Genomic DNA, 72089 nt, shown 5'->3' with positions numbered 1-72089 from the left:
TGGAGCAATGGAAATATTTCCCCATTCTTCCAGTTCATCTGTGAATCATATTACTACTGTTTAGAGATGGTTTTTCTTCCAAATAGCAAAGCTTGCTAGGCATAGGCCGTAATGGCTCCCTTCCACCCCCCCATCAATGCCAAGCCAATTAATGGCAGAGATATTGGCTGAACAATCAGCTGTTCTGCAGTATTGCTAACATTACCCTTATGTCATAATGTTCTCTACCTCAAGCTAAAATGGAGGGGTCAACCACCTTTAGTAGAAGCAAAGGTACATTCAGATTGTGGGAGTGCAGTAACAACAGTGGATGAGCAGTCAGGAGAATGTAGACATTTGCTTGTTCTGCAGACAGGAGAATGAATACTTCAGTGCAGTGCTTTACAAACTTTTTGAATGCAAGGATCATGCGTCCTTCCTCTCACCTACCCATATTCCCAATTAAACAAACCTAACTTTAATCAAAATGCATTCAACATGCCCCCTCTTTAGTGATGCTGGTTCTGCTACCAGGTCTCAGGCTCTGATTGGGCTGTTTTTAAGTCTAGACTAACAGATCTAAGTTAGACCTCACTTACACCCCTTTATAGCCCACCAGAATTTGGCCCACAGACCATTATACTAGTGATACCTTCCAACAATTACAGAAAATAGAGTAATTCAGAATGGAGGGGATAAAGCCCTCAGAGATATCAGGGAGGAGGAGGTAGCACATCCCTGAAAACACGAGCTTTCAGTGTGACACTGTAACCAGAAGGGCTAATGCTATCCTTAGATGCATAAACAGTAGGAGTAGAGAGGTTATATTACCTATATATTTGGTACTGGTGTGACGACTACTACTGGAATACTGTATCCAGTTCTGGTGCCCACAATTCAAGAAGGATGTTGAAAAATTGGAGAAGGTTCAGAGAAGAGCCATGAGAAGGACTGGAGAACATTCCTTATAGTGAGTGACTCAAGAAGCACAATCTATTTAGCTTTGTGGCAGGACTCCACTCACCATGCTAGAAACTTCTGCTGGTCATCTTGGGGATCAGCTCCACAGGACAGTATGCTCACTCCCAATGGCATCTCAACTGCCATCACTCCAAGGACTGTGGCATCCTCTTCATGACACAGCCCTCCAGCTGTGCCACACTCTGTACTCCCCCTTTCTGGGGGCCAGTACCACAGTCCAACTGTCCAGCCACTACCTCAGTGGCAAGGGGGGTGAGGGAGGGACTCAGGCCCACTCACTACTCCAGGTCCCAGCCCAGGGATCCTGCAGATGGCACATGCTGCATACTCTCCAACCTCTCAATACATTTCCCTTGACCACTTTCCCACAGTCCCAGCACCTTCTTCGCCCTTACCTCAGGGCCTGAGCATGCCAGTCTTAGCAATGAGATAGGTGCTCTCTCTAGTTTCCCTGGTCCCTGCTAGTAGCACTGTAGCACTGCTCTGCCCCAAGTGCTAACACTTCTGCTGCCTGTCCTTTCCCTTTGACAGAATTTGAAACCTCCTCTGCTCTGCAGCTCTTCTTATATGGGCCTGCCAAGCCCTGATTGGTGCTTCTCGCAGCCCTTCTCCTATTGGCTACTTTTGGTACAGCCTCCCTAGGGCTCTATTAACCCCTTACAGACTAGTGTGGGGCAGATGCCCCATCCCAAGCTTATTGAACAGAAGTTTAAGGGGTAATTTGATCACAGTCTGTAATTGTTTACACATGGAACAGAAATTTGATAATAGAGGGATCTTCAGCTGAACAAAGGTATAACAAGAGCCAGTGGAAGGTTAGACTGGACAGGTTTAGACTAGAAATAAGGCAAATATTTTTTTTTAACAGTGAGGGTAATTAACCACTGGAACAATTTGCCAAGGGTCATAGTGGATTTTTCTTCACTGGAATTTTTAAAATCCAGATGTTTTTCTAACAGATGAGCTCTAGTTCAAGCAAGAATTAATTCAAGGAAGTTCTCTGGCCTGTGTTACACAGGTCAGACTAGACCACCACAATAGTCCCTTCTGGATTTTGAATCTATGTGGTTGTTGTTCTTAAATACCTGCAATTTGTTGTAAACTGGTAATTATAAAAGCACATAATTTTATTCATACATTTTATTGTAGCCTTTTGGCATTCAGATTTCTATTGAATATATTTTTTAAAATTACTCACTATGTCTCTGTTCCTTCTTGTGCACTTCATTCTCTCCCTTTGCTCCTTCATTTACTGCACTTCTTTCTCCTTCTTCTGTATATCCTACTCTTTCCTTTGTCTCCAAGCCCCTTGTTACTGTTCTCTTACCTTCCCTGTGTGCCTTAAACCTTCTCCTTCCTTTTCTTCTATCTTCTAATCCCCAGCAGTCCAACTCATCTCCTTTCTTTCACCTCCTTTCCAATTCCCTCCTTAATTCCATTACTTCACTTTCCTAATCATTTCATTCAGTCGCCTTCTCTGATCATGAAAATCCACTCACGCATTAGCCCGCCCTCTCCTGTTCTGCTTCTGTATCATAGGTCCCACAGTTCTATTTCTTCTCTCTCTAGGACCTCCACTGGCCCCAGTTACATCCCTTCCCACTCCACCAGTTTCTGTCTCCCACAGGTGCCCACCTAATTATACTAGCTTCCCCTCCCAGACTGCAAAGTTATGCTTCCCTGCCCCCAGAGCCCAAAATAAATCAGTTCAGCCCCAAAGCCTGTAAACATAGGTGCTGGCACCTTCCTATGCTCAGGGGAATTATGTCAGCCCCAGCTCCTCCTTACTGAAAGAAGGGGAGGCTCAGAACTGAAGCCAGTCCATAGCAGCTGTGCCCCAGCCCAGCTTTTGTGACTCCAGCTCATATGATTATGTTACTGTCAGGTTTGAATGCTAAATCTTTTTCTTGCCACCCACAGGAGCTTGAGGAACACCAAAGACCATGGCACATTCCTTTTGGTTTAGTCCCCACATTCCGATGCAATGTTTATTTAACATACCTACACAGTAGAGTATTTCTTGCTTTGATAGACACTCCTCTCAGGACTCATTTAGTGATGCCTGATTTACTCGTGTGTGTGTTTATACAATACTGCCAGTATTAGTCAGGATATCTATTATCACTCCACTTTTACAGAGAGTGAAACAGCCAGAGAAAGGCCAAGCAAATTGCCCAGGGCCATACAGCAAGTCTGTTGCAGAACTGGGAATAAAACTTCATCTGTTAACATCCAGCCCTGCGTTCTAACCCTGAGACTATGCTCCCTCCCAGTGCTATCCCTAGCTGTCATTGCCTCTGTGGCTGTGGAGCCTGTGGAGGTAGCCCTTTATTCCCATTAGCTGCTTCCTCTTTGGATGCATCCATATAAAGCAGGTGTTGGCCTTATTTGGCTGCCTAAGCAGCCCTTTCCCAATGACTCCACCCAGCCCAACTGCCATACATGAGAATATCAGGGACTGCACTGATCATCTTTAGAACAAGCCTCTGCTGCCCTTGAGCAAGAGTTGGATCTCCTCCTTAGCTGTCCGACAGCCCAACAGCTAAGGGAGATGATTTAAACAGCCCAAATACCCTGTCTTATGACTGAAATACAATTCAGTAAGAGAAAAGAGGGGTGAGAGCATCTCCTGTGGGTGTAGATACTCCATCTCCCCAAGAGGCGATAGCTATGTTGATGGGAGAAGCCCTCTGTGATACACGGGAAGTTAGGTTAGTATAACTGTCTCGCTTGGTGTGTGGATTTTCCACCCCCCAGTGATGTAGTTATACTGACATAAGCTGGTAGTTTAGACCAAGCCTTAGTCTGCACATTCTAGGAGGCCTGGGAGTGACAGGGTCTGTATGAATCCATCAGCCTCAGAAAAGAAATCCTTTATGGTTACTATACTTGACTCCTGTTCAAGGTGAGAGCCAGGTCGTCATGGTCTTATCCATTGCAAGGGCCTCTCCACCCCCTCAATGGCATTTATCAGGGGGGCATGGGAGGGAGAGAACCACAATAGGGGACAGCAGTCTTTTGTAGGTGGAGGGCTCATGTACTTGTACTACCTGCCCTCAGGGGAGCTCTGCTACTCCTTGCTGCAAAGTGGGCTTTTTCCTCCCTTGGTGCAAGAGGCTGACCTCCTCGAGTAATCTGACTGAGTGCACCCCCAGTCACTGCATCCTCCTCAGGGTTAAACATGCCAGAAGGGCATGTATCTTTTCCATTTTTAGAGCCTGAAGTGAAATATTGACGTGCTTAAAGAGCAAAATCAAGTGGTTATTAACTGCAGCACAAAAAAGCTCAGCTAATAGGATACATACTTTTCATGCATTTTGAAGCCAAGTCCTTGATTTTAGGAACACTTCACACAGGCAGAATCTAAAAAAAGAGGAGGTTTTCTGAGTTTATTTAGCCTCAGGGAATTGTATGCAGCACAAACTTATAGACAATGACTGAATTTTATTAACATATAATTTTTATAAGTACTATTTCTTGACTCTGCTGAGTTACAGTAACAACACGGTCATAAAATGTCTGAATGCAAAATGCTCAATCTTTACCATATTTTTTAAAACCTTCTACCAAATGGCTGGAGAATAAATAAAGCCATGAGCTTACTTTAGACTGAAAAAACTCCCATATAGTTGATCATTAATGCATCAGTGAGGGAGTGTGCACCATTCAACTACATCAGCACCAGAGGCAAAGGAACTATTTGCATATCAAATTCACAAATTAAAAATGTGAACAGATGACTGCTGAACATCTTGAGTCACAGTGTGGTTTCCTGCTTGTCAGTTTTTGGCAGTTATGAATTGTAACTTGAGCAAGTGCTAACAATAAAACAGATTCAGAACCTGGCTCTAGGTTCTGGTTCCTGCTTTTATTACACTGATGCTCCATTTAGTTTTAGATTCAGGAAAGTATCATTTTATTTTAAACAGCAGAAGAAATAAATATTACACATGAAAAAAAATGTCCCTTAACCTAGAGTTAGTGCATATGTGCAGGTATATATAAACTGAATTGTTACATTTAAGTTACATACAAGTTACTTGCGTATGTACACACACTCTCTGCCTTTCCAGCATACAGCCATAGAGGTATTTTCTCTCTCTCTCTCTCTCTCTGTCATACACAGGCATTTTCATACTTGTTTCAGAAGAGCAAATTAGAAGTTACAGTGGATGCTGTCTAAAAGCAACCAAGATATTAATGACTTCCGGTTAATAGCAACGTTCTGCCAGGGACCAATCCCGTCCCATTGCCTTTAATACTCAGGGGATCCAGATATTGGCAACAGCATGCTGCTCATTGAGCATTTATTTATTTATTTTTTGGAAGAAAGGCCCTGGATGCAGGCAGTTTGCAGGGCAGCAGCCAGGGAAGGAAGCACTAGGACTTGCCTTCTCTGGCTGCAGCCCCACACATCTGCCTGTGCCCAGAGAGCGCACTGAGATAAGGGACTGGGAGTGGCTGCATCCCTGCTCAACAGGGGTGTCCCAGCACTGTGGGCAGGGCAACATCACAGAACAGACCTGCAGTCCAGATGCCAGGGCTTTCCACGCGGAGCAGGGGCAATGAAGGACCACAGAGCTATATGGTACCTCTCCCCGCTGCCCATGCAGCTCTGTGGGACCTCAGCACTCCCATACCCCCTGCCCACAGCCTCCACGCCCAGTCCGCACCATGCAGCACCCCATGGAAAGCCCTGGTATGCAGCTGCAGCCCTCCTCTATGCTGCTGTCTTGCCTGCAGGCAGGTTTGCAAGGCTGAAGCCAGGCACATCCCAGCATTTCCTTTCCTGGCTGCAGCCCCATAAACCTGCCTTCTGCTCCTTAGCAACTGCCAGCTCATGGCAACTTTTCATTAGCAACCAATGGGTTCCTCATAAGTGGATTCTACAAACTTTGGAAGGTGATGGCACACTACTACCTTCACAAAGTTATCATCTTCAGTCTTTGCTCTACATTACAATGAACACCGTACACAAGGTGTAAGTCATCAAGGTTAACCCTAAAAAGACGTTTTAGACTGAGACTAATGGACCTAGACCTACTTTTCACAGCTTGTTAGTATGGCCAAATTGATATGCAATCACTGAATTTACTTACAGCCTTGGAACAAAAGGCAATATAGCTAGAACACAATTCTGAGCATAAGTGCAGGCCTGTAAATCCTTTCCAAATGTATGTGCTTTGATAATGTTGTTTCACCTTTTTTATGTTTGGATCCAGCTTTAGTAAATGTTATTTCTGTGTTGTAGTGACAACCCCTTTAGCCTCTATTGTAAATAGCCTGACTGCATTTTCAGGGATAAACATAATCTAAGGGAGTATATGTAAAATTGGGCATATAAATCCTTGAATCAGATGGGGAATATTTTAATTATAATAGTTCATTTCAAATACCGTAAGCTTTGTTTTGGAAGGTCCTCAAAGGGTATTTTGATTGGCTTAGACTTTTTTTTATTGCCCTCTACCAAGGGGTAGATTAGTTTTCCAATACAGACTTCTGTATGATTTTAGGCTCCGATTCTATAGCGCACTTAAGTAGATGTTTAACTTTAAGCATGCACTTAAGTCCAATTGACTTCAGTTGCACCTGCAAACCCTATTCCAGTCTGCAGGTGGATGGACCCAAACCAACGGATACTGAAATTAATGGAAGGACTTCAATGGGTGTTGGATCTGCCCCAATAGCTGAATTTTAGCACTACTGGTTCTGACCACAATCTATCATTTAAAAAGTATTATCCAAACATTTCAGAAACTCAGAATGTTTCAGTTGATGATATTTGGTTAAACACAAACACAAAGTGAAGGGTCAGAGTTGTGGGAAAACAAATTCATTCTATCCAGAACAGTTTGCTCATCCCTAGTGATGACTCTGGTATATTCTTTCCTCCTGATGTCCTGTTCTTCCCAGTTAAGGTGTCTGAAGTTTTTTGTCAGGTAAGCGAGAAATATCTGTGTCATGCAGGTTACTTAATGGCAGGCTAATGTTTCACATTTCTCAGGACATTCGCCAACAGGCTGTCAGGGAACTGGAGAGAGAGCCATGAGTACATCTGGAACATTTACAATGTTCTTGATTTTTGAACAAACAATGAAGGAAGCATCCTGTCCTAGGAGTGGGAAAACAGTATCAGATGGAAAGGTCTAGAGCAAAACTGGCCTGTTGTGAATCAGAGTTGTTTTCCTCATGTCTTTTATAAAGAAGACATAAGGCAGTACACACATGGCAAGGTTTCAGGGTCTGAGAATTACATGGGATGTGACACCTTGCCATCTAACAAGTGGAAATTTGCTTCCTCGCTCATCTGATTAATAATAAGTAGAGCTGGCCAAAATTTCCCCGGAAAAATTGTCATCAAAATGATGAACAATGACATGTGCTTGGCTGTACCAGGCAATAATGTAGACAAAACCAACTTATTTATCTCTAGTTTCCATGAGAGTCTGTTTTGAATGCACAGGATGGGGAAATGCTCTTTGTTGTGTTTGGTGTGAAAGAAAGCATTCTGAGGCAAATTTGGTTTTTTTTTTTTTTCCTTTTTTTTTTCCTAACCACAATAATGTCCATTACAAGAGATTAGTTTAGGAATGACATGAGGAGTTGATTTCAATTCAAACTGGTTTCACAGAAGTCACACCCATACCACCTTTCAATCAGGATATTACAGGACAAGACAGTCAACCAATTAAATACGAGTATAAATAGTTATATAACATGAAAAACTATCATTTGCTGACCAATAATCTTGAGGAATTACATTTACCTCGCAAATTCTGGACTCTGATGAAGCTGTTCCTGGGTAGTCTTCCCCAGCCCACAGAAAGGAATCTGTGGGTGAAAAACATCTTGCCACGTGAAAGAGTTGAGGAATAAGGGGGCAAAATGCCAAATTTTTCACTTTTCTTAGAGACTCAGCATAAACATAGTTTTCCCCATGCTGTTTTGCCCAGTGATACTAATGTTCTTCTTCTTAGCGTATGCTCACTTCATACTATATAATGTTGCCTTTGTCAGTCACATTGCATGGCATGGAATATCTCAATGTTCTGCTAGTAGAGGGAAGATGGATCCAAAGCAAGGAGAGAGGTACCTCTGGTCAAGAGAGGCATTTTCATCTGCTGATTTAGTGTCAGGCTCCAGTTGAACTACATCAAACCACAGAACTCCAAAGAAGCTCTCTGGCTATCAGACACAGAAATGGCATTTCCATTGAATTAGGCTCCATTAGTTGTTAATAGGAGTTGAAAATCTTGATGTGCTGCCATCTCCTATAACAAACAGAATGCAAACACATTGAAAAAAAAAAATCAAATCGGACAAAACACACTGTAGAATGGAGAAATTCAGTCACTGAAGCCAACATCACTGTTAAGGAATGCAAATGAATAAAAAGAAAAGTTGTTTTCCAAAAATGACATAAATAATGATTTAAGCCCTGCCCTAGGGAATTTTGAACTAATCTCATTGTTAAACAGAATAAACACCCAGCAGATTAACAGTGTTTCCTAAACAAGTATTATAATGTTATTTTGAAGGCTGGTTATCATTTTGAATAGGGAAAAGGGTTATCTTAATCAGCTTTATTGGTTGTACACTGTCAGCCTCTAATGTAATTAGCATGCCATTAGTAATTCTATGAATAAAGATCTTGTCAAAATATACTTGTAATCCTTTAAAGAACCATAAGAATATCTAGTATAATATTTTGGGCACTAGCGAGTTGAAATGAGAAAACAATATCTTGCATGGAGAGAAATATTCTCTTTTCTTAAAACTATCTCAACCAAGGACAACATGTGCAACTTTATATGCTGCAATGTAGATATAATTGTTGGTCTCAGGATCAGGGCCGGCTCCAGGCACCTGCCTACCAAGCATGTGCTTGGGGCGGCACCTGGAGGGGGGCGGTGCTCACCGGGGAAAGCGGAGCTGCAGCGGGCTCGCCGCCCTCCTCCCGGCGCTCCGGGAGAGCGGGGCCGCCCTCCTCCCGGCGCGCCGGCTGGTTGGGGAGAGCGGGGTCGCGGCCAGGCTCGCCGCCCTCCTCCCGGCGCTCCAGCCGGTCGGGGAGAGCGGGGCCCCGGCCGGGTTCGCCGCCCTCCTCCCGGCACGCCGGCCGGCCGGGGAGAGTGAGGCCGCCCTCCTCCCGGCGCTCCGGCCAGCCGGGAAGAGCGGGGCCGCCCTCCTCCCGGTGCTCCGGCCGGTCGGGGAGAGCGGGGCTGCGGCCGGGCTCGCTGCCCTCCTCCCGGCGCTCCGGCCGGTCGGGGAGAGCGGGGCCCCAGCCGGGCTCGCTGTCCTCCTCCCGGCGCTCTGGCCGTTCGGGGAGAGCGGGGCCCCGGCGGGGCTCGCCGCCTTCCCCTGCTGCGCTCCCCGCTGGGGGACGGCGGGGGGCTTTTTTGCCTGAGGCAGCAAAAAAGCCAGAGCCGGCCCTGCTCAGGATTTATTAGATTGTACTGTAAATCACACAGTGATAAACATAAATGGAAAATAGTTTTTAATTTTGCAGCCATCAGGGACTTCCCATGTCCTATTCTATTACCCAGAGGCACAATAACATGTACAGTAATTGCTATTAGGGAAGGGAATTCAGAAACTGCATAAGATTAATACAAATTAAACTCCATCAAGTGCACAGATTGTAGGGGAATAAGATGTTCTTTCTGCATATGGTGAATTGTCCATACATACAATAATAATTACACTGATTTATTTCTGTAAAATATGTAGTGTGCTTTATGGAAATAATATTAAGTATACAATTTTCTTTAACAAAGGCATAATTTGTGCTGGTTTGAGTCCTAGGCGGTTATTTGCGTCAGGGTTTGATACAGAATTGCTTCCTAATGCCATTATTAATAAACACATCTCCATAGGTTTCAAAGTTTCTGCTGCACTACTAACCGGCATGATGGAAGAGGTAAACCATCACCAATTCTGTAGTTTGGTTTTCCTTCTTCCATAGTCAGGAACTTCTGTTTTGGAGATGGAGGTTTATGCCTTTTAACTGCAAACATATCTTTCAACTAACTTTGAAAGATGCCATGATTTATGCATAGGTAAGAAGCATTATTAATACCCTTGAGTTGTAGCAATAAAACTACATACAGGCCCTTTCAAAAGCATGTCTTTTTCCATGGCACACTTGTGTACTTTTTTTTTTTTTTTAAAAAGCATCAGCATATTAAGAAGATCAAGAATAAGTGTTGGAGGGATATCAGAGTACCAGCAATCATCAGTTAATGCAGGGAACCAGGTTTGTTTGATAAAGGGTATGACAAACTCTTCCTTCTTTGGCACACTTTCTTCCTCATTGTTTTATGAGGATGTATTTATAAGCTCCAGGATAAGAACTGAAGGGATACCAAGTGCAGCAATATTTTTCTATAGAAAAAGTAATATGTGATCATATAATTAATGGCAGTATCATAATGTATACACACACACACACACACACGGGAAAAATTAAGATTGGACAGGCAACCTTAATTCTGGCATTTCCTAACTTTTGAGTTCTTCCCTCTGCAACCGCAACATTTTTTTAAACAGATTTTTATATGTAATTAACAATATAGGGCCAGACTGTGGAGTCCTTACTTACCCCACTGAGCGCTTAGCTGTATAGTCCCTGATCCTGTAAAGACTTACTCATGTGTTTAGCTTTCACAAAGAGTAGTCCCACTGAAATCCTGTTTACTTCAGTGGAACTACTTGCCTGAGTAAGTGTCCTGCCAGGATGAGTGAAAGCTCCACAACTGGGCCCAATAATAATTTGTATTTACACAGTAGAGTGCTTTTCATCCAAGGAGCTGAGCATATTTTTGTTAAACTAAGGTGAATAAACATTAAAATCCCCATCATTTTTCAGATGGGGAAACTAGATGCAGAGAATTTAAACTCATGATTTGCCAAAGGTCACATAACAAGCCCATGGCAGACTCAGAGGTATTATCCACATCAACTGATATCCAGGATCAGTTTTTCAAATATTTTGAGGTACCTAGAGCTGCAGATAGGCATCTACTGAAAATCCCACTAAGCACCTATCTGTTTCATTAGGGCAGCTTAATACCTTTAAAAATCTGGTCCCTGGTCCTTAGTGTTAGCCACAAGACCATCATTGGCTCTAATTCAGTAATCAAAACTAAATAAAAGAATGAAGTACATTTTGCAATGCAGTATTAAAGTTTCAAATTCTAACTATCATGCGTCTGATGAAGTGGGTATTCACCCACGAAAGCTTATGCTCCAATATGTCTGTTAGTCTAGAAGGTGCCACAGGACTCTGTTGCTTTTAACTATTAGATAGTGTTCCTTCCCAGTTTTGTCCCCTATGCTTGCTTTCTTATTACTACTTCCCTCTACTTTGGTATTATAACTCCCTTATTACTCCCTCCCCAACCCCTTAGAGAATAATCTGTTTGTCTCTGTACTCTAATGACAATTACAGTAGAAGGATTGTAATCTATCGTCCAAGCTTCAAACATATTTTGTCAAGTTTTTTTTTAATTTTTCCTTTTGCCAATTTCACCATCATTTCAGAAAATGCTACTAGCAATTAAGTTGGCCCTTCTGGCAGTGTTATTATACCATTAAGCCAATACAGTAGAGATGGTAGAAACTGATTAAAATGTATAGCATATATATATATATATATAAAAGTTATTTATTTAAGTTAGCTTCATTATGCTAAAGACTTGGATAATTTCAATGCAATGGAGCATGAGGCAAACAACAAAACTCATATGCCTTGACAAAAGTAGCATAACAAGCACAAATATATTTGGCAGTCGTAGCTTTTATTTGCAAACTGGAAATGACTGATTTTCTCCCTGCCCAGATTTTAAAGGTTTGGCAGTTCTCTGAGGCAGATAGGTATTAGAGCCAGATCTACTTTGCTCTTACGTAAAGGCTTTGTTTAAATATTTAGTACCAGGTGTAGGAGAACAGGGAAAATGCCCCCTTCATTTTACGCAGCGAATGCACCTGCTGACATATGAGGAAAATAAATCTTGTGCTTGTTTGCCAAATGTGGATTCTCTGTGTGGAGTCATTCCAAACTGACTATTGTGATGCTGTAGCAGGAAGGTCTGATGACCAGCTGCCCTAGTGGTCAGACTTACAGTTTTGGCCAGTCTGAGTCTGTAGCTGAGGCCCCCTCTGGGATCACTAATCACTTCCTCATGCTCCAATTATTCCCGCAGAGCTTGGTCACTACAAAGGTAATAAAATTAATAATATATGGCGATATCCTATCTCCTAGAACTGGAAGGGACCTCGAAGGTCATCAAGTCCAGCCCCCTGCCTTCACTAGCAGGACCAAGTACTGATTTTGCCCCAGATCCCTAAGTGGCCCCTTCAAGGATTGAACTCACAAGCCTGGGTTTAGCAGGCCAATGCTCAAACCACTGAGCTATCCCTCCCCCCGCAGGTAGGGGGAGGAGCAAGGGGCGTGGCAAATTAGGAGGACCCAGGCCCACTCACTACACCGGGTCCAACCCGGAGCCCTAGGGGTTTACTAAATCATTCAGCCCAGTCATTGAGCTACCCCTAACTATTTTCCCCCAGGTCACTTCCCTCCAGTCTGGAGCTACTCAGTTCGGGGCATGGTTGCTGGCTTAGCAGACTCTCCTCAGTCTCTCAATTGTCCCATTCAGTCAGTCACTCTCTCTCTCTTAGGGCTTTCAGCTCCCAAAGAAGGGCAGGAGGTAGAATCCAAGTCCCTTCTGCTAGAGCAGCCTTCATAAAACTTTGATACTCTGGTCACAGCTCTCCACATCAGCCTTGCTTCCTGATGCTACATGCAGCTCATTCCACCCTTTTCCTGGGCTATCAGTGTCCTTTTCAGGTGTTCCTCCACTGCAAACATGCCTTGCACCTGTTGAGGGGCAGGGTCTCCCTAGCCCAGTATTGCTCTTCTCTCTGTCCTGGTTCAGTGTGGGGTTTGTTAAACTGGGGCCACAGATGCCAATCATGCTTTCAGCAGCAATGGTTCATTCCAGCTATGGATGACAGTGATCTATAACACTGGCTGAGGAGGCAGTGCTGCAACATTAATTCCTGTCCAAAGACTCCAGAATTTGGAAGCAGTAGTTTTGGGGGAGATATCAGCACCAGAGAGGCTTAGCAGGTATGAAGGAATAAATCGCAAAACTAGCAGCTATGATGAAAAGACACTTAAAAGATACTTAATGGAGGCAGCAATGCCAACTGATTGGAATAGGAGACAGTCGTGAGATATGGGTTCTGTTTCTCACTCTTCTACTGATTTATGTGAGTATGGCCAAGTCACTGAGGAGTACAGCTGAGTGGAAAATGGTTTTCCTGTCTCCACCCTTATTTAGAGCCTGCTCCACAGTCCATTGAAGAGAATTCCACTGACTTTAGGGCCATTGGATCAGGCCTTGAGCCTCTCTGTGCTTCAGTTTCGCCAGCTGCAAAATGGAGATAATCATCCTTACCTAAACCACTTGAAGATTCTCACAGAAAAGGCACTATGGAAACTGCAAGTCGTCATGTGTTCACTCAATATTCAATGCAGGTTCACCAAAAAGCCCACATATCTTGGCAAACATTTAATTAACCTGCCCCAAGTTACAGGTTGAAAACAAAATTGAGAAAGTTTCAGGGGGTTTCAGGTTTCAGCACGAAAATTTCACATGCCTGTACTTAAGAAGCCTGGTACAAAATAATCACTCTCTCAAGTGCAAAAGAGATTTTTAAGTTTAAAGTAGGACAGACTCTAAACTTTAGAGTCTAAAGTATTTGGCTAATTAGTTTGTTTACCTGATCCTCCTTATCAGGGCCAGCTCTAGGCACCAGCCGGCCAAGCAAGTGCTTGGGGCGGCTCCTTGTAAAGGCCAATCTTGGGGTGGCGAGGGGCGCTTGGAGTTTCATTTATTTATTTATTTATTTTGGTTCGGCAGGGCGGCACTCAAGGTTTTTTTTGTTGTTTTTGTTTCAGCCGGGCGGCGCTGGGGGGAGGGCAGGGGAGGGGAGGGGAGGGTTTGTTTCGGTGGCACGCCGCTCGGGGGGGGGGGGGGGGTTAGGGGGGGGGGGGGCCCCTTTTTTTTTTTTTTTTTTTGCTTGGGGCGGCAAAAATGTTAGAGCTGGCCCTGCTCCTCATACTGCACTATAAAAACCTAGAAGGCTTCTGAGTATGTTTAGAATCCTGATATGTCTAATGCAAAGTCTTTGTACAAGTCAATGGGTGAATCCAAAAAGTTTGGAGTTGAAGGTGGAGTTTTCATGGAGAAAGAAGATGGTGGAGCACAGCATCTGTTGCCACATACTTGGGATTGGAACAATCCGCTGTACAAAAACAGTGTTAACACTGTGCCTGTTATCAACATGCAAGTCATTGCCTCACATTCCAGCCTTTGTCAACCACATTGAGGAATGCATTTCCTCAATAGCTGATTTGCAGCTGAGCAAGCTAATTTCACACGATTACTGATTCCCGGACAATTACGATGTCAGTGGAGCTTGGCAATGGCTCTAACTACTGTACTAATGACATAAGAAGAACATTATCTTTGTAACATGCCACACGCTAGTTTTACATGAGAGCATAAAAAACTGGAATGTGCATCAAGCATTTTCATCTTCTCTTTCTCAAGAGAAAATACACTTTCCATATCCTTCCCCCATGGCTGGAAGGCTCTGAATCCCCCCTTTCCCCACTTTGGCAGGGACTTTGTGTGCCCCCTACCCTCCCATATTTCCCATCCCTTCCATGCCCAGGCCTCTGTGTGCTCCCCTATTTCCTTCCCCCCATGCCAAGGGTTCTGTGTGCTGCTCCATTTCTCCTATGGCAGGGCCTCTATGTTCCCCCAATCTCCCACTCCCCATCTCCATTCCCCCACTCGGGGGCCCTGCCACCCCCACCCCCCCACCATTCCCCATGCCTATCTCCACTTCCCCCACTTCCTGCTTCAATGCGCATCCACACAGTTACCTCATTGCAGGTCCCTGTTCCCCTCCTCCCCACCCCCCACATCCCTACCCTCTGAGTGCCTACTTCCTCCTGTCTCCACTCGTCTACCTCCCCCCCCCGTTGTGTTACAAAGAAATGTCATCAAGTTGAATGTTAGACCTTGCTTCACTCAGCCAAGTCAAAAATACATGTATTTAACAAATAGATTTGTATCAAGTATCAAACCTACTGAGCATGTGTGAATTATATTATGCCCACACAGGAGCATATCTTGCTATTAATGAACTCTAGTAATGACAAAGAATTGGGATTTTCAAGGAAGCTCAAGGCTTCCTTGGCTTCTTTAGAAAAGCCCAGCCCTAAAAGCATAGCTTGAAATCGCTGTTTTATTGCCACCACTGAAAAAATGTTAGTATTAACAAACTCACTTATATTCAGCACATACTCGAGTCTAGCACCTTAAACTCAACTCAGAATCAACAAGTCATTTAGTGGTCACCTTTCGAAATACAGCACTAAATACAATTCCAAGAGGATGGTTTAAAATGTGATATCAACTGGTGTCAACTTTTAACACTTCTTATTCTCTGGGAAAGAAAAATGTATCTGTAGAAAATCTTTTAAGCTTCTGTGGGCTAATTAGTTCTGTTTCAAGTAGCTCAGTTTAATACACACAGGTAGACTGAAAAGAAAGAAACAATCATTCCATTCCTATAGTGGGGCGGAGTGGGGCCTCACACTTTGGATATGTCATTAATTATCAATATCTTCAGCCCAAAGGGTTTTGGGAAAATGTCAAAATATTCTTTACACTGTCAAAAAGACTATCCAAAGGGTACCTAAAGCTAGCACGTCAGGATGCAAACGTGGCACTCATTCGGGAATAGTATTTTCCACACCAAACAGTATGGAAAATAAATATATTCTATGGTAGATGAGGTTGATAATGGAAGAGAATAAAATGGGTAAGGAAATCTGTTTTTCTTTTGAGTGATTATAACATTTTTAATTAAGCAAATTAAAAGGAATATCTCTCCTTTTTTTAATTGAACCAGAATCAGTGGTGACTGTTTGACAGAGCTGACATCTCTATAACAGTCAGCAGCAGTAATAAGATATGTAATTCAGGCTTTTACATGGGGATTCGTCTCCCTTCTTCCCCACCCCCATGGGAATAAGTGATTTGTAGTTATTCTATCTGAGGCAATTTGAGAAATTACTACAATTTATGACAGCTTTGTGGCAAATGCTGAGCAAGTCCAGACAGTGATCATGGCTGGAGATGAGTCTTTCAGCCTCCATGCACCCTCTCTCATTCTTTTTTTAAAAGCACTCTAAGAAAAATAAATGTTATGCCTCTAGACAAAGCTGGATTAAAAGGCCCAAGCAAACAAGTGTAACACATAGGCCCAATGTATGTTGCTTCCCCTTTTAGAAGCTGGTTCACATAAGAGGATAAGAACCTACTACTTCTACAAGCTAGGGGAGGCACTCCCTGTAGTTCAAGGGAGAAGTGTTTCCGTTCTGGTGCACAAAGTCCTTAGTCCAAATTCTACCACCAAACAACCAATATTTTGTTCTAGCTGTGGTATGGAGTTATGGCTCTGTGTAGTTGCTTTCACAGGGCATTGGTAAAATGCACAGCACCTGCGAGGTCTGTCTGTATTTGCTCAGTTCCTAAGGTCTTGTTGTGACATTGCACCCCATAATGCTTTATGGAAATATGTTTAAGAAAGTAAATATGACATAACTGGAATATGTTTTATGCTAGATATGCCATGTAACATATCTCTGCAAAGGTTATGATCTACTGGATATATTCATCCTATTTGTATGCATATATCGTTTTTGTATTTGAAGCTTTATACAGGGTAAAACAGATTTATTTGGGGTTTGGACCCTATTGGGAGCTGGGTACCTGAGTGTTGGAGATAGGAGTACTTCTTAAGCTGTTTTCAGTTAAGCCTGAAGTTTGCGGGATGTGGTTCAGACCTGGGTCTGTGTTTGTAGCAGGCTAGCGTGTCTGGATCAAACAAGGCAAGGTTCTGAAGTCCCAAGCTGCCAGGGAAAACGGGTTCAGAGGTAGTCTCAGCACATCAGTTGGCAGTCCCAAGGGGTTTTCTGTGATCCAACCCGTCACACTTGTCTACACTAGAAAATTGTACTGCTTTAACTACATCAATATAGCTGAAGCAGTACAACCTTATTAGTGTGGTTGAAAGTATATCACTATATAGGTATATCTTTTACTATACAGAAAAGGGAATAATTATACAAGGCATCTTTTTACCAATATAATTGTATCTACACTAGGGCTATTTCGGTAAGAATTTAACAGCCCCTAACTGAAATATCATTGGTTCTCAGCCTGTGAGCCCAATTAGCACACAGCTGCAGCCCATGTGACATCAGCTAGTATATATTTGTTTTCTTTTTAGTGTCTAAAACACCCTCAAACTGCACAGATGCCTGGAGTACTTTCAACTTTTTTTTTTTTTTTTTTTTTTAAGCGAACCTATGGTTTCTGCTCCAGAGAGGTTTTAAGGTCCTGTCAAAGGACAATCTAATGCCAAGCGACTAAGCTTTTGTTAACGTCTCCATATTTTATATATTACTGCTAGTTTATTATCTTCTTTTCACACACTGGTCAACAAGAAGGCAATATGCTTTACCCTCTGTATGAGTGGTGCTATATAAAAATCAAAATCTATTTTACTTTAACCATATGTATAAATCCTGGTCTCACCTCAGTCTCACATTTAGGCTTACAAATACATAACTAGAGGAGTTATGTTATTGATTAAATGATTAAAACTCAGGAAAGGAACAAAGACCAAAGTGAAATGATTTATTCTTGTGTGTTCCATGGCAGCTTTTGAGGGAAATGAGTTAGTGACCCAGAAAATTATTGTGATAACAGTTACTGCTCCTAATTAAGGAACTGCACTGGATGAGGGGACTGGGGGATGTCACAGAAGAGGGGCTACATGGCATACACATGGCCATTTTCCAGTCTTAGATTCCTAGAGCTCAGAGTTGGTCTCAAAGATCATTGGGTTTCTGGGGCTAAGCTCCTAATTCCTCTCTGCAAGGGGGAAAGACTACATCCCTTTCCATAAGAATTCATATTCTTCATCCCTATTAACTTCCCCTTCACTCTCTCACATGGGCAAGGATGATCCAAGTCATTTTTATGATTTCCCAACATCATCATCATGCACTCCTCTCTTCTAGGATTATGATCTTTTGCTGCTTTCAGAACAGAAAGGAATTTTAATTACCTGATTGACTAATAAGGGAGATAAATTGCTTTCTTCCTTATCCTGTTGGTCAAGTGAAGTTTGTGCCTTGATATTTAGTAAAAGTAGATAATATGGAGAGAACATGGAAATATCACTAGATCTTCATTTTCAGCTCCATAGTAAAACTTTTGGGGGCAACTATATTTAGTTCTTGTAATAGTTCTCCTACTACATCAATCTCTGCAGGCCTTTAACTATTGTTTGCTGCTCTTTGAATTCTCCAAATTTCTTCTAATTTTTCAGATGCTTCAGGGCCATGTGCTGTACTCTGTGTCCCGGGGACCATCTTATGTGATATGTGTCTTGCCACGTGCAGCACAAATTTGCATAGGTTTTCTTTTTCATTGTGACAGCCATCCCCTGCTTCCTGCCCCCATTGCATCTCGGCTGCGGGAGGAGGGGTCACTGTATGGGGAGCTGCTCCCCCATCCACCCAACTCCGTGCATCTGGACCTCCCATACCCAGATACCTCCACCAAGCCTCACCCTATACACCCAGAACCCCCCTAGTCCTCCATACTCTAATCCCACCCAACTGAAACTCAACTCCTGCATCTAGAGCCCCTCTATGCCCAGCCCCGCGCCTCTAGACCCCACCCTTGCACCCAGGCCACCCCCACCGAGCTTCTTGCACTCAAACCCCAACACTGATGAGCCCTACTCCCTGCACCACCCTGAGCCCCCACATCCAGGCCCCCATGCCACTGACCACCAACTAGCTGCACCCAGACCCCCACCCAGATCCCTCTGCTGAGCCCCAGCCACCTTCACCTGGAAGCCCCTGCAGAGTCCCATTGCCCCTGCACCTGGAGCCCCCCCCCCCCCCTCAGTGGCCCCGGCGCATCCAGACCCCCCCCCCACATGTAGATCCCCCACTGAGCTGCCTGCACCCAGATTATTCCACACTAGGAGACCCTGGTTTGAGTCCACCGCAGAGTTCCTGTGTGAACCTAGGCAAGTCACTTAGCTTCTCTGTTCCTTAGTTCCCGCTCTGAACATGGGAACTTGGAGAGGGAATGGAAGGGAATGGGCACCACTGGAATAAAAGCATTTAAATGATGCCCTTACAGTGGAATCAGCAATAGGATATATGGATGGGTTTTAAGTATCATCTGTGATTTTAACTTACCTCTTCCCCCCCCCCCCTTTCAGAAAAAACACCAATTTCCTGAATCAGCTCCCACAGACTTTACACATGGCTGCCCAGGACCCTTCATTTTTACAATTCTTCTACCAGTTTTCTATCCAAGCCAATATGAATTGATTTTAACTGTATTTTACATTTTGTCTAAATCTGTATTTATTTCCTTTAAAAAGGCAGTGAAGTTTGTTTGGCCTGACTTGCTCCTTATAGCTCCTGTTGCAGTTTATTATGGGGCTTCAGAGTTTGTCTAATATTCAGTCTATTAATTTACTCAGAATTTAAAATTAGATTTTCCAGATAATTGCTGGGAACACTTTGATTTTAGATTTTGAAAATTGGTACTACATTATGTTTGGTCTTCTTTTCTCCCAAATCCTCTGAGACTTCTCCAGTTCTAGATAGCTTTTCAAAAAATAATCCCAGTGGTGGAGAAAATGTCTTGGACCAAGTTTCAGTAAGCGAATACCCCATCACATAGAAATAAATGATTTCTATTACAGTTAACTGTGGTATTGTAATTTGCCTTTTATTCAATTTTCACTTTACCTCTTTACTTCTGTGAAGACTTCCTTGTTTCTGCTTGCGGTGGAATGTCTTCATGCCAGCAGAGCTAAAATAGTATCCAGATCATATTCCTAGATGAGTGCATGATGATGATGATGGGAAATCATAAAAATGTTCACTAGCTGGAGCCGCTGGAATGCGATTTACAAGAGAAAAAAAAAGGACAGGATAGTGATAATCTACCAGAAAATAGATGAATTAATAATTAACATTTACAGACCACTGATGAGGAACTAGCTAAACAAATTCATATTTCCTGGTGTTCTAATTCTGAAGTCTCTTCAGAGGCAAAGCTTTCATTGATTTCCATGGGAGTTTTGCCTCAGTAAATACACAGGCTTTGGCAAACAGGTGCTTTAATTTATTTGCCCCTAGTTAGCTGTGATGTTTTTCTGTGTGCGCCAGATTGTGATCAACACTATTGCTTCCTTCCAATGATGCTAGATGCAGGGAGAAGGTTGTGGGACTGGGTGGGCTGAGAGGGGTCATCCCACTGTTGATTGGGAGAGAATATAACTCAGAAATTCCCCAGAGCGATTACCTGGGAAAGAATATTGTTTCCTGTGACAACATACCTCTTTCATCACCTCAGGGCTCAGCTTTTCTTCCTCTGGCCTTGAGGGGGCCTGGTGTAAATACTTCATGGTGGTTTACTTACAATATTTCACGGGGTAGATCTTAGGGCTGCCTGGAAGGCTTCTTTAAACAAAAAACTTGCACTGCCTAACTCCCCCTGGAGTACTGCCTCTTCTTATACTGGCTATCAGTTGCCAGCCACCCTCTCTAACCCATTTTGGGCCCAGCTATGCTGGGAACTAAAACCTGCTCCCCAGACAGAAATAAACTCAAGATTTCCTCTTACAGGAAAAACAGCTCTTTAGCTAGGAGAAGTCTTTTCCCCCTCACTGCACACAACCCTTCTGTAGCATGCTTCTCATTCCTTCTCTTTTCTAGCTCCCTGGAAGAGGTTTTTAAAGGTCACAGACTGCCCTTAATTAGATTCAGGTGTCCATAATTAACCTGAGGTAACCTTTTTCAGTTCATAGGAAAAAGACTGATATACCTGTCTTCAACTATCCTTCCAGAACTATCAGATCTGACTTTGTCACACCCTCTATTTTTCTTCATAATAGAAAGTAGTAAAAAGGCCATAGTATATTTTGTAGAACGTGAAGTCTTAGGGCTTGGCTACATAATGAAGTTAGTGCACAGAAAGCTAGGGCATGAATTTAGAGCACGTTAGCTATGCTGCACTAACTCCCCCTGTGGACACTTTTACAGCACATTGGCACTAAAGACCTGTGTCTACACTACACCTGTGGCAGTGAGTCTCAGAGCCTAGGGCCTTGGCTACACTTGAGAGTTACAGCACAATAAAGCCACCCAGAGCACTGTAACTCACTCCCCGTCCACACTGGCAAGGCACGTACAGCACTGTATCTCCGCGGCTACAGTGCTGCTTGTACTCCACCTCCCCGAGAGGAATAAAGAGTATTGCGCTGCCGCTGCTGCGCTGCGGCGCCAGTGTGGCCACCCAATGCGCTCTGATTGGCCTTCAGAAGTATTCGGCAGTATCCCACAATGCCTGTTCTAGCCACTCTGCTCATCACTCTGCTCATCAGTTCGAACTCTACTGCCCTGGCCTAAGGTGACCAACCGTCAGACCCGCCCTTTATATTTCCCGAGAATTTTAAAAATCCCCTTCCTGTTTGCTCAGCCAGGTGTGGAGTGCTATCAGTGAATCTTTCCAGGTCACCATGCCTCCACGCGCCAAACGAGCCCCAGCATGGAGCAAATCGCAAGTTGCTGGACCTCATCTGTGTTTGGGGGGAGGAAGCTGTCCAGTCCCAGCTGCGCTCCAGCCGTAGGAATTACGATACCTTTGGGCAGATTTCAAGGGCCATGACCGGGACGCACTGCAGTGCAGGATTAAAGTGAAGGAGCTGCGGAATGCCTACCACAAAGCCCGCGAGGCAAACCGCCGCTCCGGTGCTGCCCCCACGACCTGCCGTTTCTACAAAGAGCTGGATGTGATACTTGGGGGGTGACCCCATTTCCACTCCGAGCACCACCATGGACACTTCAGAGTGGGGGGAGGAGGAGGAGGAGGAAAGCGGGAGTGAGGGTGCTGGGGTGGGGGGAGACACCCCGGAATCCCTGGAGCTATGCAGCCAGGAGCTCTTCTCAAGCCAGGAGGAAGGTAGCCAGTCGCAGCGGCCGGTGCTTGATGGAGGACAAACAGAAAAGCAGGTTCCCGGTAAGCAGCTTTTTTTTTTCGGGAAGTTTTTTTTTGGGAAGGAATTTTTTCGGTGTGGGCTCTTTGGGAGAGGAGGATTAGGGCTGCATGCATGCCTAGATGCGGAATAGCGCATTGATGTGGTCGATCACATTGCGGTAATCGGCCTCGGTAATCTCTTCATCCAGAACGTGGGCAATGCGTTTGCGCAAGTTTATTGGGAGAGCCACTGTGGTCCTTGTCCCACTCAGGCTAACGTGTCCGCACCACTGTGCCGCGAGGGGTGGGGGGGACCATTGCTGCACACAGGCAAGCTGCCATGGCGGAAGCCGGATTGCAGTAGAAGACCATCCCTTGCTTCCCAGGTCACCCTCAGCAGTGAGATATCTTCCAGGATAAACTCCTGTGGAAAATGTTGGGACAGTGTTCAGTGTAGGTGCCCCCTGCAGCTGCTGGCTCTCCCCAAGGCACAGAAACCCAGAGGACAGTACAGCCCTGAAACAATCAGTCCCCTTACTCACCATTTTGGGGCTCCTGTGGGTTATGTGCACTCTCTTTGGGACGGGAAAATTATGCTATTGTGTAGACTGCCCTCCTTAAGTGCGGGGGAATCATTACTTTGTCTGGAATAAACAATGCTGCCTCGGTTAAGTGTTGCATTTTGCCTTTACAGACGCAACCTTGAGATCTCAGCCGTCCGTGTTATCACCGGCTGAGAGACTGCAAAAACTCCAGAAAAGATCGCGAAAAAGCAAAGAAGACATGCTGCACGAAGTGATGCATCAATCTCTTACAGAGAATCAAAAAGCGCAGCAGTGGAGGGAGAGCGAAAGCAGGATCCGCAAGAAAAATGCAGCGCATCGGAAGCAAAGCATGGATCGGCTGATAAGCATCATGGAGTGCCAAGCGGACTCTATCCAGGCGCTCATAGCCATGCAGGCGGAGCACTACCACGCCCACACACCCCTGCAACCTTCGTCCAAAACTCTTTCCCTTGTGCCTCCATGTCACCTCCAACTCACTTTCCCCAACATCCGGGTTCTTACCGCCACCAGCTGCCTCCAACACCTGTATCTTCACCAACCAGCCCTGAGAACTATGACTATTACTAGCCTTACCCGCTAGTTCGACGGCTGGAAATCGAACTTCTGGGTTCGACTTATCGCGTCTAGTCTGGACGCGATAAGTCGAACCCGGAAGTGCTCGCCGTCGACTGCGGTACTCCAGCTCGCCGAGAGGAGTACCGCGGAGTCGACGGGGGAGCCTGCCTGCCGCGTGTGGACCAAGGTAAGTTCGAACTAATTCGAACTAAGGTACTTCGAACTTCAGCTACGTTATTCACGTAGCTGAAGTTGCGTACCTTAGTTCGAATTAGGGGGGTAGTGTAGACCTGGCCTATGACTCTTAGGGTACATCTACACTACAGCGGGGAGTCGATTTAAGATACGCAAATTCAGCTACGTGAATAGCGTAGCTGAATTCGACGTATTACAGCCGACTTACCCCGTTGTGAGGACGGCGGCAAAATCGACTTCTGCCGCTTTTTGTCGGCGGCGCTTACTACCACCTCCGCTGGTGGAGTTAGAGCGCCGATTCGGGGATCGATTGTCGCGTCCCGACGGGACGCGATAAATCGATCCCCGAGAGGTCGATTTCTACCCGCCGATTCAGGCGGGTAGTATAGACCAGGCCTTACCCTCTGCACTCAACCCCCATCACCATGCAGTATAGCCATCCTGAAGTGCAGCACTCATTGCACAGCACTCCAGACAGGACATACGCAAATCTATGATTGTACTGTTCCCCACCCCACCCCCTTGCCCTTTCTGATTCCCAAACAGTTGTGTTTCTTTCAGTAAATGAATTTTCTTTTGAATAAATGGATTTTTTGGCTTTGAAAACATTCTTTATTATTGCATAAAGTAAAAGATACCTTAAAAGATACCTTAGCCCAGGAAAGAAACAGGCACTGCAAATCAGCTTAGCAAACACAGATTCCTACTGACATTGTAACCACTGCACTTCACTCCCGTGCAGGGCACCAGATATTACTGCTGGTTTTCAGCCTCAAATTGCTCCCTCAAGGCATCCCTAATCCTTGCAGCCCATGCTGTGCCCCTATAATATCCCTGCTCTCTGGCTGTGCAAATTCAGCCTCCAGGTGTTGAACACTGGAGGTCCATGCTTGACTGAATCTTTCACCCTTCCCTTCACAAATATTATGGAGGGCACAGCACGCGGATATAACCGGGGGATGCTGTTTTCAGCCAAGTCCAGCTTCCCATACAGAGATCGCCAGCGGCCCTTTAAATGGCCAAAAGCACACTCCACAGTCATTCGGCACCGGCTCAGCCTGTAGTTGAACCATTCCTTGCTGCTGTCAAGGCTCCCTGTGTAGGGTTTCATGAGCCACGGCATTAATGGGTAAGCGGGGTCTCCAAGGATCACAATGGGCATTTTGACTTCCCCTACTGTGATCTTCCGCTCTGGGAAAAAGGTCCCGGCCTGCAGCTTCCTGAATAGGTCAGTGTTCCAAAAGATGCGTGCATCATGCACCTTTCCAGGCCAGCCTACGTTGATGTCAATGAAATGCCCACGGTGATCCACAAGTGCCTGGAGAACAATAGAGAAATACCCCTTCCGATTAACGTAGTCGGATGCTAGGTGGGGTGGTGCCAGAATAGGAATACGCGTCCCATCTATCGCCCCTCCACAAAAACCCATTTGTGCAAAGCCATCCACAATGTCTTGCACGTTACCCGGAGTCACGGTTCTTCAAAGCAGGATGCGATTAATGGCCCTGCAAACTTGCATCAACACGATTCCAATGGTCGACTTTCCCACTCCAAACTGGTTTGCGACAGACCGGTAGCTGTCTGGAGTTGCCAGCTTCCAGATTGCAATAGCCACCCGCTTCTCCACCGGCAGGGCAGCTCTCAATCTCGTGTCCTTGCGCCACAGGGTGGGGCAAGCTCCTAACACAGTTCCATGAAAGTGGCTTTTCTCATCTGAAAGTTCTGCAGCCACTGCTTGTCATCCCAGACTTGCATGACGATGTGATCCCACCACTCAGTGCTTGTTTCCCAAGCCCAAAAGCAGCATTCCACAGTGCTGAGCATGTCCCTGAATGCCACAAGCAATCTCGTGTCGTACGCGTTACGCGACTCGCTATCATCGTCTGACTCCTCACTGTCACTTTGGATCTTAAAGAATAGCTCAACTGCCAAACGTGATGTGCTGGCGAGACTCGTCAGCATACTCCTCAGCAGTTCGGGCTTCATTTCCCGCAGACCAAAACGGAACACAGATCGCGCTGCACAGAAACCGTTGAAAGATGGTGCCAAATGTGGACGAAACACAGGGATTGCTGGGATGCGAAGTGATGCATCACGGGGTGTTGGGACAGGAGCCAGAATGCCCCACACCCCCAGCACCCTTCCCACAACCCATGGCACCAGAATGGGAAGAGGTGCTCTGAGGTATAACTGTGGGATAGCTGCCCATAATGCACCACTCCCAATGCCGCTGCAAGTGCCGCAAATGTGGCCACGACAGTGCGCTGTCAGCTGTCAGTGTGGACAGACTGCAGCACTTTCCCTACTCAGCTGTACGAAGACAGATTTAACTCAGCACTGTATAGCTGCAAGTGTAGCCATACCCTTGGTCTACACAGACTTGGGCTCACGCTATGGTGTTAAGAACAGCCTGAGCCTCTATGTAGCTGTTCTTAACACCATAGCGTGAGCCCATGTCTGTAGACCCAGGGTCTGAGACTTGCTGCCAAAGGCTTTAAAATGCAGCATAGACATACTCTACAAGAGGCTTCTGGTGGTTTAGCTTAGTACACTTTCAAGTGGACTAAGGGCTAGTCTACATGTTGTGTTAGTCTGCCCTAGAGTGGTGGAGGAGACATACCCATCTAGCTCTGATTGAGCTAGCACACTAAAAGTAGAGCGTAGCCACAGCACCATGTGGGGTGGCAGGTGCTAATTGTCTGAGAACGATCCTGACCAAGACACTAAGCGTGTACTTGGGGCAGCTAGCTCCTGCCACTGCTGGCGCTGTCATAGCTACAGACTATTTTTAACACACTAGCTCAAGAGCACCTAGACAGAGATGTCTGCTCCAGCTGGAATTTACACTACCAGCTCCAAGTGTGGACATACCCTTAGAAGTAAGGAACCTCTCTAAAGCAGTGCCTCTATTATTAAATCTTTCCTGAGAAGTGCAAGGAGACAGACCTTTCCTGGGTGCAAATTACTAAGTAGGTGCTTTGACAAAGTGAGGATTAGCGAGAGTCTCCCAGAAATATTATATCAGGTTTTTTCTTAAACTGGTGGTAGTTCAACTTTTTATACCACTTCATACTGGAGAAAACTCCACTTCACTCCCAGACTCCCACACATTTTCCTGGGATTCTCGCTTTTAGTGATCCTGGGGCTTGCACAGCAGCAGAAGAGAGTTTGCAAAACTGGTAGTTTGTGTGGACTATTGTTTGAAAGAGTACTTGACAGGGCTATTTCCAGGTTTAATTGCCAATAGTTAAAGTGAGACAGTAAACATTTCTGTAATAGAAAACTGTAAAAGAAACATTGTAATATTTAGTTTTATATGAAATTGTGGATTTATTTTTGAGAAATATTTTAGTTTTGCTAATTTTCATGCACCTGAAGTTTCCCATTTGCAGGTAATTTCAAGGAAACAGGAATCTGCCTGCAAGCTATCTAGTAACCATTTCTTTTAAATATGGGCTCATTTTTAAATGAAAATTATTTTGATGTAGTGCAATTTTATTTTTAAAAAGGCCCAGTTTGGAATTTCAAGTATGTTAACATTTCAAGCATTTCAAATATCTCTACAGATATTTTGTACACCTTTAATTTTAATTCATCATTAAATAAAAGGCACTTTACAGGTATTAAGTGTAAGCTCATTATTTCTAATGTGATAGATGAATTTGAAAAAGGAATTTAATTAAACATCCAGTTCTGACCTCAGATAACCTCAATAACGTTCCTTTGCCTAGCAACCACGTTGTAGTAAATCTAATGCAGCTTTACAATAACTGTTACACTAGTATATATGAATTTTAGCTTATGGGCAGCAATTCTCTTGTTAATCTAATATTTTGCTTACATTAGTTTTACTGCAGACAGAAAAAGGAGGGACCAGTCATTAATAGTATGCAACAAGTGCAAGAGAATAATCACAGTGTTTGTAAGGGTGGCAGAAGTCATTGAACAAACATGGACAAAACAAAACGCAAGAATAAATCACTCAGCATACAGTGGAGCCAAGAAATGTCAAAATACAGAGAGGCTCACTGGTGAAAGAAAAGGAAGCAGTATACATATGTTTGTCTGAAAAACACTTAAAGGCCTCTTCAGACAGAGAGATTACTATCTATACAGTATGTGAACAGCATGTTAAAAAGTTAGAAGGCTGTCAGAAAAATGCTAACTGTAAAAAAATTAAATATTGCCTGACATCATTCCAATGGGGTCAAAGCTTGGCGGTCTCAGCCCTCTACTTGTTTGGAAATGGGGAAGGAGAGGGAGCTGGAAGCCTCTCCCAATTCAGCACTCCAGTGCAAGACACAGCCACAATGAAGCCACTCATGCTCCTGGGCTAAAGTTAATAATCCCAGTGCAGAGGGCATGAGCAAGAGCTTAAAAGCTTTTCACAGGCCCTCTCATCTAGAGAATGCAAGGATAGGGTCCTATCTGTGTTGCTGGCAGCACTATGCAGCTACATGACTACAGCCTGGCCCTGTCGCGCACCAGATAATAATTTGAGAGCCCGAGGGACAGAGTACGCATACTGCATTTTTAGTACAGGCTCAGCACTCCCCATGGAGGCATTAGACCTTATGCAAAGGGATTGATCCTGCTCTATAATGTTAACTTTTGATCCAATGACTTGACTGGAAACAGGATCAAGCCCACAGTGCCTCCTTTGTCCACCACCTGCATGCTACTGATACTGCCCACACATGCACCACTGCTACCCACTATGCGCCACTGTCTGGGTATGTCTACACTCAGAACTAGGGGGTTGATTCCCAGTTTGTGTATTCACACTCATGCAAGCTAGCACACTAAAAATCGTAGTGTAGCTGTGGTAATACAGGAGCAGCGAGCAGTAGCACAGGCTAGCTGCCCTGAGCACAAACTCACTAGGACCCCGTGGGTATACACTCGGGCAGGCAGGCGCTCACTACTGTCTGTGCTGCCATGGCTACCCTACTACTATGAGCATGCTAGCTCAATGAGAGTTAGCACAAGTATGTCTATGTGAGCTGGGAATCACACCCCTAGCTCCAAGTGTAGTCGTAGCCTCAGGGCCATAATTTGGCCCATAGTGTTATACAATTCACTGTAGACGTCTGCTGCTTGTATTACCGTTTTGTTCATGTCATAACTGAATGGTCTTTGTAACACAGGAACAGAAGGAAAGCCACGTTGTAGCACCAGCTATAAAATAAGGATAATGAGTAACTATTCATTTCACAAGACTTAATTAAAAAAAAAACATTCAGAAAGCTATTTCTTTAAAAGAAGATAAGCAGGAAAACTAGGATCTTCATTAAAGCCCCCCATTTTCCCTTTTTATTATCGAAGTATTCTGGGGACCTAAAAATCATTGTCAATTCCAAAATATAAAGATTTATGTATATTTGATTTATGAAGATAAACTAAACACCCAGGCTTTCTGCAAAAGGTTACGTTATGGATTCTTTCCTTCTTTTAATTGGAGGCTCTTCTTTATAGTCTCACTAGAAGAATTACTCCATGTATCACCAATCTGTGGTACTTTATCAACCTTACTGCAAATAGCTCCCTGCAGAGGACCATGTTTTTAGCCATTTTTCAAACAACTTGGTATGATGAGTGATCTGTGTGGCATGTACAAAGCATCTCCCTTTATTTTATAAACATGTGTTTTTCAAATGTAACTTGCTTACAAGAGAAACTTACTTCCATCAAAAAACAGATGCCTTGACCTGCTAGACGGATGCAAAAAACTCCAGTGGTTGTTCTCGTGCCCTCGTAACTTGAGCTAGCATTTCGAAAATTTCACTGCACTTTCTGCTTTTCCAAAACAAGATGTCCTACTTAACCTATAAAGGGACACGTCATCTGTTGTCTAAATCAAGTAAATGAAAAGTATAACAGTGTTCCATTATTCACACTAAACTCTGTACTTCACAGAAATGACAGTTCATTTAGAAACCTTTTAGAAACATTAGTCTCCATGCAACAATTGTGAACACAAAAAAATTTAACAGGTTTCATAAAACCCCACACATCTAAAGATGCTGCAAAGTGTGCTGTTATAAGTAGTATGTACCAGACATTTTAAAAATAATGGGACCAATCCTGTCACTGCTTTGCATGGAAAACGTTCGACTAAATGAGACTCTCCAGAATTGGGAAAATTGTTTTTAAAAATTGTAACACACATTCTAGAATACATTGTAGCATCTCACTTGTGCCCGGGAACTGCAAATACACATGTGCTTCATTTTTTGTATGAGAACAATCTCAATTAAGTCAATGGGATCTACTTATGTATCTAATTTGTTGACAACTCTCAAGATTTTAACACAATTCTCACAATATTTAGTGTTTTTCTTAAAGCCCCAGCTACCAGTGTCAGGGTATGTCTACACTTGAAATGATATGGCAGCACAGCTGCACCAATGTAGTTCTTCAGTGTAGATACTCATTACAGTGATGGGCAGATGGGCATCACCACCAAGTCCTGCGTTTTGGGTGATTTTGTTAGTTGTTTAAAAAAAGCCTTATCCACCTCTTCTTCCTACTTAGGTGGTCTATAATAGACATTTACCATGACATCACCCTTGCTTTTAAACCCTTTTATCCTTAAACAGAGACTTTCAACAGGTCTGCCTCCCACTTCTTTCTAACCTCAGTACAAGTGTTTACATCTCAGATATACAGTGAAACACCTGCTCCCTTTTCCCCCCGGCTGTCCTTCCTGAACAAGCTGTACCTTCTATACCAATATTCCAGTCACGTGAATTATCTCACCAAGTTTCTGTGATGCCAATTATGTCATAATTGTGATTATTCACTAGTATTTCTAGTTCTTTTTGTTTATTCCCCATACTTCTTGCATTAGTATACAGACCTCTTAGGTGTCTATTAGATTTCCCTTCTGTAATCCTTCATCTCTCCTTTGTCCCTGAGGTGCTTGCCCATGTTTCCCCCAGATTCTGACCCTTGCCCCAGGTGTCCAAGATTTGGACTTATCTGTGGGCTTGTATCTCCTGCCCCCATCAAACCTAGTTTAAAGTCTGCCTAGGTTAGCCAACCTGTATCCGAAGATACTGTTCCCTTAATAGGTGGATCCCATCTCTGCACAGCAGTCCTTCTCAAAACATGATCCCATGGTCAAGGAAGCCAAAGCCCTCCTGGTGACACCATTAGTGCACACATGGATGAGCAGCATGAGATAGTTGTCAGAAAGCCAGATGATCTTTGACAACCCCTCCGTAATGTCTTGGATACAGGCCCCGGCAGGCAGCACACCTCCCAGGATGCCAGGTCAGGCCTGCGGATGGTTGCCTCCATCCTCCTTAGAAGGCAGTCGCTGACCACCACAACCCTTTGTTTCCTTTTAGGAGTGGTGGCTGCAATCCGTCCAGGCTTGGGGGTACATGGCTTCTTCTCCTCCCCCTTTGGGGAAAGATTCCTCATCCCTCATTGCCAGGGCAGCACACCTGTTTTATATCTTTATGGATGGTGCATTCTGGGAGCAGGGGTGGAACAGCTTCCCTGTGAAGAAGCAGAAGGGGCGGCTCTGTTTTTTGCTGCCCCAAGCACGGCAGTCAGGCGGCCTTCGGCAGCATGCCTGCGGGCAGTCCATGATTATGCGGATTCTGCGTCATTTCTGCGGGTGATCTGCCAGCGGACCTCCGCAGGCACGCTGCTGAAGGCTGCCTGACTGCCACCCTCACAGCGACCGGCAGGCCACCCCCTGCGGCTTGCCACCCCAGGCACATGCTTGTTGCGCTGGTGCCTGGAGCCGCCCCGAGGAGCAGCTTCCTCCTCCATTGGTGGTGCTATTGCAGTCCTCTCCAGCTGGATTTCTTCCTCAAATTTGGAGGTCTCCAGATGCATGTTTTCAATTAACTCCTCCTATGCATGGATGCTCCTCAGCCTAGACCACCTCCTGTAGCGCTCTCACTTGCTTCCTGAGAGATTCTAAAAGTAGACACCTCTCTCACTGGATGGTCTCCCCAGCCTGGCTTTCTATGAGGGGAAAATGCAGGCCAGTCTCTGCAAATCCACAGCAGGACCCAGGTGGAAGCATCCATGGTCATGTTCTCTGTCTGGATGCAGGTGGAGGAGCCAGGAGCAATGTTGGCATTGGCAATGTGGCCTTTCTGGATCATGCTGATTTTGTTTTTTCTCCCTCCTACACACTTCTTCTCAGACTCCCCTGTTTGCTGCCTTCCATTTACTAGCTGTTTGCATGAGTGTTTTGTAAGACTGGCACTTAGGGGTTCAATTAAATCAATGTAAATACCTGCATAGAGCCAAATTCTGATACCCTTACATACACTGTACCTTACTTTGTGTATCGTGCCATTGAAGTCAATAGGACCACTTGTGAAGTAAAGTGCTAATCTATATAAATAAAAATATCAATCGTGCTAATAAGGCAGGCTAAGGTAACATGGCCTTCAGAGAATATGAAATAGCCCAAAGTGGTGTAAGCCTGGCCCCACTTAAATCAATGGCAAAACTCCCACTGACATCAGGATTTCACCCATAGTTTTGTGACATCTTGGGAACCATTGTTTTAGTTATTTGAAAAATGTTCTGTGAACTACTGCAGGATACCAGTGCTGTATCCTGAGAATTTTCATTGACAATAACAAAAAAAAAATCTCATATTTTTATTGCCCAGGTCCATCCTAAAAATATATGAGGTACGGGATGTGAATTTGCAAATCTAATGAGGAAAATAATCCACAGTGTGGCTACAACAGTGCACACTAATTTTAACTGTCATTTAATTAGCGTGCTTCCCAGTGAAAGCCACGACACTGTATATTTGATATATCTTCTATTGTGCATATTGCATAATCTTTATATAACTAGATTTTCTAAGTGACTGTGCATGAGAAGACTCTGAAAAGCAATGTTTGCTGTGCAGGAGAGGAGGAGGGATGCTGCAGTCATTTGATCTCAGAGCTGTTTTTGCAGCAGTTTAATGTTGCTGTAAAACTAAAAGTTTAAAGAATAAATCTGTGACCTGGTACGGACCACACTGAGAATACCCACTCAGGGCAGATGGCAAGAAATTGTGTGGATAATCCCCAAAGCTAGTGGTTTATTCTAGAATTAGATTCACCAAACCAGTAACAAAAGAGCTTCTATAGAACCACACTGGTTAACCAGAAGCCAAACACAGTCCCCTTTAAGCATTCCGGCCATTGGCTCCCATCCAGACAATCAAGTCTGATACAGTGGGAGGTTATTGAAAACCCATTTCACCATATGTGAGGTTCTTACTAATCTCAAAGGATCAGACACTTATCCCCATGTCAATATGAATCTCAGATCTTACCCAAATATCATGCTGTCAGCCAATCCTTAGTAAACTAACTAAAGATTTACTAATAAAAGAACAGAGTTATAAATGGTTAATAGATCGTATACATACAAATGATTGCAAAGTCCTTATATAGGGTTTGTAGCAGTAATGGAACAGACTGCTGGCTTGCAAAAGTCTCTCTGGTAACTTCCAAAAGATTGCAAGATCCCTCAGTCCATAGTTCAAGATGCTCCTTTTAATTGTAAATCCACAGTCCAGAGAAGTTGGAGTAGGAAAGAGGCCAAATGGAGATGTCTCAGGTGTCTTTTTATAGCCTTTGCCACGTGCATGGAAATTTACTGTCCCAAAGACCACAGCCCCGGTGTATGGAAAATTACTGGCCCAAGATGGAGTCCAGGGTCACATGAGCATATCACATGCCCCTACATGTTTTGCTGAATCACAGGGGGTAGTTATTGGCTCCTCGCTATCTGAGGCATCCACAGGAAAGGCCTATGGGGTGGGATTAGATTCTTCAATGGCTCATTGTGAGAGTGCAGTGTCCTTAATGGGTCTTCAACACATAGATTTATATTAGGGCTAGAGCTATCTGGGGGGTGTCACCCAGGAAATCAACACATGTTTAAGATATAAATACATAGCCAGAGAGGGGTTTCAAATACAAATACAGGGAGGGGTTGCAAGTGCTTTGGAGGATAGGATTAAAATTCAAAATGATCGGGACAAACTGGAGAAATGGTCTGAAGTAAATAGGATGAAATTCAATAAGGACAAATGCAAAGTACTCCATTTGGGAAGGAACAATCAGTTGCACACATACAAAATGGGAAATGGCCACCTAGGAAGGAGTACTGCGGAAAGGGATCTAGGGGACCTAGTGGATCACAAGCTAAATATGAGTTAACAGGGTAACGCTGTTGCAAAAAAAGCAAACATCATTCTGGGATGTATTAGCAGGAGTGTTGTAAGCAAGACACGAGAAGTGAGTCTTCCACTGTACTCTGCTCTGATTAGGCCTCAACTTGAGTATTGTGTCCAGTTCTGGGTGCCACATTTCAGGAAGGATGTGGACAAATTGGAGAGAGTCCAGAGAAGAGCAACAAAAATGATTAAAGGTCTAGAAAATATGACCTATGAGGGAGGATTGAAAAAATTGGGTTTGCTTAGTCTGGAAAAGAGAAGACTGAGGGGGAACAGTTTTCAAGTATGTAAAAGGTTGTTACAAGGAGGAGGAAAAAAATGGTATTTCTTAACCTCTGAGGATAGGACAAGAAACAATGGGCTTAAATTGCAGCAAGGGAGGTTTAGGTTGGACATTAGGAAAAACTTCTTGTCAGGATGATTAAGCACTGGAATAAATTGTGTAGGGAGATTGTGGAATCTCCATCATTGGAGATTTTTAAGAGCAGGTTAGATGAACACCTGTCAGGAATGGTCTAGATAATTAATCCTTCCATGAGTGCAGGGAACTGGACTAGATGACCTCTCGAGGTCCCCTCCAATTCTATGAGTCTATGATTCATAACTCCAGCTACAAAGATGACATGCATATAAACAAGATCATCATACTAAGCAATTCATAACTTTTCTATTGATACCTTACATGACATACTTTGTATAAAATGTATGGAAATTGTGTAACAGTAAACAACGGTGACATAAAAACGGTGACACAGCATCACAACACCACCACTGATGTCAAAGAGAGTTTTGCCGTTGACTTAAATGAGCGCAGGATCAACCCTATAGAGGGTAGGGGTATACAAAGGTTTAGGGCCGACAGGTATTGATTGGATTGATCTAGCCCCTGTGACTGCTACAATTAGAGAAGTGCAGCTCTAAATGTTTAATTTTGTCCTCTAAGGACAGGAACCACCAATACCCAAAAGATCCATTTTAATTGGAACTTCACAAATGCCACTGCATTTTATTGTAAGCTGTAACAGATCCTATAAATGTTTCAGTGACTTTATAGTTATTATAAAATTGATTTCAGGGATACAGGTTCTTGATTGCCTTAGAGTATAAAAATAAAAAAAATGCACAGACTGCTTTTTTTTTTTTAATTTAATTGTGAAATGGATACTTAATTTAGACTACCAGTAGGCTGACAACAGGGAAGTGTATCAAGAGAATTAATCTAAAATTATTTCTTATCTTCTTTGGTTCATACAACTTTGTTTTTGGCATGTCTGCTACAAGATCACTTTACGATAGGACAATGTAAGAAGTGTTTTCCCATTTCATTCTATCTTTTTTCTATTTTATGAAACACAGCATTTGTTATAAAAATCTTCAATATGCATATATTCTATGGTATATAGAATATGTGATAATATTTTGTGGTACAAAGGGTTTAGTAGCGTGCATCTGGCATTACACAGTTAATCTCAAATGAGTTCCAATAAAATCTTTATACCGCACTGCCTCATCATGTGTTCTCTATGTGTTACAGAAAATCTACTTTAGGAATGTTTTACAGAATTCTAAAAATAGTCCCAATAAAATGTTTAAACATCCCTACTTCTGTAAAGGTAGGTTCCTCAGTTACCATAAACCCAACTATACAGGGCTTAGAGGGCAAAATAAAAACCTCTAAAATGACTTAAAATAGCTTTTCTGTACAGAAAATAGTCATGATTTGAAGTCCAATATCTCAGGCCCATCCAGGTCTAGATCCTACTCCTACAGAGTCCAGGTCTCTTTGGGAAGCTGCATCTCTCCGCTTCCCAAAGTGAACCACCACCAAAACATACATAGGATCATGAGGCAGAGGACTGCAAACAGGACTAATGGCTGAGGAGGTTCCAGCAATAGTAACAGCTGTAGGATTATAGAACTCCTCACACGAAGAGTACTATAGCAGAGAGCCTTGTTGTCTGGAACTAGAATGTTTACTCATTAGCGATTAGTCAACTGTGATCATCTTAACTAATGATGTGATTTTATTCATGGTTCCATATTTTACTTTAAAAAACACACTAATTTTTACATACAAGAACATACGAATGGCCATACTGGGTCAGACCAAAGGTCCATCTAGCCCAGTATCCTGTCTTCCAACAGCGGCCAATGCCAAGTGTCCCAGAGGGAATGAACCAAACTGGTAATCATCAAGTGATCCATCACCTGTTGCCCATTAATAAAATAAAATAAAATAAAATAAAATAAAATAAAATAAAATAAAATAAAATAAAAGACACGGCACTTTTGCAAATAATATGTTCATGAGTGAGGTATGTTAACATGTGGATCCTTCTACGCACTGGTTCAGATCGACATAAAAGGCCCAATACTACAACTAGATTTACGTGGGCAGCCCCTTGTGCCAACCTAATGACCCAATGAAGTTAGTTGTGCTCTGTTTGGTTGCAGTGGTCTCTTTGCAAGATAGGATTGAAACCAAGTAGCAAAAACAAATGAAAAGATAGAATTAAATGAAAAATAAAGAAATGGGAAAAAACAATACCAAGGACTCAACGTTGATCACCTGACCTGCATCCAGAAAGACAGTATCTTCTACACTAATGGTGGGAAGGGGGTTGAGAGAATCTAATTTTGTTAACTATGAGGACAAACTGAAGTCATTGGGTCTTTTACTCTATTCTGCATGCACCTACATTTATTTGGGCAATTCTGTAGACTCGATCAAAGGCGTACAATTTACACTGGGCCTGATCCTGAGCAAGAGCAGGCCTTATGTAAACTGTTGACCTATAAATCTAAGGTTTGCCAGATCTAGGACTATGTCTGCAGTGTTTTTGAGTTGCCAACATAGTGTTTTCAAATTTTGTCAGTTCAAAAGTGAATTGAAACTCTGATGAAGGGAGGGTATTATGACTTTCCTTGCTGACTGTTTTTTTTTTTTTTTGTTACTAAGCACAAATGGTTCTTCAGCGCTACATTGATGTTCAGCACTGGAAAATTCAAAAAGTGAGTACATTTCTCTCTGAATTAAGCAACGTGAATTTCCTTTTGAAATATTAGTATTTATTCCTATTAATATGTAGGATAGAGAATGAATGCAGCCCTTTTGGTTATTTTGGTCTAACTCCTAAAAACGCAAAGGTATTGTTACAAATATCACCTATTATTATTGATATACAAGAACAGCAATAGGAGAAGCCTTTAGGAATAAATACTGGCCATAAAAGATATATTCTAAAAATTGCCTAAAAATACACTATACTTATACTACTACCACCGCCACCACCTCGCTTTCATCCATAGATCTCAAAGAGCTTTACAAAGGTGGTCAGTATAATTACCTCCATTTTGCATATGGGTGTCTGTTACAGCTGTCCCCCTGCTGGATTCTGAGTGGCCGCTCCCCGGCCATGGAACTGACCAAAGTCACAGCCTGGCCCTGCTCATGGAAATGGCTTGTGCAGACTGACTGGAGCCATTGCTCTGCTCAGGGAGGGGGGGGGCTTTTTCGCTCCTTTGTTTAGCTTCTTTGTTCGGACCCGGCTCGGTGTAGGGTGCTCTGCTCAGGTATGCAAGACCTAAAGTGGCCACATTGCTAAGCATATGAGTCATACCTGTGACTCAGAACTTGCCCAGACATGTCCTGTGCCTACCTGCAGTTTCCCTGCCTTCTCTCCTCCCCTGGATTAAGGGGAACCAATCAAAGTTACTGGCGGGAAACTGCCTGAATTTGCCCTTAAAACCAGACATTTTCTGATCAGACCCCCGGAGAAGGTCCTTGCTTTGCCACCTGGTCTGATCAGCTAGGGGTCTTTGGGGGGCTCTCTCCCCGCTCTCGTTTGCTTTTTAGCATACCCCAGTTTTTAAACTCCCCTCCCACGAACAACGAATTTGTGCCTGGAGATCTCCTAATTATTGTAAGCGAATCGAGTCCTCTCTGCGTCCTCTGATGCTGAAACTGCTGTTCCTGCTGCTGCTTTGGGGATTGGTAAGGAAAAACCTCTTGCACACTCCCCTTGTTCTAGCTGCTGGCAGGGTCAGCAGGCAGACCCAAGCTAACTCCTTGGTCTGTATCTGTAATCTACTTCTAGCTCCGCAGCGCCTTTGCTGCTAGAAATAAGCCTGCTTGCAGCCACAACTAGTTAAACACCCGCCCCCCCCGCCTTGAAGCTGTATCCTGGGCACACACCACTCTGCCCTCTGGAACTATCCCTAGTATAAGGTGCACCCATTAGGTTAGATTTAGCCTTTAGTCTAGATAAATTGTAATTTCATTTTGCATAGTTGTGGTTAAGTAAGGTTTAGAAAATTGCTTGCATTGTACTCTGTAAATTAGGCTTAAAGAATTGTTGCATTGTGTTTTGTTACTTGCTAATTTGTGTAGTCTTGGTTAAGTTAAATCATAGATAAGGTTTTGCTGTGTTCTGTATAATTGTCTCTCTGCTGTTTAAACTTGCAGCCTGTCTGCTCTCTCTCTCTTTCTCTCTGCTGTTTAAACTTGCAGCCTGTCTGCTCTCTGTGTCTCCCTGAGTTTAAATCTCCCTCTGCCTTTGGCCTCTGCTCCACCACGTGCTCCTCTTCCCCCATCCCCCAACCTCACTCCTCTATCACTTTCTTTCTCTCTATCTCTCTCTTTTAATCCCTTCTCCCACGTGCTCACCCCGTTCCCACTGCTGCCAAACCTCAATTGTATTACTGAAGTCTAGCATAAAATCCCATTGGTTACCCTTTTTCTCTCTAACACACCTCACATTTTACATTTAACCACTGTGACATATTTTACCTAGAGTTGTTGGTTATTTAACACATTTTACACACCCTTTACATAGAAATTGTTAGCTACCTGTTACTTCAGTGTTAATTAGTTACCAACTGTATTGTACCCCACTATTGAAACCCCCTATCCTATTTACTAAAAGAAACCCCTCCCCAATTGTCTACCTTAACAAACTCCATACCCCTCACTATTGAATTTTCCCTGTTTTTGAATTTTCTTAATAAAGTTTATTTTGCTCCGCACCAGTGCAGTAGTTGTCCCCCAAGATCCCTTACCTGCTGGCAGGGTCAATGGGGAAACCGAGGCACAGGGCAGTAAATGACCCGGCTGACAAATGGCAGAACCCAAGTCTCCTGAGTCTCAATCCAGTGCTATCTACTAGGCAACACTGTCTCCTACTCAATTTTAACCCACCTAGGCTATGTCACACCCCTGACCAACATAAGTTTCACTGACAAAAGTGCCAGTACGGACAGCGCTACGTCAGTGGGAGATGCTCTCCCTCTGACATAGCTACCGCTGCTCATAGGGGGTGGTTTAATTATGCTAATGGGTGATCTCTCTCATGTCGGCATAGAGTGGCTACATGGGAGACCTTACAGTGCTGCAGCTGCAGCAATAAAGCTCTGCCGCTATACGGTCTGTAGTGTAGACATAGCCTTAGTGCGTAATGAAACAAACATTTGATGAGTCTAGATATGCGTGTAGGCTCTTTGTTGTTTTAAAATCATTTTCTCTAATGTTTTGTTCTATTTACTAAATAAACCTACTTGTTTTAAAGCGTCTGCTTGTCAGCGTATAGCCCTGGTCACTAGGGTGACCAGACGTCCTGATTTTATCAGGACTGTCCCGATATTTGCTTGTTTGTCCCGATGTTCGGTCAGGACACTGGACAAACAAGCAATTTTGCCCTCCACTCCGGCGCACAGGTGGAGCCTGGAGGGGCTCTCGCCCCCCCGCCCCTTCCTTCCCCCATTGGATCCCTCCCAAAATCCCTGCTCTGACCCCGCCCCCAGCCCCCTCCCACTGCCCCATTGGATCCCTCCCCAAATCCCCGCCTCTTCCCCAAGCACGTGGCATTCCTCCTCCCTCCCAGGTTTGCACATGGTCCATGGCCGGGGCCGGGAGCACAGCGCGGAGGCTGCTTCAGCCCTGCAGCCCCCGGGGCAGCGCGGTGGGTCCAGGGATAACGCGGAGCAGGCAGGGCACGGGTGGGCGGAGACACGCATGGGAAGGACATACTTCTGCTGGGAGGGGCCGGGCCTGGCTGCCTGGTTCACCCCCTGCCTGGGGCCAGAGAGGGGCTGCCCAGGACGAGTGTCCCAGGCGGGGCGGGACGGAGCAGCCTCTGCTGTGGGGCCGGGGCAACGGAGCCCGGGAGCGGCTGGGCCAGGAGCTGCAGGAGGGGCCTGGAGCGCGACTTGGCTGCACAGCTCGGAGCCCAGGCTGGGCCCGGGAGCGAGGGGATGAGGGAGCTGGGTGTGTATCGGGGGTCGGAGCCGAGAGTTGGGTGGAGACAGGGCTGTGCGTGGCTTTTTTTTATTCTTTTTTGCTCCGCCCATGTCCCGATATTTCGTCTTTGTCATCTGGTCACCCTACTGGTCACCTGCTCCCGAAGGGAAGAAATGCAGGGATCCAGTCAGACCTGCATGGTCAAAAACGGTTGGCATATATGGGTTGTTGTATGCAGATCTTAGTGCTGGAGAATTGCAAAATTCGACCCAAGGAACATAAGGGCACAAGGCCTGACACCTGAGGGGTGCACTCAGAGACCGGAGAAGGGGCAGCAGTGCAAGCAGCCCTGTAACCTTGGCTCAAGTCAACATTGATATTTTTGAGGCATCATGAGACATTTTAATCCTGATCATTATTAATACAGGTATTATTCTTTTCCACTTGCAGTTTAGTGCAAGAAATGCAGGATCAGCCTCTCTGTTTATTTTATTCTTGATCCTTACTGAAGTCACTGTAGGTTAAATTTGCTCCTGTGCAGAGGGTCCACATGGGACTTCAATGGCACGTTGGCCTTTACCAATTGTTTGCACAGCACTGAATTTCATTCTGGGAGTTTTGCTATTGACTTCAGCGGGAGGACAATCTGGCCGTACAGAAAGACTGGCATCCTTGTCTCTCTAGAAAACTGCACTCTGCTGTTAACCCTCAGACAGAACGGCAGCAGTAAAGCTAAATCAGTGAATGCTCTTCTGATTAGCTAATCTCTCTTCTCTCCCGGTGTTAATATTTAGGCAGAAATCACTGTGTTATATATGTCATGGTAAGAAACTAGAGAAATACACACTGGTCATTAAGCCTTAAATTAATAGTTAAATCATCCAATTTAAAACAAGACCAATAGTTCTGACAGGAATGGAAAGCGAAGCTCATCCTACAAAGTCATTATGAACTAGACACATTATGATTAATTTTTCAATGCTATATATTAAAGTTTCTACTTTTGTATCATTGGTTTCTTCATGCTTTAATCCCAGGTCTATGAACCAGGAGATTAGATGAAAACAATTTGTTTAGCTATCTGTCAAATCTGCATGCATGAAGCATTTTGTATTGAGAGCTACAGTACCTGCTGTTAATGCTTCATTGTATACCCACCAGCATCAACAATATTAACATATTGGCACACATGTCTATGGGGATGACCACTACCGATAGATTAATCAATTTGAAATGTAAAAAGATGAATGTATCCTTTTGTTATCTAAACATTTTATATATATATATATATATAAAATGAAAGGGCTTCCACTGACCTTTGCTAAAATGAACTCAGTCATTAAAAAAATGAACTCACTCATTTTTCCACAGGAGGGCAAAGTGGGAAAACTATTTAAAAAAATTCATCCTAGAACAATAGGTTATATCAAGGAGTTTTGGCACCAGGGTCAGGACATGCTGCAAAAATTGGATGAATATTGCTATCTAACTCATTATTTGGCTTTGAGATAAACACCACATTGGCATTTTTTGAGAACAGCATGCATTTCTAATCAAACATCCCTAGGGAAGAGGTAGGGTGGCCCGCTTGGACAGTACACTGGACTGGGACTGAGGGACTTTGGAGCTCTCCAAAAAGAACATAATTCATTGAGGGTGCGTGGGTCTTTAATTTTGAATGACAGGGTGTTTGTTTCAGTATTACAAGGGGTGGGTGGGTCTTGAAAAAAGTAAAAAAGCATGTATTATATGATTTATGGGCAGCCCCTTTGATTCTATTCCAATCGCTGCCACTGGCCAGCTGGGAGATCTTGTATAAGTCACTTCATTGTTCTGTGCCTCAGTTTCCCTCTCTATAAAATGGCAACAATGATAAACAGTACTTATCATTTTTGTAAAATGCTTTGAGATTTAATGATGAAAAATGCTCTAGGACAGCTAGGTATTATTAGCGTATTAGTCCAACATTTTCAAAAGGGGATGTTTCATCTAGCAAGATAAATGATAGAGGATTTTTTGATGATCTCTCAAAAAAAAAATTCAAGGTGAAATTCATCACTGTGCAGAGGACCAGAACAAGGTCTATTGAAATTCCTCTTAAGCCTTCAAACCAGAACTTAAGTGGAATGTACATGCTTCATAGGACTGTGCAGATCCTCTGTGCAGAGATGAATTTCATCCTTGCATACTAGGACCATATTAAAAAGGGGTACTTGTTAGCTTGATTTTTGTGGGTTTTTTAATGAAAATATATTTACTTTTCAATAGAAACACATTTATTACTGAGGAAACCACAGTGACATACTTTTCCTGAGGTGACAAAGGTACATACACATGTTCATTCCTAATTTTAGAAAGATGCTGCTGAGGCAAGTTGCAGCCACAACTTGGGAAGCTTCTGAATCACCGTAAGCAGCAGCGGAAAGGGACACTGCATCTTTAAAGGAAACAGATTAGCTTCATAGAGGGGCAAGTTGAAGAAACATCTGTAAAGACTGATAATAGATTCACTTCCTGAAATTCTGGTAGAACTAATATTGTGTAAGGCAGGAAGTGCAGGCTGTTCATCTGAAAGAAAAAGAAAGAAACCTATCGATGGGAAACAAAAAGCTGTCTAAAAATAATGGGCCAGATTCACTAGTGCTGGCATAGGGACGTTTAAATGACACCTTGCAACAATGAAGTCCCGTGAATTCCAGGAGTATACCAACTGGCAGAGGGCCAGCAATGCTACTTCCACCACCTATGGGATTTTTGCTGGGGCTTAGCACCTTGAGTTGATTATCTGGATACAATGAGGGGATGTGATGAATCAGGGTGTCCCCATCTGCCCTGGCTATGCCCCCTTCCCAGTCATTGTCCTTCTCCTCTCCAAGTACAAATAAGACTGCAGCTGCTTAGAGCTGTTGCAATATCTTTGCAGACAGACTTTTGCCTAGCTAGACTCAGTGTCTAGCCCGCTATTTTATAATTTTAGAAATAAGGTTTAGTCAGAGATGAGATCCATTTCCCATTGGAATCTTGGGAGAAATTCTGACCCAATGAAGATAATAAGAGTTTTGCCATTTATTTCAGTGGGGTTAGAATTTCACCCAGACATTTTAATTGTATTGAACAATACCTTACAGCCCGGTAGGTAAGAACAGTACTACCTACATATATTCTCTGCTTAAAATCCTCTTTTGTTCTTTAAACACATACCTCTTGCTAAAGTGGAATTGCATAGATCTCAGAGGTTTTGGTTCACAAGGTCCGCAGTTCCCTGGGGCAAAGTGTCCTACTTCTCCACTCAGGGATTTGTGCAAATATTTATTATTAATTATTATTTCTCCCTCAGAATTTGGTTCACATGGACTAAGTGCCCTTTGAGATTTGCTTCAAAGATTCAGATTCAAATAGAAAATGCAAGCCAAGTGTATCCTCTTTTGCTTATTTTTGGGTAGGAATGAGAAACCACACCAATGTATGTGTTATATCAGAAACCATAAATCATTCCAGGTTTGAAGATAGGGCTGAGGGCCTGGGCAAATCTTTAGGTAAACCCAGCCTGAGTTTCAGATTTGGAATAAAACCCTATAAAAGGCAAGTTTCATTCTGGTTTGGGATTTCCTTATGCATGTGTCAAAAAGCTCTACTGCAAGCCATGGACTGCAGGCTTTTGCCATGAATTCTTGACTCCAAAAAGAGTAATTATGGAAATGACATTTCACTGCCAACCAAACCAGCATTTCTGAGGTTGTGGCTTCTTGTGGCCACAAAAGCAGGGCCGGCTCCAGGCACCAGCCTACCAAGCATGTGCTTGGGGCGGCACCTGGAGGGGGGCGGCGCTCACAGGGGAAAGCGGAGCCGCAGCGGGCTCGCCGCCCTCCTCCCGGCGCTCCGGCCGGTCGGGGAGAGCGGGGCCACGGCCGGGCTCGCCGCCCTCCCCTGCCACGCTCCCCGCCAGGGGGCGGGGGGAGGCTTTTTTGCCTGGGGCGGCAAAAAAGCCAGAGCCAGCCCTGCACAAAAGGGTGACTTATCTAGACTGAGATGTAGAAAAGTAGCCTTGATGCTCCCATTAACATTACTTGGGATTGAACTGTTCATCGTGCCAATTATTGCCCCTATATTTCACCAGGACAGATGGGTTAACTTCTAAAGTAATGGGTCATGCATCTGGAAGAATATCTGAGCTAGTCGATACCACCCTTCTCTCCTTTTTCTCTGAAAAAATTCCACCCCCCTTCTTCTCCCCCTGCAGTGTCTGGTGAGGTGGACCTATTGCCTGCTGACGTGTTCTGGTATCTTTGATAGATAACAGACTCACTTGATTTGTCTACTAAGGAACTATTCAGGAGGCCTATCCCCACTCACTCTGTCCCAGGATGGTCTTTTGGATTGGCCCTGCCCACCACCTTGCAGCCAAGAGCAGGAGCAGCAGCAACCTGCTCCTGGAGGATTACCAACTGTGTACTCATAGTAGAAACATGACTCAAAAGCCCCTTGGGAATGGTTCCTACCCAGGCCCAGTGTGCTACAACAAACCAGCAGATAAACTAGAATTTAATTTTCAAACTGACCTCCCTCCTTAAGTTTTTGCAGGCATAGTTTTACTGTCACAGTGAATGACTCCCACCATTTTATACCCACAGTAAATTGCCAGAAAAGAGCTGAATGAATTGTGGGTGCAATATTGTGCTTTCAAATTTTGATGCCTGAATGGAATAAATAGGCCCTTGGTTTTTTCAGACTCCCTCAGAGAGCACAGAGTTTTCTGCTGCTCTCTCTGAGACGGTAGAAGTCCCCATACCACAATTTACCCAGGAATTTAAAGATATCGTCAAATCCTTTGCCAAACAAATCCAAGAGAAATTCTACAAACCTATCCCCCATGAACCCACCCCAGGGACTTTCCCAAGATACACAAGCAAGGGAACCCAAGCACACCCATCATATCTGTTCCTGGCACTCTTACTCAAGGAATATCAAGACTCATATAAACCCGCTTTAAACTACTCACCCCCACAAAAGGGCTGTTTCCTCCAGGACACAACCTACTTCCTCCACAAACTCTGCAACATTAACAACCTCCCTCAGAACACCATCCTTTCCGCCACTGATGTCATCTCCCTAACACCAACATCTCTCACAATGACAGCATAGATATTTACAAGTCAACCCTCAGATATCCACCCCAAATACACCCATTTCATCCTCACCCATTACAATTTTACATTCAACAACAAACATTTTGTCCAAACCATGGGAACAGCCAGGGGTACTAGAATGGCTCCCCATTGTGCCAACCGCTTCATGGCCACCTTGAAAAAGAATTTTTGGACAAATGCACCACAAAACCAATGCTATACCTGGGATACTTTGAGATTTTCATCCTCTAGACTGGGGTGGAGGGGAACCTTTTTTCTATCAAGGACCACTGACCCACAGAAAAAAATCAGTCAGAGGCCACACACAGCACTGCGGGGGTGAGGGTGGGGGTGGGGACAGAGGCTCGGGGCTTCCCCTAGGCTCTGGTGTGAGGCCAGAAATGAGGGGTTCAGCGTGCAGGAGCGGTCTCTGGGCTGGGGCAGGAGATTGGGGTGGAGGGGTTGAGGACTTCGGCTGGGGGTGAGGGCTCTGGGGTGAGGCTGGGGATGAGAGGTTTGGGGTGCAGGAGAGGGCTCCAGGCTGGGGCCAAGGGGGTTGGAATGCGGGAGCAGGCTCAGGGCTGGGGCAGGGGGTTGGTGTGCGGGAGGGGGTGTGGGCTCTGGGGGGGGGTTAGGGTGCGGAAGGGGGTTCCAACATGGGGCAGGGGTGCAGGATGGGGTTTGGGCTCCGGCTGGGTGGTGCTTACTTCAGGCAGCTCCTGGTCAGTGGCGCAGCAGGGCTAAGGCAGACTTAAAACACTCAAAATCGGCTTTTCCAGAGAAGTAGATCACATCACGGAAGAGCCACCCTGAGAGAACCTGCTTCAATACAGAAATGAAACCCCCTCTGACCACACACCCCTAGTTGTCACCTGCCACCCCACACTGGAGCCCATATGGGGTACCAATCAACCACAACTCATACTCAGCAGGGATCCCATCCTGAAAAATCTTTCCTGAACCCCCTCTTCTGACCTTCAAACACCCACCCAACCTCTCCAAGCTCAGAGACCAGGACACGCCAACTCAAAGGAAGTGTGTATAGCAGGTGAGGGGTAGCTCAGAACACAGCAGGAGCTCAGAGGCTCTGAAACACAGTGATGCCTTGGCCTCAAGCTGGCTGGCTTTATAGAGTATGAGAATAGAACTTATAACTGTCATTATGTGACTGATCATCTTAATTTGCCAGGAGCAACAGGCTGCAGGGGCACTGTGTCCTTGTCTGTTCTCACATGTGAATCTAATACGCTGTACTCCACATACGGTGGCCAGTGGAGAGAGAGGTACATGCGTTCAAAAAGGAGAAAACTAGCTTTGCAGGCACAGCTAAAGGAATTTACCAGCCTACCAGCTATACCAGCACTTGGTTGCCTAGAAACATCGTGGAGCCTGCTCTGATGTTATACTAGGGTTCAATGGCCTATTGTATTTTCTCTGCTACTGCCTTTGCTAGTACTCCACAAAAGCAGGAGATATGAGGGAATAGATGAATGTCAAGAGTTCAGAGCTTCACTTTTGTTCTAATAAGCACCCACAATTGTGTATGCTTGTACTGAGCTTAGCTGAGCCTCCTGTTCCTAACCTTCATTGGTTTGGGAAGATTACTGATAAGGTTTAGACAAGGCAGCTCTGGCACCAATGAGTCCTCATCCTCCCTTGACATGATCAGACTATTTTTAGGCCTGCAACAGGGCTCTCAATGCAGCTGATGCCAGTGGAGTTAAATCAGTGTTAGCAATGATGGGGAATTCTCCCCAGGGTAGACAAGACTCCAGGTTGCTCAGATATCAAACGGGGTAGCGTGGTGCTGCCAAAGTATTGGGTCACCAATCTTAAACGTACACACTCTTTCATATCAGCTGGAGATGGAGATCTTGAGCAACAAAATATTTTGTGAGTCAGCAGAAAATGTACAAATTAACTCCCACAAAATAACATACTGACATATTGAGAATAGCAGGCATTTAACTACAGTGATTTGGATTTTCTAGTTTATTTATTTATGTATTTGGCGTTCCATACATAATTGAACTAAGCAACCTCTGCTATTCAATTTTGATGTATGAAAATATTGTCAGACCATGCTCGTATTTAACTGTTCCTAAGAAAGACACTAGAGTACTGACCACCTTCAGTATCTCACAGGGCAGATATAGCACCAATAGAAAGCAGCATTTTGTGAACCCTTCTCCTCTACTTGTAAAGCTGACAGAATAAACTTTTATTCACCTTTTTCTTTATTAAATAATTTTTCACTCCACGCACTTTTATAACCACCATTACTTACATGAATGCATTTCACTCAAAGGCCTAAATAGCAGGGAGTCAAGTCCAAAGTGTTAGCTTCAAATAACACAGTGAAAACCATGGTCTTTCAGACTTCTGTTAGGCATGTGCTTAAGTGCTTTCCTGAATAGAGGAGGACATCACAACTCTTTACTCCCACCTCATTCTTTTCTATTCCTTGAACAAATGTCAGAAGTGAAGCTATTCAGTGTCACCAGTAGATTGCTTCAAATTATCTTGAAACCCTTTCAAAGTGGAAGAAGTCAGGCACAATTTGTGTTTTCATTATTCAGAGCGAGACTGAGACTTTACTCTCAGGGGCGGCATGCAGTGGCACATCCCCAGGAATGGAACAGAGAACCAATAATGACTCTGAGTCACATTTTGCCTTGGAACAAGACAACTTTCACAACACAACATACTCAGATTCCGCTGAAGCAGGATCAGGCTGTATTCTGAGAACACAACACAGCACCTAGTGGGGAAGGACCCAGGCAGCCGTTGTGTTGAGCAGACACAAACTGGCTCTTGCTCAGTTCTTATGTAGCTGGTGCACAACGACTAACAGGAGTAAGCTATACCAATTCAATTACAAGCCCGACACAGGCTGCATGACTTCTTTACAAATTTCCTTCCCTGCTACACTCTAAGGGTATGTCTACACTATGAAATTAGGTCAATTTTATAGAAGTCGATTTTTAGAAATTGATTTTATACAGTTGATTGCATATGTCCACACTAAGTGCATTAAGTCGGCAGAGTGCGTCCTCACTACCGTGGCTAGCATCGACTTACAGAACGGTGCACTGTGGGTAGCTATCCCACAGTCCCCGCCACCCATTGGAATTCTGAGTTAAGCTCCCAATGCCTGATGGGACAAAAACATTGTCGCGGGTGGTTTTGGGTACATGTCGTCAGTCTCCCCTCCCTCCGTGAAAGCAACGGCAGACAATTGTTTCACGCCTTTTTTCCGCACAGACGCCATACCATGGCAAGCATGCAGCCCACTCAGCTCAGCTCACCGACGTCGCCACTGTTGTGTCCTGGGTGCTGCTGGCAGCAGATAGTGCAGTAGGTCTGCAAACCATCATCATACACCACTTTCGCTGCAACTCTGCTCTCCTGCTCTTGCCTCGATAGCGAATTTTCCACGTTGTCTGTCATGGGCTCCTGGGTACGTGTGTTCTTCCTCGGGAAATGTGCGCGGTGCTAACTGTCATCCTCCACCGCTTCTGCTGCAACTCTGCTCTCCTGCAGACGCCACACCACGGCAAGCATGGAGCCTACTCAGCTTACCGCTCCTGCTGTGATTCCCAGTGGCTGCGAAACTTTTGCATGATAAGGGCACTTTCATGGAACTTTGTGACTTGATTTCCCCTGCCCTGAAGCACAAGAATACCAAGATGAGAGCACCCCTCATAGTTGAGAAGCAAGTGGCGATAACCCTCTGGAAGCTTGCAATGCCAGACAGCTACCGGTCAGTCAGGAATCAATTTGGAGTGGGTAAATCTACTGTGGAGGCTGCTGTGATCCAAGTAGCCAAAGCAAATCACTGAGCTGCTGCTATCAAGGGTAGTGACTCTGGGAAATGTGCAGGTCATAGGGAACCCCATTGCAGCAAAGCCATCCACTAACTGTGGTAGGGCGATAGACGGAATACATATCCCTATCTTGGGACTGGACCACCTTGGTAGCCAATTCGTAAACCGCAAGGGGTACTTTTCAATGGTGCTGTAAGCCCTGGTGGATCACAAGGCACGTTCCACCAACATCAATGTGGGATGGCCGGGAAAGGTGCATGACGCTCGCATCTTCAGGAACTCTGGTCTGTTTGAACAGCTGCAGGAAGGAACTTACTTCCCAGACCAGAAAATTACCGTTGGGGATGTTGAAATGCCTATAGTTATCCTTGGGGACCCAGCCTACTCCTTAATGCCATGGCTCATGAAGCCATACACAGGCACCCTAGACAGTAGTAAGGAACAGTTCAACTATAGGCTGAGCAAGTGCAGAATGGTGGTAGAATGTGCATTTGGATGTTTAAAGCTCACTGGCAGTTTACTGACTAGGTTAGATCTCAGTGAAACCAATATTCCCATTGTTATTGCTGCTTGCTTTGTGCTCCACAATATCTGTGAGAGTAAGGGGGAGACATTTGTGACGGGTTGGATCACAGAAAACCCCTTGGGAACTGCTAAGTGATGTGCCAAGACTACTTCTGCCCCTGCTTTCCCTGCCAGCTTGGGACCCCAGCACCCCCCTGTCTTGCTGAGCCAGACAGGCCTGACTGCTCCAACACAGACCCAGGGTCTGAATTACTTGCACCACAGCTGCAGACTTAACTGAAAGCAGCTTACAGAAGTGTTCTTGTCTTTAACACTCAGATGCCCAACTCCCAATGGGGTCTAAAACCCAAATAAATCCGTTTTACCCTGTATAAAGCTTATACAAAGTAAACTCATAAATTGTTCGCCCTCTATAACACTGATAGAGAGATATGCACGGCTGTTTGCCCCCCCCCCCCAGGTATTAATTAATCCAGAGTATGTATTAATAAGTAAAAAGTGATTTTATTAAATACAGAAAGCAGGATTTAAGTGCTTCCAAGTAGTAACAGACAGAACAAAGTGAATTACCAAACAAAATAAAATAAAACACACGAATCTATGTCTAATACAGTAAGAAACTGAATACAGGTAAGATCCTCACCAGTTCCAGAATGCTTCCTTTTACAGACTAATCTTTTTTTAGTTTGGGTCCAGCAATCACTTACACCCCTTGCAGTCACTGTCCTTGGTTCCAGTTTCTTTCAGGTATCTTTGGGGGTGGAGAGGCTCTCTCTTTAGCCAGCTGAAGACCAAATGGAGGGGTCTCCCCTTGGCTTAAATAGACTCTCTCTTGTGAGTGGAGACCCCCTCCTCTCTCCTATGCAAAGTCCAGCTACAAAATGGAGTTTTGGAGTCACCTGGGCATTCATGACTGAGTTCCTTACCAGCCAAACCACATTCCTGAGAAAGCCCAGATGTGGATTGGTGTCTCCAAGTTCATTGTTGGCTTAAGTGTTTCTTGATTGGGCACTTACTGAGAATAGTCTTTTCTCAGGAAGCTGACCAACTGCTTCATTACAGCCTACTTAGAATCAAACAAGTATGCAGCCAATATTTATAACTTCAAATACAAAAATGATACATGCATACAAATAGGATTAATAGATTCAGTAGATCATGACCTGTACAGAAATATGTTACATGGCATATGTAGCATAAAACACATTCTAGTTATGTTATATCTATCTATCTATATATACACACACACACATTCATAAGCATATTTCCATAAAGCCTTATGGGTGGCACCGTCACAACGTTTATGGCAGGGTGGGAGGTTGAGGCAAATCACCTGGCGGCCGATCACACGCAGCCAGACACCAGGGCAATTAGAAGAGCACAGCTGGGCGCCCTGCACATCAGAGAAGCTTGGAAAACCAGTTTCATGACTGGCCAGGCTACGGTGTGACAGTTCTCTTTGTTTCTTCTTGATGAAAGCCCACTCCCTTGGTTGACTCTACCTCCCTGTAAGCCAACCGACCTCCCCCCTTTGATCACCGCTTTCAGAGGCTATAAAGTCGTCATTGTTTCCAAATCAGGCATTCTTTATTAATTCATCACAAAAATAGGGGGAAAACTCGCAAGGTAGCCCGGGAGGGGTGGGTGAGGAGGGAAGCACCGGGTGGGGTGGTGGATCATGGGAGGAGGGAAGGACAAGGCCACATTACACTTCAAAACTTATTGAATGCCAGCCTTCTGTTGCTTGGGCCATCCCGTGGGGGAAGCTACTGGCTGGGTGCCTGTAGCCTCTCCCCCACCCCCCACATTCTTGGGCATCTGGGTGAGGAGAATATGGAACTTGGGGAGGAGGGCAGGCAGTTATACAGGGGCTGCAATGGCGGTCTGTGCTCCTGCTGCCTTTCCTGCAGCTCCACCAGACGCCTGAGCATGTCAGTTTGCTCCCCCATTAGCCTCAGCATTGCATCCTGCCTCCTCTCAGCATGCTCCTCCCTCTTCTCATCGCGTTCATTTAACGCTTTCCTGGACTCTGCCATTGTTTGTCTCCACACATTCTGCTGAGCTCTTTCAGTGCGGGAGGACTTCATGAGCTCTGAGAACATGTCATTGCGAGTGCTTTTTTTTCGCCTTCTAATCTGCGCTAGCCTCTGGGACAGAGATGATAGGGGGAGTGTAGAAACATTTGCAGCTGCAGGAGTTAAAAAAGGGAGCATAGTATTTAAAAAGATACATTTTAGAGAACAAAGGGAAGACTATTTCACACTGAATCAAGTGATTCACATTACATAGCACATGTGCTTTTGGTACAAGGTCGCATTTTGCGTCATATTGAGTGCCTGCTGGTTTGGTGTGAGACATCACACACGCTCGGCTGGGCAACAGAATTCGGCTAGCAGGCAGCCATGGTAAGGCAAAGGGTTTTGGCTTCTTCAACCTTCAGAACACGTGGGAACGGTTTCAAACAGCAGCGCCCTCCTTTCCCATACCAAGCAAAGCCCGTTGGGTTGGCCATTTAAAAAGAAGGGCTGCAGTTTTAGGGTGAATGTGCAGCACAATCCACTCCCCCCTCCAAATTCTCTGGGATGATCGCTTCACACACACACACACACACACCCCAACTGCGTGGCTAGTATCAGGGAAGATCCCGGTCAGCCATGAACAGGCCTCCCCCACCACGTGGCTAACAGCGGGGATGATTTATTTTCAGCCAAAGGCAAACAGACAAAGCTCGGGCCCATTCACTGCAAGGTTTTGTTCTGCAATGATTCCAGACTACTTGCCGCTGGCTTGGCATGGTAAATTAATCATTAAACACGCTTGCTTTTAAACCCTGTATTATATTTACAAAGGTACACTCACCAGAGGTTCCTTCTCCGGTTTCATGGTCCGGGATCCCGCCTTGGGAGGGTATTGGCTCCAGGGTGATAAACAGTTCCTGGCTGCTGGGGAGAAGGGATTCTCTGCTTGCCTGCTGTGCACTATCCTCAACCTCCTCCTCCTCCTCATCTTCAATCTCCTCATCTCTGTTGCGTGAGACTCCCCCCTTTGCAGGTGTCCACGGACAGTGGTGGGGTAGTGGTAGGGGCCACCCCCAGAATTGCATGAAGCTCGTCATAAACTGGCATGTATGGGGCTCTGACCCGGAGCGACCATTTGCAGCCTTTGTTTTTTGGTCGGCTTGCCTCAGCTCCTTAACTTTCACACTGCACTGCTGTGTGTCCCTGTTGTAGCCTCTGTCCATCATGCCTTGGAGATTTTGGCAAATATATTGGCATTTTGTCTTTTGGAACGGAGTTCTGCCTGCTCGGATTCTTCTCCCCATACAGCGATCAGATCCATTACCTTCCATTTGGGTCCACGCTGGAGCTCTCTCGCGATTCTGGGACTCCATGGTCACCTGTGCTGATCAGCTCGCCACGCTGGCCAAACAGGAAATGAAATTCAAAAGTTCCCTGGGGCATTTCCTGTCTACCTGGCCAGTGCATCTGAGTTGAGAGTGCTGTCCGGGGTGGTCACAATGGAGCACTCTGGGATAGCTCCCGGAGGCCAATACCATTGAATTGCGTCCCCAGTACCCCAAATTCGACCCAACAAGGTCGATTTTAGCGCTAAACCCCTCGCCGGCAAGGAGTACAGAAATTGATTTTTAAGAGCCCTTTAAGTCGACGAAACAGGCTTGGTCGTGTGGACGGGTGCATGGTTAAATCGACCTAATGCTGCTAAATTTGACCTAAACTCATAGTGTAGACCAAGGCTTAGTCTGCACCATGCACCTAGCCAGCTGCTCTGGCTGGCGAGTAGGGAAAGTTCCTCCCATTCCTCTCTGCTTCCTCTCTGAGGTGGGAAGTATCAGGTGAATAGCTCCTCACCTACCTCCGACCACAGTCATCCATAATCTGAACAGAGCTAAACAGAAGAGCAAAGGGAGGCCTTACATCCCTAACTCCCCTGTATGGCTGAGTAAAAGCTGTGACAGTTCAGCCCCGAGTGAATAATGGGCACTGCTGGGTTTTTCCTGCAAAGGCAGCTGCAGGTTTATGAAAGTTTGGGCTTTATAATTCTTTTAATAAATCTTAAATTGTCTCATTTCTAACATCAGAAAAATGGAGTTTTAGGCTTTTCTGAGTGGTTTCTTGTGAGTGTTGCCACTAAATTTCATTAAGTAGTCTTCCCCAATAAAGCACATGGTTTCCAAAGGAAGTGGACAAGACAGTAAATGCAAAATTAAAAAACAATAAAATTTGCTTCTCTAAAGTTCAGAGCTTCCACAAACATGCCAAGCCAGATCCTCAGCCAATGTAAATCGGAGTAGCTCTTTTGATACATACCTGCAAAGAATTGGGCCCAGCAGGTTTATTAAAACGTTTTATGCATCAATGAAACTTGTTCAAGTTGCGCACAACATTTTGGGCACTATTTAGTTTTCCATGAACACTTGAAGGCAGGTTTCCATGGGATATTCAAATTTTGATCAGGGATTGGCTGTGTGATGCAAAAAATTGAATGGCTGAAGTAAAACATTATCTCTTATGGCCCCCTAATTGGCTGAGGCTGCCCATTTGCTAAAAAAGGTCAGCAGAAGCCATTCTCACTTGTCACAGAGAAACCGGTAGGTGTGGTAATATCTTTTATTGGACCAACTTCTGTTGGTGAGAGAGTCAAGTTTTCGAGCTTACACAGAGCTCTTTTTCAGGTCTGGGAAACTGAATCAGAGTGTCACAGCTAAATACAATGTGGATAAGATTGTTTAGCCTAAGCAGTTAACACACATTTCAAGGCACCATTCAAGGTGGACTGGCCCATTAACACCCTTCCAGTCCTAGGGAGGAAATGAAGAGAGGGGAGGAGAGAAGCAGCTGTTGAGGGGGGTTGTTAGTGGGTTATAGATTGTTGTAATAAACCATTATTCACACCCGACCAACAGTTATACCAAAGTAATACTGCAGTATAGATCAGGGTTCAGTCTTTTTGGGGGTGTATACTGGGGTGCTCAGTATAGCAGCCAGCTGCCAAAGGAGCTTCTGCACTCCTGCTGTCTTCCGCGGTCAAAGGTGAAGGCTGCTTTTTGTCCTCTGGAAGACAGTTATTGAATGCTGGGTGTAGGCAGAAACCCTCCTGTTCTATTGGTTAAGTGGGACTTAAAGAGATGTTAAGAAATATTTTTATTAGCACATTAAATGATTCTAAGTTTTAATATAATGCCTCACAGCTAGAAGAAGACAGAGGTAAGGCCTTTGTGGGTTGGCTGAAGGCTCAGCAGAGAAAGGACCAGGAAGAAGTGAGGGATTAGGCATTGACAGGCCATAAGATCCTATAAAGTTTATAGTCTGGTTGGCACGGGGCTGGCAGGCTTCCTACCTGGTTCCGTGTGGCTCCCTAGAAGCGGCAACATGTCCCTGCTGCTCCTAGGTGGGGGAACGGCCATGAGGGGTTCGGAGTGCGGGAGGAGGGTGGGATGAGGGGCTGAGGGTTGGGGCACAGGCGGGGGGTGCAGGGGCACGGGCTCTGGGAGGGAATTTGGATGTTGGAGGGGGCGTGGGGTAGGGAGTTTGTGTACGGGCGGGAGTTTGGGGTGCCGAATGCGGGCGGTGCTCACCTTGGGTGGCTCCCTGCAAGCGGTGACATGTCCCTGCTGCTCCTAGGCACAGGCACGGCTAGACAGCTCTGAGTGCTGCCCCAGCCCCAAGCACTGGCTCCACAGCTCCCATTGGCTGGGAACCACGACTGACGAAACTGCAATGTAAACATAGCCTAAATGCCCCAATAGCAACTATGTGGGTGAAACCAGACAATCACTACACTCTTGAATGAACTCACAGGAAAATGAAAAAAGACATAATGCTATATCATTTGTAGGTAAACACTTCTCACAAAGCAATGACTCTATATCTGACCTATCAGTTCTCATTCTCAAAGGAAACCTGCACAATACTTTCAACAGATGAGCCTGGGAACTTAAATTCATAACTTTGCTAGACATTAAAATCATGGACTGATTAGAGACACTGTATACAGCTCTATGTAGTCGAAAGAGCTTCTCCTATCAACACAGCTGTCACTTCTTGTGGAAGTGGATTAACTATGGCGATGGGAGCAGCTCTTCCATTGCCATAGAAGTGTCTTCACTCAAGTGCTACAGTGGCGCAGCTGCGCCAATGCACTGTTTTAGATGTAGACCTACCCCTCAGAAATTTTGGTCTACACTACCAAAATATGTTGGTATAACTACATTGCTCAGGAGTGTGGAAAATCCACATATTTAGACTTTTAATTTTGAACCAGTGTTTTGTTTTGAAATTTACATCTTTCTTTCTTTTTTTTGTTTGTTTGTTAAAAACAAACAAATGGTGAAAAACACTGAAAAATGATCTAAAATGAAAAACTGGGGGGGGGGATATTTTGGGTCAAACAAAACATTTTGTGCAGCTCAAAAATGATGTTAAAAAATGTTGGTGAGAAAAAAAAATCAATATATTTGCTCAGTGGTGTGTGTGTGTGTACGTACTACTATATTGTACTGACAGGAAACAGACTTGCTTACTTGCCGAAAATAGTCTGAGCTAGTCAAAGTATCTTAGAAACAATTTGTTCATCAAATTTGACCTTTTATTTTCTTTGTGAGCTGTTTATTAAATTATGAGTATTATTGTCTCAATCATCCATTATTCATAATTCTTCAGTCATTTTAAATCAGTATATTCCACCCGACGGAGGTTTAGTGAACTGTATTTCATTGTGTATGCAGAATGCAGTGTTCACAATTCAGCAATAACTTTGTGACTGGACACAAGTCACACGTGATGTTTATATTCCTTGACTGCGTGCCTAATCGTCACAAACAAGAGGTTAGGTCATGAGGAAATAAACAGGTGAATTAATGCTCTCGGGAAAGGGTACACTTTAAGACTTAACAGACAGACAGACCTGGCAAACTTTAGAACATTTGAATTTTTTTTCTATTCTCTTTTGCATCAGAATGAACATTATATACAGATCTATGTCAAGGCCACAGGACTTGAAATAGCTAAGCTACTTCCTTCCTGGCTGAAGCAAGAGGAAGTCTTAAGTGCTATATTTACAATTTAGCAGACTTTACATTTAATTTTCTCTTGTCACATTCAGACCTGGAATCTGTGTAGGTGGATAGTCCTAACAGCTTGAGAGATAGGGCTCTGACCAATGAGCTACTGTGTATTCCTCCTGTCCTCTACATAATCATATATATCTGTCATATGCATGGAATGAATGAGCTGGTCTCCATTTTATATTATATTGTCAGTCACAAGCCATTCACCACACCACTTGTGTCTTTGTGAATGGTGTTCCTATGTCCTTGCTGTATTATTTATTGGCCTTGGGCATGGCATCAGGGGAAACAATCTTATTGTGTTAATTGCATGATTTCTTTTTTTTTATTTTTCATTGTTTCATACTTTCTTTTCCTTCTGACAAACCTCTCTCCTTCCCTTTTCCATGTCTAGAACGAGTTTTCAGGCAAATGATTATTTGCAGCAAAATACTCCAAATTTCTGCTATCTGTGAAATTTGTGGCAGTCATTCCAATATTCAAAAAAGGGGGGCGGAATACAAGTGAATAGATCAGTCATCGGTTCAAGGTCCTCTATCCACATCCATAGATATTAATGGAGAGATTCTCATTAACCTGTGAGTTGGATCAGGCCATTAACCATTAAAATACTCAAGTTCTTTTTCAATTATTTGCCCAGGTCTAGGTAACTGTCCTATGCTGCTAACAGCTTCTACCATTCCCTTTTACATGGTTCCGGGGGAGGAGAGTATTTTTAAATCCCCTGTTGTCAGGAAGTTCTGAGGGCCATGATGTGTGGGCACAGTACAGGGTGGCCAAAGTTTTGCTACAGTCAATTTTACTCATTGAGTGAAAATAGTAAAATTTTAATTTCCTAAAAGATGATGCTTTACTTTTTGCCTATTGCATATTTGATGATCCTCAGCAAACTTGCTTGCCCGCCAAAACTGGTAAAGATCATTCGTTTATTCCATGAGGAGATGCAAGGTCAAGATCTCACTGACTCCTTTCCCATTTCAAATGGAGTCAAACAAGGCTGTGTTCTTGCCCCTATACTGTTCAACCTTTTCTTCACCCAAATTCTCAACCATGCTACAAATGAGCTCAACATCGGCATATACATCAGATACAGACACGATGGCTCAGTCTTCAATCTCACAAGGCTTAAAGCAAAAACAAAAGTAATAGAATTACTAATAAGAGAAGCACTCTTTGCGGATGATTGTGCCCTCCTAGCACACACAGAGGGAGATCTCCAATGCATCATAGATCACTTTGCTGAAGTATCAAAATTGTTTGGCCTCACAATAAACCTAGAGAAAACTGTGGTTTTGTACCAATCATCTTCACCAATCCATGCAATATCCCCTAGCATATCCATTAGTGGAATTCAACTAAAGCAAGTTGGCAGTTTTACCTATCTCAGCAGCAACATCTCCAGTGATGGATCTTTTGACAAAGGGATCACGAACAGGATACAGAAAGCTTCTCAGTCATTAGGAAAGCTATGTAGCAAAGTCCTGAAATCCCACAACATAACCCTCTCAACAAAAATAAAACTTTATCATGCTTTTGTGCTCGCATCTCTCCTTTACGGCTCTGAGACCTAGACACCATACAAATGGAGTATCAAACAGCTAGAGGCCTTCCATCTATGAGTCATTATGGGGATCCGCTGGCAAAACAAAATTACCAACCTGGAGGATCTCCAAAAGTCAAATACCATAAGCATCAAGGCTATGCTGATAAAAGCCCAACTATGCTGGGTTAGACATATCATAGGATGCCTGAATATCAACTCCCCAGAAAAAATTTCTCTGGAGAATTGACACAAGGACACTGTAATTAAGGCCACCCCAGAAAGCGCTACAAGGACAGCATCAAGAACAGCACACACGTTGAAGCAATAAAACCGATGATGTTGAGAAGGCTGTGTCAAATAGAGCAGCATGGTGAGACACAACACTCAGAACTTTCCAAGCCTTTGAAGAGGACAGAAATAATCAACTGTTAGCTGCAAGAGAAAAGTGTCATATCACTGCTATAGCTACCAAGATGCTCACCAAAGACTTTGTCTGCCTGATCTGCTCATGAGAATGTGCGTCATGCTTTGGACTACAGAGTCACTCCAGGATCCATAAAAAGAGAGAGCATGAAAACATCATTGTCGAACTGATGGACTACGTAAGGATTGCATATTTGCTAATTTCAGCAGATGCCCAAACCAAACTTCACTGAAGCAGAACGCTGGCAATGCCAGCAGTTATTTCCTGTCTTACTTGATTTGCTCTTTCTTCCTAACGTTTTGATGATGCATTTTGTGACGGGAAGGTGGTGAGGAGTGGAATTTGCCTGTATATTCAGCTGCCAATACTGTGGTCACCCCAAGTTCAAGACTTGGTCTACTCTACAACTTACGTTGATATAACTTATGTCGCTCAGTGGTGCGAATAAGCCACAGGCCACCCCCGTGAGCGACGTAAGCTACACTGACCTAAGCATTGGTGCAGACAGTGCTATTTCAATGGGAGAGCTTCTCCTGCCAACATAGCTACCAGCTCTCATGGAGGTGGATTTATTATGCCGACCGGAGAGCTGTCAGATCTTTACAACATCCTGCTCACCACAGCTTGTCTGCTACTGTTATCTCAATGAAGACTATGACTGTTATGGAAAAAATGATGTCATATTTCTTTAGTGTGTTTCTTATTTTATTTTATTCCTCTAGGCCTGTATGATAACCACTAGAAAAGGAAAGACAAATTATGCCCGATAAAACTTGGGAAAACTTTGTTGTTTTACATTTCATTAATATTTCCTGGTTTTGACTCATTTTTGTGTACACATTAGCCTTTCAGGTTGATAATCTTACAATCCTTAAATATTGTAAAATATTCTTTAGAATCATAGACTCATAGAAAATTAGGGTTGGAAGAGACCTCAGGAGGTCATCTAGTCCAACCCCCTGCTCAAAGCAGGACCAAACCCAACTATATCATCCCAACCAGGGCTTTGTCAAGCTGGACCTTAAAAACCTCTAAGGATAGAGATTCCACCACTTCCCTGGGTAACCCATTCCAGTGCTTCACCACCCTCCTAGTGAAATAATTTTTCCTAATATCCAACCTAGACCTCCCCCGCTGCAACTTGAGACCATTGCTTCTTGTTCGGTCATCTGCCACCATTGAGAACAGGACTAGCTCCATCCTCTTTGGAACCCCCCTTTAGGTAGTTGAAGGCTACATAACAAATCCTCCCTCACTCTTCTCTTCTGCAGACTAAATAAGTCCAGTTCCCCTATACAATGAAGAACTAGGTACATGAACTATATAAAGAATCTGTGCTTTTAGGCATTAGATTACAAATTCCAAACCTACATATGTCATAGCTCATTTCTTAGTCCCATAGTAACTCTATGAACTGCGAAGAGGGAAAGGATATATACAGTATACAAGCATGTACTGTTCTACTGTATAATGCATGAACACCACTACTCGCTTTGTTGTGAGAGACTGCAGAATAGTCATCTGAAGCCATTGAGGCAGGAGCAGGATTTCCCTCTGAGCATGTCAATCAAGAGGAAGGGCCTCAGAGCGTGAGCAAGCTAAATGCACAATGATTTGGCCATGGCAAAGAAAAAGGGGATTGAAGGTGGGTTGCTGTGGATATTTCGTGCAATTGGCTAGAAAAAAATTACCATTACCCCTGTTTACCATCCCATCAGCCACTGTGGTGAAACAAAGATTTTATACATGCAAATACTGTATGTTAATGTCTCAAACACTGTAACTAGCAATGATCTGTGTGTGGGAATAGCACGGGGCTAGCTTTCTGTGGCCCATTACAGCCGCAAATCACAATTGTTGAAGCACAATATTTAGACCACATTTTAACAACTGCAACATGCATGCTAATTTCATTGTAGCTCCCCCTGCCCTTTTACATTGTTTGAAAACATGAGCCAGCATTTTAAAAAAACAAAAAATTTAAAAGTCAAATTTTAAAAAGCCGTCTATCCCATTATTTTAGCATATAAAGTAATTCAGACTGTTCCCTCTTCCATTAGAATGATTTCAGCAGGGGAGATGTTTGTGTTCTGTCTATCTTTGCCAGTGAACTAAAATTTCTCATGCAAACTCAACCCAAAAACAACAGCTATAATTCTCTTCACAAAAGGTTGCCACCAGCAAAGCAAGCATATGCAATGCATCCAATTATAGATAAAGAACATAAATTTTTGTTACTTCCCAAGCTTCCATAACTGCTTCTTTAAATAGAATCATGGAAGGCACAGGTGATGAGTGTGCCCACAAGCCAACTGTCATTATGTCAGTCATGCTGATAGCTGTCTTCATGCTGACAATTAGTGGTTTCTCAGAGTGGGCATTGTGCCTAGTTACATTAGTTATCACTCCCACTGAACTAAAACAAATGGGTAGTGACTTTGCATGACACTAGATTAGAATTACACACTGGTGCATATGAAGTACAGCATAGGGAGATCAATAAGAATAATTGAGGCTGGATGATATGCTATAGATTGTACTGTAGCTGCCATTGCTATTAGGGTAATTGTTGGGGTTAAGTGCAGTTTCAGGCGGAAAAATATATTTAATCCATTTTATATCTACTAAAATACATTAGATGGGATTAAACATTTAGATTCATTTATTAAAATAAAATGGTTCCATTTTTACAATAACTTGTTCTTGCATCACAATTAGACCAAGGCAGTTCAGCTATGCTTCACGAATCATTCTAATACTCCCTCATCATTGCATCCATCATTGGGGGAGATTTTCCAAGGAAAAGTAAAACCATACTTCTTTAGACTTTGATCTAGAACAAACAAAGACAATAGGGATTTTGAAAGATTTAAGAAACTGCTCAGGCAATGATATTCTCATCTGATCTCAACAGTGACGTTTACACAGTACATGTAATTAAAAGTGTCTTTAGTATCAACATAATTAATCTCAGAAGTTGAGTATTCAAAGAGCTGAGGAAATAGACTTTTGCAGCTCATTATATATCATGCAATTATATAATGAAGACATCTAGTCATAATTGTGTGTCATAATAATTATTCAGTGTCAGAAAAGTTCCGTATATTTAGAAATAATCAAAATAGTGGGCCTAAAACAGTTTGTTTACAAGCCTAAGTGGGTAATTTTAGAGAGACTCTGGCTGTAACCATGTCCTGAGGGGAGGGGGGAGAGTGTTGCCTTAGGGAGAGAATGAAAACCTTTCCCTCTGACATAATTCCCGGGGGGGGACGTAACATAGCACAGGCCTAGGAAAGGACAATGACAGCTGAGCTGTGGGGTTGCTTACAGCTGTTTCATTTCTGTATTTTTCTCAGGGGGTAGCAGTATATACAGCAGTGCATTAGGTCCCCACAACAAGCTTGCTCGGCAAACAAAAAACAAGCAGCTTCTAAAAATCCTCCAAGATATAAACATGCTGGCAATTTAAATCTGAATAGAATCTTAGCTTCTCCTCATAATAGTTTTCAAGCATCGTAGCATCTCTCAGTAATAGTGCTAATGCACTGTCTACATTTTTTAAAATAAATTAAGTCAAAGCAAAAATAATAAACAATGTTTTCTGTATTAGTTATGCACCAGTTACTATACTTTGATATTAAGAATGGAAGTTCAAGGGTGATGCTTCCCTGTGGGGGATGGAGAGGTCTCAAAGTGTGGCATTGCAGACAACGCTATTCTTGTTCCAGCATCTTCAAAGCATTAAGCATGAAAACTAGCAATTAATCCTTCTGCTCAGCAGACGCTATGTAAGCCCCCTTCCCAACATGCCCTCTACTTCCCACATTCATGAAAACTCTTCTCTCTGGAAGATTAACTTGTCTAAGGAGAGGGTGACTCTTCCCCCCCAAACACACACACATTCATGACATTGAAGTCTCTTGCCATTTTGGTCAGTCCTTCAGATTTCAAGGGCATTGAGTTTATGCCGAATGCATAACAAACAACCATTGTTGAAAGCCTGGGAGTTCTAAGTTATACAGGAGTGTGTAGGCCTTGTATTTGTTTCTGGTATTTGCCATTGTTTGTGGGGTTTGGCTTTTTTTGATTATTTGGGGAATTCTTAAATCCCTTTATAGTCAAAAGAAATACAATACCCATTATTGTGGGTGGTGGAATCTCCTTCCTTAGAGGTTTTTAAGGTCAGGCTTGACAAAGCCCTGGCTGGGATGATTTAGTTGGGAATTGGTCCTGCTCTGAGCAGGGGGTTGGACTAGATGACCTCCTGAGGTCCCTTCCAACCCTGATATTCTATGATTCTATTTCATATTTCTCTAATTACTTATGACTGTTTATCTAGGTATCTTATGGTCTTCATCACCACAATATCGGAGCACCTATGTCACTCAGGATAGAGAGTTAATTGGTGTCATAAATTAAAAATATATGCTTTTGAGAGAGACTGGATGGCTCAGGAGATTGGTAAAAGGATGGAAACACTTTTTACTTCTGGGTCAGGTCATGAGATCAGTAGTAGCCCAGAGGAGTATTGAATAAAAAGTATGACCATTGGATGGCTGTTCCTCAGTGACCAATGTGAAATAAACTGGTAGGTCTGGAATCAAGTTCCTAGTGAACAGGTATCCATATGTCAGAAACTGCCTTCACACTTGCACTCACGCCTGTCAGGATTGAGGCTCACAGTGCAAGAGAGCTCTCATTGCCACTGTACATACAGTACCTCCTCTGCGGACAAAAAGTATTTTGGCTACAAAGTGCTGTATTCATATAGAAGGCTAGTCATTTGGAACCAGATGTCCTATAATCCCCCTCTCCCCACCTCCAATTCTAGCTTTGTTATCAATGTCATCATTATCGGTAAGGGACATTTTCAGTGATACGAGGAGGAAAACTGCTAGTATAATGAGAAGAATAACCACCACAATGTGGCCCTTCACCTTATGCCTGCTGAATGTCAAACATTTGTCAAAAGTGAATGTGAAAGACATTGCAGGAGTCTGCCAGTGTGCTGTGCAATTAATGAAACACATTCTGTGACATGAACAAAGCCCACCTGTACTCCAATAGCTCATGCCAATCCACTGCTGAAAAAAACTAAAAAATAAATCCTCCCCGTTGTAAGTGCTGCTGACACCCTAGATTTAAAACAAGTTACTCATCAAGCTGTCATTTCAAAAAGGATCTGTTTGGGGGCTGTATACCTCTGGGGACTGCTAATGTGTTATGGAGACTTTCCTCCCTAAGGATCAACTGAAATCTGGCCCAGGCTTTGTGACCAGAAATAATCACCATCAAACAGTTATTCCATAGCCTATGTGAAAAGAGTCTGAAGATCTTCATCTAGGTCCAAGAACCTTTTGTCTCTATGTTATTTGGAGAGGTGAGGGGATGATGTGTGGAGCAATGATGGCCTTGTTTAGTAATGGACGTGTTAAGATTTTAAAGGTACATGAAGTTTTCTAATTACGTGTCTGGCTTTACATTTATATATAGAAATATTGTCAACCTGAATTTTGTTAAGCACCAGGGGACTCAAGGGACCATTTGGGATGGACAGCAGGAAAGTCATGTCCTCTCTTACGACCACTCTGTAAATTGGAGGCATTTTCAAAACTGATAGTGGGAGTTTTTCAATTAAAAAAAAAAACAACTATGCTACCTCTCTGCCCTTTTAGGCTGTCTTGGTGCTCTGGCTCCATCTCTGTGCTCAGTCATCAGGTTTTACAGAAGGCAGGTTTCCTCAACTTCCCCAGGACCACCGGCACTAAGCAGGAAGCCATATTTGGTCCTATGGGTGCACACTAGGTTATAGGAAGAACCCACAGAGAGCCAGGAAGCACGCAAGGTGCTCCTAGAGGATGTGGTCAACCCCTTTCTTCATTTTAGTTTACTTGCCTAAGCTGACTGCAGGCAAAATGGTGCAGAGAAGGAACATGCTCCAGATAAGGAGCTACTGTAACATAGTTTCACCCAAAATCCATGTTTCTTGTAGAAATGCAAGACAATGTCAGGAAACATCTTCTGACAGCAGCACGTTGGGAGACAACATCACACTGATCAAGGGGCTGAGTCACCACAATACACTAGGTTGTACTCTGAACTCTTAATGGGCTACAAGATGGGAGCTGGTTGTGTACTGGCCAAGAACTGAGGACACTTAACTAATTTTTCAGGTACTCAAAACAATAACCTGTGCTCAAAACAATAACTATCCTGGCCACCTAAAATCAACTATGTACCACGTCCAACAACTTACCAACCATATTTGCTCTCCTATTGTTCAAAAACCTGGTGCCTCATGGAAGATTTCTAGCTGAATGCCAACTTCAAAAGGAGCAGGGAAAGGAGGAATTTACCCAACATACCGTGTCTGGGCTATCTGGATGTTCCAGAAATCTGCTTATCTCAGAGTCAAAGACTGTGGAAAGATCAAACTGAACAGAAATAACTTTCTGAGAAACTAACTGGTGGCTCTTCTGCACACTCCCTAATGCCTGGCTGCCACTGGCAGAAAGCAGCTCCATTTACTGCGCTGAATGAAGCAAATTTGTTAATAGTTACCAAGAGCAGGCAGGGCTTTACTGGGGGTTGGAACACTCATATGGTGCCAAGTTTTCAAACCCAGATATGAAAATATCCCTGTCTGTAGCCTAGCGTGGGATCCCTACCCCTAAACACCCCCCTGTGCATATGTAAACATCATATTTGCATATGCTAATGATCTCTGCATATGCAACAGTACTCTGAATAGGAGTGAATTTTTTAATGACAAACTGAACATCCTGAACAAGGCAGGGCTGAAACTGCCACAGGAGGAGCAGGGACCTAGCCATGGCCAGGATGTGGAGCAGGTGTCAGCGTGTACAGTGAGATTAATAGCAAAAAGGCACATTGTGAAAACCCAGTTTCACAGGGGATGGGTGGGATAGTTGCACCCATTCCTGGAGGTAGATGCCCATTATGACTTTCGGCTGCATCCACAGTCCTGCAATGCGCCTGCAGCACAAAAATAGCAGCTGTGGAGCTAGATAATAAATAAAGTCAATGCAGTCAGGGCCCAGTCAGTTACAGGAAGCCAGAGGACAAAGAAAAATTGAGAGAACTACACAGCCGAACCAAAAAGGAGATGACAAAATGTATGGCAGCCCCAGGGGGAACTGCAGGTATCAGACCTGATAGGACAATGCTACAGGGCAACTGTAGGACAACTGGGGAACCAAGCACCACAGAAATGGCCACCCAAAACCTAATTCAGCACCAATATAATGCACAAGCAGATACCTACATCTATGTAATCTGTTTAAACAGGGGCTTATGCCTCACTCCTGCATGGTGCAAAGCATAAAATAAAGAGTCACTCCTCAACAGTCAATGTTTCCCCACCACCCTATCCTGAATGTTGCTGTAGCACTAACCTCAACAGTTCCATTACATCATCTCCACCATTTGATGCTGATTTGCCTGTAGAGAAGCCTACACAATGTATTCACAGGTCCTTCTAGCTGCCTCAGAGGGGAACTTGGCTACTGGAAAGTCCTCCACTGAAGGCCCCTTGTAACAGAGTCCTCGCTGCATCACATGGCCTAGTGGTTAGCATCCTGAGTGCCACCTCCGTGGGTAGGTCTTGCAGTCCAGTCCCTCTTTTAATCAGAGGTGCAGTGAGATGAGTAGGTGCAGTTTGTATGGGAACCAGGGCCTGCCCCCTCCACTGGTCTCCAACCCAGGATCCTAGGAGGGTCAACAGTTTCTGGCCCCCAGAAGGTACCCTCCCTGGGTCACTTCCTACAGCCTGCTTTTCTCCACCAGACTTCACTCCATTATAAGTAAAAAAGAAAAAGAAAAGGAAACCAACCCACCAGCCCCAACTGGGCCCAGCATAGTCTTATTACCTCAAGGAGGCTTCTCTGATGTCCTTGTCAGGAACCTTCAGGGTATGTATGTCCTCCCTCCCGAGCCTTCCCTCTTCTGAGCTCAGTTACTCCCTTTTCAAACCTTTCTCCTGTTGGAGCATGCTCTGCAGGTCTGGAGGGGCAAAGATACCTAGGCCCAGTATTGTCCTTTAACCCTTCGGGTTCCTCTTATGTTAGAGTTTTAAAGACAAAAACTTTTTCTTACAGCTGGTCAAAAAAATTCTGATACAACAGTTTTCGGTTGGAAAATGCTGATTTGATTAAATTGGAACTTTCTGCAGTAATGTATTGATTTTGTTGAAATATTTGATGGGAAATTTGTGTTTCATTTCAATAATGTCAAAGTCACAACAAAATATTTTGACTATCAAAATGTTTCAATGAGGTAAAAAAAAAAGGTAATATTTAATCTTGTGAAAAATTCTGAGATTGACATTTTATCTTGATTTAGGAGAAATCCAAATTTTAAAAATCTCACAATTTTCCATGGAACGGAAATTCCATATTTTGAGCAGTTCTACTTTTTCCTCTCAATTTCTCGGCTTTTGGTCTCTGAGTCTTGTGAGGGCATAATTTCACTAGTTCTCCAGGCATCATATATTTTTTCAATGTTGAGAAGAGTTGAAGAATTTCTACTGTAAAAAACAAGCAGAAAAAGTGGAGCTGGGGTGCACAAAAGCTTTATAGATTTTTATACATCAGAAACGTGCAGAAAATGGCAAAGCCTATTTTTGTCTCCCATTGTGGATCATCTAATTTTTATTGTGTGTAACAAAACATACAAAAAGATACATTTACACACATTCTGTAAAGTTGTTTAGTTTTAAATACTGTCCCTCATTAGTGCTCTGTATAAAGGGAGCATATTTCTGCACTCAGCTAATGAAAATTCTGTATACTTCTCAGTAGGAACACACTAATTTTATTTCAGTCCAAAGAGGTGACCAGTATTGAAGTACATATTCAGAGTTGGAGTATGGCATAAGTGGAGCATTACACAACTAAAGGCAAGATAATTCTTTCATAGGCATATTTGAGTGGCTGCCACAGAACATCAGGGAGACTTCCCACCATTCAGCTGGTGAAGAGAGAATTAGGGGAAAGTGCAGACTCTGCTTAGTAATCAAATGCACTTCTGGCACACAGGATTTTTGTATATTTGCAACTTAAGTAACAATAAGTTTTAATGAGAAATAATATTTCAGCAGCTGATACCTGTGACCATTGAATATTACATTGCACATAAACTTTTATGGCTACTTTGTAAATATACTTACCAAATGAGACGTGAGTGCCAGGAAATGCTGTCAATTGTACGACAGGGCTCATTGCACTGCCCTCTCTGATCAGCTCTTCACTTTATGGTGACTGCATTGGGTTCATTATACACTAGTGGCTTGGAATGTTTCTTGAAGATGATCTACCCATATCTTGAAAGCAGCATCTCCTGCTTCTTAAGGTATAGTGCAAATCCTGTTTGTGCTTGTCTTTTGTGTTTATTTTCTCTTCCATTTGTCCTCAAACATGAGAGAAGTGTTACTTGAACTTGGTAGCCAGCCATCTTTTCCATGTTAACCTCTATTGTTAATCTTTTGATGGTGATTTCTGCTGGTTAATTAGTCCTCCTTGAAGCAACAGTGCAGCCAGCCTATCAGGAGTCCCAAATTCCTGAATCCTAGAATCCCCCTGTGACGTTACACTCCATATTCTTTATGGAAATATGCTTATGATATGGATATGCCATAACTGAGATATACTTTATGCAAGATGGCTCATGTGAGATATCATTGGAAAGATTATGATTTACTGAATGTGATTATCCAATTTGTATGCATGTATCATTCGTGTATCTAAAGTTAGGAATATTGAGCATGCATCTGTCCTCTGGTGTCCGTGCCTTGTCATGGCGGGACAGCTTGCGTGCTCTAGCAATCCCCAGAGTCTGTGTCAGCAGGGGCTTTTTGCTCCTGGTAGGTTCAACCATGCCAGATTGTTTTTGTCTGGCACCTCCCCTGCAGACCAGACACCCTGGTCCTCTAGGTTGGGGGTTAGGCACAGCAACCCTGTCCCATAAAAAACAAAATATGTTACAGAAACGGCGATAGAGAAATTGGCCATTACTGTATGTGACGGCTTTCAGAAGTCAATGACCTGTGTGACTGCCAGTGGCGAAAGCCGAAAGGAAGCCACTTGCATGAATACTGAAGTGCTCAATACCTAGACAAAAAACAAACTTGGTTTTTGCAAGGTACGGACAATGTACGAAACAGGGAAGCTAGCTCAGGTCACAGCAGAGATGAGATGCTACAGCCTGGGTGTCCACAACAGCAGATGGACAGAATCAGGAAGATTAACAGCAGCCTCAGGAGAAACTCTACTGTATTCTGGACGGGATGATGGATAACACCATGAGAGTGTTGCCATCCTTTTGAAGAAGGGAGTGGAGCATTCCCTGCTTGAATGGAAGTCCATAAGCAGCAGACTTATGAGAGTCAGACAAAGGGAAATACAATAATATCCCCCTGATTCAGTGCTATGCTCTGACAAATGACAGTGATGAAGTAGTAAAGGACAAATTCTACCTTTCACTACAGGCGGAGTTAGAGAGAATACCATGCCACGATCTAACTATCGTCATGGGAAACCTGAATGCCGAGGTTGGTAAGGACAAAAACAATGCCAGAGCAATGGGAAGACACGGGTGTGGCACCATGAATGAAAATGGAGAGAGTCTTGTTGATTTCTGGAATATAAATGTCCTAGTCATTGGCAAAACCATATTTCAATATCGTGAAATCCACAAGCTGACATGGTGTTCTCCAAATGGCAGAGATAAGAACCAGATTGACCATATGATGATCAATGGCAAATGGCGACGCTCACTGACAGATGTGAAAGCGAGAAAAGGTGCAGATATTGGCAGTGACCACCACCTTGTGACAGCCTCCATCAAGCTAAAACTAGGAAGTGTAGGTCCACCAAACAAGGGACATAGACGTTATGATGTTGACAAGCTAAAATACAGAAAGCCTTCGTTCTGCAGTTAAAGAACAGGTTTCAGGCACTTGCAGACCTTGATGAAGAGGCGGGGAATGCAGATGAGGAGATCAACAAGAAATGGGACAAAGTAACAGCAATTTATAAACAGAGCAGTGAAGCCTGTCTAGGCTACAGGCAGAAGAGAAGGAAGGAGTGGATTACACCCAACATATTGAACGCCATAGAAACAAAGACGAGCCCTGAAGAAAAAAGTTTTAGACACAAAATCCCAGAAGCTAATGGACAAATACCGTGAGCAGAATAGCAAGGCACATCGGGAGGTCAAACACCTTGTGGGGAGGGGAAATAACATTATAGTGATAATCTGGTAACACAAGCAAAAGATGCAGCTGCTTGTGGTGAACAAGGAACCATCTACAAAATGACTCAGTTTATCAATGGTAAACGGCAGACACCAACAAACACTTTCATCGGGGACAAACAAGGCCACCTACTAACAACAGAAAAAGAACAAGAAATGCACAGGACAGAGCATTTCAAAGACTTGCTGAACAGGGAGCCATCTAAAGAGGAAGCAAACATCCAGGAGGCAGAAGATGATATTGATATCAACACAGACACCCCAACTAAGGAAGAGATCATTCAAGCCATCAAATCCTTTAAAAATGGGAAAGCTCTTGGTCAGGATAACTTGAATGCAGAATAGTTCAAGGTAAATCCTGAGTTAGCAGCATCTATCCTGGCCCCTCTATTTACATCAGTCTGAGAAAGGGGAAAAGTGCCAGATGAGTGGACCAATGGGGTTATAGTGAAGATACCAAAGAAAGGAACTCTTAGTGAGTGTAATAACTGGTGTTATCTTTTATCTGTGCCAAGCGAAGTATTGTATAAGATCATAGTCCAGTGTATATCAGAGACAGTTGATAGAGTTCTCAGAAAAGAGCAAGCCAGTTTTTGGAAAGGGAGTGGATGCACAGACAAAATCTTCAGATGCACTCTCTGAAACATAATAGAACAATACTTAGAATGGCAACAGCAGCTCTACATAAACGTCATAGACTTTGAGAAGGCTTTTGATAGCATTCATAGGACCAGCCTATGGCACATTTTTGTGGGCATATGGAATTCCTCGCTGTATAATCAACGTAATCAAGAGCTTTTATTTCAACTTTACATGCAGTGTTGATTACAGTGAGCTCAGTTTTGAAGTCAAAACAGGAGTATGTCAGAAGTGTGTCATGTCTGCAGTCCTCTTCAGGATTGCCTGGATAATGCAGAATACAGCAGAAGACATGCCAAGAGGCACTAAATGGACACCCTTCTCATCCCTTGAAGACCTGGACTTTGCAGATGATCTCACTCTCCCATCCCATACCCAACACCATATACAAGAAAAAACAACAACTCGACTCAATGTATTCAGCCAGCAAATTGGACTGAAAATCAACCACAATAAGACAGATATCATGACCTTTAATATTGCCTCACCATCACCTGTCAGATAGAGGATTATGTTCTCACCAATGTAGAAACATTCACATACTTGGGCAGCAACATCAGTCAGGATGGTGGAACAAGCCAGGACATCTGGAACAAAATCAATAGAGGGACACCTTCAGGAGCTTAAATACAGTCTGGAAATCATCAAAATACAACACCAAAACCAAACTCAAGATTTATCAGTGCTGAGTACTTTCAACATTACTTTATAGTGCAGAATGCTTAGGAATGAGAAAATATGACATGTCCAAACTGTCTTCATTCCATACAACCTGCCTCAGAAAAATCCTCTGTATCTTTTGGTCCAGAACAATCTCAAACGAAGATCTATTGACACAGTGCAGCCAAGAGGATAGGAGCACCATCATTGCCAGGACACGTTGGAGATGGATTGGCCATGTGCTTCGGATGGAAACTGATTCCATCACCATAGTAGCAATAAGATGGACACCCAAGTGAAAACGAAGATGCCCGAAAACAACATGGCAAAGAGCTGTGGAAGCTGAGCTGAAAAACCTGGGGCACAACTGGGGAAACATTGAAAGATTTGCCAGAAACAGACATGAGCTGAGGAGCTTCGTCACTGCCCTACACACCAGAGGCGTAAACATGATAATGATCTGTATTTCAAATGTGCTACTTGGGCTACCCACAACTAGCCCTTCAGATACAACAATGAAAAGCCAGACAGGGCTGATGGCCCATCAGCAAAGACAATGGACGGTGAAAGAGCTTAGTCTTCCTAGACTTCCTTAGACTTCCCTGACAGCCTGCGAGTAATGGCTGCTACAACCCTGCAGAGACATGGGTCTGAGTCACCTGGTACTGGTCCCCCTCCCCTTGGAATGCCAGTGTTTTTCCACTGGAAGACGAAGGGTCCCCGCCATACGCAAAAGCTATATAAGGCAGGGGAGTGACATCATCATGGTTCTCCTCTGCCTCCCCACCCAAAGATACACTGGGAAACACCTGAAAAGAAGAACTGAACTGAGGGGAGAAGAGTTGAGCCCAGGCTGGAAGATTATCTAGCCTGTGAGTAATAATACCTGAAGTTTCAAGCTGCAGGCCAATGGAGCTGGCTTTCAAGAAACTCTGTAATCTGCCGGAAAGAACATTTACGGTGAGAAATTACTATTTGTAGCCAATTTCTTTAGTGAATCAAGCTTAGTTTGAGTATTTTGTTTTATTTGCTTAGTAATCTGCTTTTTTGGATAGGAAGTTATATCCCTGCTATAGAATTTTATTGGCTGCTTTAAAAAAAA

The sequence above is a fragment of the Trachemys scripta genome, chromosome 9, assembly GCF_013100865.1.
Source record: "Trachemys scripta elegans isolate TJP31775 chromosome 9, CAS_Tse_1.0, whole genome shotgun sequence".
NCBI lineage: Eukaryota > Metazoa > Chordata > Testudines > Emydidae > Trachemys > Trachemys scripta.
This window is presented reverse-complemented; position numbering follows the sequence as displayed.